The sequence below is a fragment of the Mobula hypostoma genome, chromosome 2 (assembly GCF_963921235.1).
Source record: "Mobula hypostoma chromosome 2, sMobHyp1.1, whole genome shotgun sequence".
In the NCBI taxonomy this organism is placed as follows: domain Eukaryota; kingdom Metazoa; phylum Chordata; class Chondrichthyes; order Myliobatiformes; family Myliobatidae; genus Mobula; species Mobula hypostoma.
The window spans coordinates 237,055,064-237,127,152 of record NC_086098.1 but is presented as its reverse complement, the minus strand read 5'-3'; the positions used below and the strand labels follow the sequence as shown (position 1 = coordinate 237,127,152).

The 72,089-nt window shown below is 45.0% G+C and overlaps 1 protein-coding gene and 1 pseudogene across 1 annotated transcript; both read left to right on the top strand.

Moving 5' to 3' along the window:
• The first annotated feature begins 2,733 nt into the window (after window positions 1–2,733).
• On the top strand, window positions 2,734–5,340 carry LOC134337182 (immunoglobulin lambda-1 light chain-like). Its single transcript, XM_063032015.1, has 3 exons — window positions 2,734–2,871; window positions 3,006–3,365; window positions 4,708–5,340. The coding sequence occupies exons 1-3, from the start codon at window positions 2,823–2,825 to the stop codon at window positions 5,034–5,036; spliced, it is 738 nt and encodes a 245-aa protein (XP_062888085.1). The 5' UTR covers window positions 2,734–2,822; the 3' UTR covers window positions 5,037–5,340.
• Window positions 5,341–15,238: 9,898 nt separating this feature from the next.
• Window positions 15,239–67,622, top strand: LOC134357984 (uncharacterized; annotated as a pseudogene).
• The last annotated feature ends 4,467 nt before the right edge of the window (window positions 67,623–72,089 follow it).

Here is a 72,089-nt window from a genome sequence, read left to right as displayed (position 1 = left end):
TTGATGTCTACTATCACTAACGTATGTTGATATTTTTGTTAATTTGTATTTATGCATTTATTTATTCTATAAGTATATTTTACGTGTAATTTATTTATCTATATCCAGTATGTATAATTTAATAAATATACATTGTCAGTTTAGAAATCTAATAACATTTTGGAACGAACTGTTCTTTAAACGCTGTTTTTTTTTCTTTTATCTTCAGGCTTTTTTCTTCCATAGCGGATGACCTCGCATTTACGAACATTGTACTCCATAATCTACCTAACAGACCCTTGCCCAATCACTTAACCTATGTACACCTCTCTGCAGACTCTCCGTATATTCTGCACAATTTGCTTTTTCACTCAATTTAGTGTCATCTGCAAACTTAAGTACACTACACTCGGTCCCCTCTTCCAGATCTTTAACGTGTATCATGAACAGTTCCGGGCCCAGTATCGACCTCTGCGTCGCACCATTCACCACCGATTGCCAACCAGAGAAACATACGTGTATCCCAACTCGTTGCTGTCTATTGGTTGAGCAATCATTTAACCATGCTAATGCATCACTCTCCACAATATGCATGGTTATCTTATGCATAAATTTTATATGTGGCACCTTAGCGAACGACATAGAAACATCGAAACATAGAAACTCAGAAAACCTACAGCACAATACAGGCCCTTCGGCCCACAAAACTGTGTCTAACATGTCCTTACCAGCGTTACCCATAGCCCTCTGTATTTCTAAGCTCCATGTACCTATCTAGGAGTCTCCTTAAAAGACCGTATCGTATCCACCTCCACCACCGTCGCCTGTAGCCCATTCCACACACTCTCCATTCTCTGCGTAATAAAAAACCTACCAATGATCCTTGTAACATCCTTATAAATATCCTCCGCACCCTTTCAACAGTTTCCACATCCTTCCTGTAATAAGGTGAACAGAACTGAGCACAGTGCTCCAAGTGACGTCCACCCAGCATCCTATATAGCTGTAACATTACCTCTCATCTCTTAAACTCAATCCCGCAGTTGATGTAGGCCAATGCAGGCGCTTTGGCTCAACCAATCCATATCGACCTAGAAGCCCACAAAAACCAATCCAATTTGCAATGCTTTCTCCCATATCACAAAAAAACATTTGCAATGCATATCCAAATACCTATATACAGGCCGGTTAAATGTTGTAGATATGCGTGCAACTAACAACTCATCACGTAGCTCATCACGTATGTCACTGCCCTCTGTTGAAAAAGATTGCCCCTCAGTTTAGTATTAAATCTTCTTTTTTACTTATGCACGATAGTTCTTCATTCTCCAACCCTGGGTAAGAGAAGAATAAATAGTCATCTCCGTTTGCTCATTGCGAATTTTATATTCTTCTATAATATGACCTTTCAATCTCCTAACCTCCAAAGAAAAAAATCCTAACCTACTTGACCTATCCTTATCACTCAGTCCCTCGAAACCTGCCCACACCTTTATAAATATTTGCTGCACAATTCCCTACTTAATGGTATTTTTCTGAATGCAGCCTGACTAATACTGAAGACAATATCAACAGCGGCCTGTTTAACGTCTAATACATATGCAACATTGCAACCCGACTTCGAAATTAAGTACTCTGGCTGATGCAGGCCATTTTGCCTAAATGTTCTTCACGCATTGCATACCCACGACTTCTCTGTGGGGATAGAATTTTCGATGTGAATTGAATTGACAATTAAGAATTTAGTGCAGGAAGCTGGGTGATAAGCCGCACTTCATTAGGAAAATGAGAAAGTGCGAGAGTCTAATAACCGCACGGCTACTCCTGGTCTTAATTTTTCATGGTCCACACTGCATTCCCGTTAAACTAGTGGAAAAGAGAATACTTTTTCGGGTGGTGGTGGGATGTTGTCCAGATTTTCCAGAGCAGCGGGAATTATGTCCAGATAATTGGACAGCATTCTGATAAAGTCATCGAAGGAGTTACAGGATCAGATACGTGTCCAGTCTCTTAAACCAGACTCGATAGGTTCACTCAACGCAACACCAGATTGATTCCACAAGATATGGACTCGCGTTTATGGAATCTAGAACTCATGTTATTTATTAATTTGTCTACCGATCCATCTATCTGATTATCCATAAAATGATTTTCATTTTTGCAGTTTGTCTTATTTTCTGCATTAGTTGTTTGCCCGTCTTTGTGTGTAGTGTTTTAATGATCCCGTTGTATTTCGTAGCGTTTACTGTGGATGCATGCGCGAAAATAAATCTGAGGAAACTTTTTTTTTCTTTGCACATTGAATTGGGCTCGTTCTGATTTGTACTATAATTTAATAAATACAGAGGTTCCTGGACAATGGACACCACTGGGTGCTGATGGCGAAGGCATCAACAAGGTACTGGAAGTGCATTGGGTAATTTTGGCGATTTGATAAGTGTGACCTTGAATAGCTTTGATCTCATTAACAATTTGGGCAGAAACACTGCGCTGAATGGCTCCTTAATTTTTTTTTCAAAGACCAGCTGCTGATATAGATGCCTAAAATCAGCTTACTTTACCTATTTGTGAAACTCCTCCATATATGACACAGCTGAAGATGAAACATTTTTGAAATTATTGGTTAACTTTTAAAGATCGTCATTCATAGATTCCAATGGCTGGGTGATCAGTCCCCGCCCCTTCCTTTCCCTGGCGCCTCCCATTTATTAACATCCCGCTTAATAAACAGATCACGGGGCAGCGATTTGCAGAATCTGGAACCGGAGACCCTCCCGGTGTTTGCAGAACAGCACGGTTCGAACGGAAAATTGAACGCTCGCTGTCTCCATCTGTCCGGAGCAATGTCACGAGTACTTCATCTCCTGTGGGCTCTGCTGGTCCATTTATCAGGTAAGAGACGTATTACCTTATTCACGGATTATCCGTGAAAATTGCAATTACTGCTCATTTCAACGCGAATTTATCAATTGGTGAGCCTTCAGTTAGACCCAAGTCACCCAATGGTTTCATTGTCTTTGTTACAGGTATCCTGACGGCCCCAGTCCTCAATCAGACGCCAATGTCGGGTCCCGTCTCCGCGGGACAGACCGCCCGCTTAGAATGTCGGATCCAGAACGGTAACGTTGGAAGTTACTATATGAACTGGTACCGACAGCGTCCCGGAGAGAGACCGCAGTGGGTGATTAGACACGATCCACAGGGTGATGATGACATATACCGAGGGACAGGGATAACAAACCGTTTCCAACCGTCCAGAGACACCTCCAGCAACAGTCACATCCTGACCATCGGCAGCTTGGAGCCCCGGGACTCTGCTGTCTATTACTGTACAGCATGGGATAATGCATTGATCTTCGGCCCAGGCACTATTCTGGATATAAAGAGTAAGTGACTCCCTCATCCCGTTACAAGCAATTCGCATCACACCCGGTCTTAATCCCCATCGCTATAGAAATACCTATCCAGGGAATCCTGCTGTCTCAAAGCTGTCGTGGAATTCGATCTGTCTCTTATCGGACATGAGGGCATTCCATCCCTCTAATGAACTATCATTGAATTTAATGAGTTTTTTTAACACCATGTACATCCCGGCATTCAATCGCCCTCAGTCTGATGTGGTGAAAGCCCAGAGCGATCAGATATCTCTCGAATTTAATCCATTGACCCCTTTACAGAACTGACGAAATCGAAAACAACACAACTCACTCGTATACTATGTATAAGATGCGGTCACGAAAAGTTATCCAATATTTCGAAATGCTATAAATGGTGTCTGCCATATTCAGAATTGGCTGCTTCAAATTAAAAACCTACAACGAGGTCGCAAACAAGGAAGGGAAATATGCGAATTTTAGACGTTACTTTGCAGCAGATGTTGGACAGCGGACGAGCTGGTAGAGTGGAGCGGGAATAGGAGGGGTTCGGTCATGTCCGGGAGGTAATCCCGGTCTGAACTGCACTGTTCCTTGTTCCTTCGTCCCTCTTCTGCTAAAATACCCGCTCCTCTATTCCGCCATTTCCTCTGCCAGCCCTGGGCGAGCAGATTTGGACAACCTGAAGTGGAATGTTCACAAGATCAGGAACGAGCGAATTCGAGACCTGGGCTGTTACCACAATTCAATACGGAATTCCACTCAGCCAAGGGGCCAGTAACAGGGTGGTACCGGATATTTTCCGTGGTGATGGGTTGGTGGGGTGCTGGGGGGTCGTATTTGAGTAATTCTTAACAGGAATCGGAAATCTCTGTTAGAGAGAACAGTGGATTCGAAATCCAGAATTTGCTGAGCTCCTTTACATAGCCGAAAGGGGTAATGTCCATCAATTCGTGGCCCAGTTAAAGATCTAGGGAAATATTGCTGACAGGCAATATACACAAATTTACCGACAGACTAATAACCAGGCAGTACCGTGTGCGGGGAATAGATAGGTGGAATGAGTGAGGCTATTTCCTCCTCATGGTTGGCGCACGTGATTCCCCGCTCGTAAAGATAATGAAAGTTATAAGCGCACTTCGGAGTTGTGATTAACCTTGGAAAATCTTCACGGACATTTCATTCACCGAAACAATTACTCTATAACCGCCAGACATTTCACTGTTTGCCTTAATACTCGGTGGCTTGTGTTTTTTTTTCTGTAGCAGAGTTGTTTTTTATTAATTCCGAGTTTCAGACATCCTTAACGTTAATATTTTTTTCTATTTCCATCCGTCTAATCTCTCTCACACAGGCAGCGAGTCCCGGAGACCTTCAATTCTCCTTCTCCCTCCCTCTCCGGAGGAGACCGGCACGGGTTCGGCCACTCTCTCCTGTCTGGTGAGTGGTTTTAAGCCGGGCTTGGTAGCGCTGCGCTGGAGCGTGGATGGAGTCGAGACTGAGAGTGGGGTGACCACAGGCGCCGTGTCGGCAAACACCGACCAGACCTACAGGCTGAGCAGTTACCTGCGAGTATCCGCCGATGCCTGGAAAAAGGGTTCAAGCTATGCCTGCAGCGTGAGCCACAGTTCGCTGAGCTCGCCTTTGCGGAACACCATCTCTTCGTCGGCTTGTGCGCAGTAAGGCCGCGGCGTCCGGCAGCACAGTCGGTTTGTTAGCTCCTGCATAATGCAGTGAAACTCTCACTGGGACTGTGCAGCGACCTTATGCAATGTAATTGTGCAGTAATGTTTTAATGGGAACAATCAACCGTATAATAAGTTTGGAAAGTCACGCGATGATTGTCTTTCGCGACGCGTACTTCTCTGTAGAATTGTAACTACTGTGCTGTGTCTGAAATTCCACTGTGTATAAAATGGGTAGATCTGCGTGTAGAAGGTGACCGTGTTGTGATTGGATTTTGTGATAAACGCAGCTCGTAATGGAAAAGCAACTGCCGGTGGGTTTATAGTCCTCGTCTTTACTCGGCTGTTCGCAGTACGTCGGGAGTTTGATAGCGTGTACCGTGCCATCTCAAAGTCGACTCACATAGAATTACTCTCAAATCCACGGAAATATCCTATCCCGCCGTTCCTGCAGAAAACTTATCTCTATGTCCTTCGCTGGACTCTTCGCCTTGCCTCTCCACCATCACCGGATTCCTCATTTCCTCGCTATCCTGCACCTTTGCTCTTCATTTCCAACCTTCTCAGTGGGAAGTAAGACCATAAGACCATAACACAAAGGAGCAGAAGAAAGCCATTCGGCCCATCGAATCTGCTCCGCCATTTTATCATGAGCTGATCCATTTTCTCCTATTTAGTCCCACTCCCCTGCCTTCTCACCATAACCTTTGCTGCCCTGGCTACTCAGATACCTATCAATCTCTGCCTTAAATACACCCAATGACTTGGCCTCCACTGCTACCCGTGGCAACAAATTCCATAGATTCACCACCCTCTGACTAAAAAAATTTATTCGCATTTCTGTTCTGAAAGGGCGCCCTTCAATTCTTAAGTCATGCCCTCTCGTACTAGACTCCTCCATCATGGGAAACAACTTTGCCACATCCACTCTGTCTATGCCTTTTAACATTCGAAATGTTTCTATGAGGTCTCCCCTCATTCTTCTAAACTCCAAGGAATACAGTCCAAGAGCGGACAAACGTTCCTCATATGTTAACCCTCTCATTCCCGGAATCATTCTAGTGAATCTTCTCTGTACCCTCTCCAACGTCAGCACATCCTTTCTTAAATAAAGAGACCAAAACTGCCCACAGTGCTCCAAGTGAGGTCTCACCAGCGCCTTATAGAGCCTCAACATCACATCCCTGCTCCTATACTCAATTCCCCTAGAAATGAATGCCAATATTGCATTCGCCTTCTTCACTACTGACTCAACCTGGAGGTTAACTTTAAGGGGATCGTGTACGAGGACTCCCAAGTCCCGTTGCATCACAGAACTTTGAATTCTTTTCCCAATTAAATAATAGTCTGCCCGTTCTCACTGCCTTTTAGCGGTACTCTGACCACCACTGGGAGTGTTATACTGTCAGCTTTGTTTCACCGTGACGTTGGCATTCTCTCCATATTAAGTTTTAGATTCTCTGCGTTCCTCCACAGAGACCAAACGGCCTCACAAACACAAACACACACACACACACGCACACACACACACACACACACACACACACACACAAATTCAAACCAGAAACATATAACCTTCCAGGAAACACTTCTGAGAATCTAATGCCGATGGCTATACTAATCCAAGCGAATGTATCTGCTCTATTACCAATGTGACGCGTTTTTTTCGTTCCGTCACAGGAATGATTTAAAGCTCTGGGGAGGAGAATATTATAACGTAACACACAGACACCAGAGTAGTTTATTCAGCCATTTCCTCGCACTACATCTTTCAATCCAATCACGGGTGATATGTCATCGCAGTTGCTGTTTGCTGCACTAATCCTTGATCCACTAAACTCTGAATATCTAAACATCTCTCAGAGTCTGGAACTCCCCAACAGTTACTGTGACGTCCGGTTCAAAGTCCAATGTAAATCTACTATCGAAGTATGTATATGTCACTATATACTACCTGGCGATTCATTTTCTCGTGGGCCTTGGCAGTAGAACAAAGAATTACTTTTCACGATAAGATCAATGATGAACTGATAAGCAACCAATGTGCAAAAGGAGAGTAGTTCCACATAAATAAATAGATTAATAGATGGATGATAGATATATAGATAGATAGATAGATAGATAGATAGATAGATGGATAGATAGATAGATAGATAGATAGATAGATTATTTGATAAATAACTAATACATATAGCATGAGTTACAGTTACTGAAAGGGACTGCATAGGTTCTGGAATCAGTTCAGAAATGTGGCTTTTGAAGTCGCATGCGCTTTGTCAGCAGATTGCTATTTGAAAGCCCACACTTGATGTTGTAGGGCCCAAGGCTGCTGTACTTGTCACAGGGGATCAGGGGATCGAGTTGCTAAACAAGGAAACAGCTGAGGAGTACCGCTGAACCCTAATGTCTGCATGTGAACGAAGGGATCTCATCAGGTTTGGTTTGAAGCGGGGAGACAACGAGCAGGAAAGAATAAACGGCAGCTGGATTAGTAAAACACACACAATTCAGGAGGAAATAAGCAGGTCAGGCGACATATATGGACACCCACTGCTGAAAGTAGATCGGTGCTCCACAAACATCCTCCCAATCCCCAAAAAGACACACAGGGAGAAGGGATACTACCCAGTGATCTCTATGCTGGTCTTCTCCCAATATCCACGGGGAAGAAACAGGGAAGGGTTCATTCCAGGTTGTGAACAGTTGACTAATGGGCTTGTTCAGAAGTAAAAGAGCTTCCAACCAGAGATGCAGTGTTTGTAAACTGGCTGATGTTTGACAAGTGTATTTCACTGTTGAGGGTTGTGCGGTATTCCCGGTCGTATCCAGTCCCGCTTTTACAGTGGCGACCATGGCACAGATTTGCCATCGCCTGGTCAAAGCAGAAACGTCATCAACTGAAGAGATTCTGCAGAGTAACACATACAAAATGCTGGAGCAATTTAGCAGGTCAGGCAGAGTCTTTGGAAGCGATTAAAGAATCAACATACCAGGGGGAGTCTCGTCATCAGAACAGGAAGGGTCTCGGCAGGAAACATCGATTCTTTATTTCGTCACATTAACATTTCCTGACCTGCTGAGTTCCTCCAGGATTTTGCGTAGAAATCTCATTTGTCCCTGATGAGGTTTCTACGATGTTGGGGATGTGTCATCATGTGCCCTGACTTTCAAGAACCAGTAGTACCACGTTAAGTCCTCTGATTCTGGAGCATGTGGACAACCGTACGCGACGTATGAAAATAAATTCTGTCCATACGATAGGAATCAAATGAACAGTCGTGTATACGACGCCCTCACCTGTTTAGTTCAAATGATTAATATTTTTAACATTCGAAAACATCTGAGAAAATGGCTGAGACAGTCAAAAGCCTTTCAACACATTCAAGGAGAGGATTTAGTACAAATGGGGAGGACGCTGTTGAGAGCACGGTCCGTGGTTTTGACCTCCATGTTTATGAAAGGGTATACTCGCATTGGAGGCAGTGTAGCGACGGTTCGCATTGTTGACTCTGGAATAAATGATTGAATATAACAGAGGGGTTGGATAAGTAGACCCCCCCCCACACACACACACACACACACACAATAAAATCTCCAGCTTCAGCTCAGTCATAAGATGCCGAGTTGGCGAATAAAACACAAACATCAATGAACATAAATAATATACCTTAAACATTAAAAGGTTAACCTTATTTGACGCCTGTACATCAAATCCTGCTGTGAATTGCCCCGTTTGCGACAAATCAGACTAGCGAGGATTCTGTCCGGAAGTCGCCACGCTTCCGGAGCCAACACAGCATACCGACAACTTACTAACCCCGTCATTGGAATGTGGTAGGAAACCGGTGAACCTGGTAGAATCCGCATCTTAAACTCTATAACTGGCATGCGGGTGTCGTATAGTTAATCGGGAAATGTCATGCATTAGTGGTCTTTATTGAAAAGCGTATGTAATATGCACAAGGAGAAGATTTACTACAAATTTGGAGGAGGCTGTTCAAAACACCGTCTATGTTTATGAAAGTGTATATTCGCATAGGAGGCAGAATAACAACGGTTCTGGAATAAAGCGATTGACTATAATAGAGAGGTTGGATAAATAGTTCCCCTTCATACACAATAACATCTCGAGCTTCAGCTCAGTTATAAGAAGCTGTGTTTGTGAATTCTCTCGGATTCGTCGTCTTTATCTGCGCACACAGAAGTATTAACACGGTGCAACTCAGGACTGCATTGTGTAATAGAAATCCCGTGACAAATGGAATGTACCGGATAAATTACATGTTCCAATCACTCACGATGTCTTCAAAAGATAAGTATCGTGCCTAATGAGTGCACTTTCAGTCCATGTTTCTCCTGTTCCGACTTTGAACTGAGAACATTGTAAATCAATTAAATACACGAAAACACGCCAACCTGGCAATTTTCCTGCATGCCCAGAGATAAATTTATTTTCCATGTCTACATGGCGTTTTCATGTCATCTGCAATGACAATAAGCGATCTAAATACTATTGTTTATTTAATTCTAAAAGGTACTGGGTATAAAAGGGTACGATTACCAACTGGAAAGGTGAAAACTAATAATTTCGTTGCGGTAGAATGCAGCCATACACCGGATTGTAGCCGGTTATCCAGGTCCAACGGCAAAAGGAAGTGTGATTTGCTTTCCTACAGCAAATATTACCTCCTCTTCTAACCTCCTACCATCAGGCAGGAGATACATTAGCATTAAGACAAGGACTGTCAGAATGGGAAACAGCGCCTTTTGCCAGGCCGTAAGACTACTGAACTCCCGATCACCAACCAGATCTCATCACGTATAAAGCCCGTAGTCAGCGAAGTTAAATCCTTCGGTGTTATCATTTGAAAAGATTTGTCCTGAGCCCAGTACATAATTACAATTACGAGGAAAACAGGCTAGTGTCTATTTCCTTAGAAGTTTGCGATGATTTGACATGGCATCTAAAACTTCGACAAACTTATAGGAATGTATGTTGGAGAGCATATTGACTGGATGCTTCAAGGCCTAGTAAGCAAACACTAGTGCCCCCTAGTGGAGAATCTTACTAAAAGTACTCTATGTGGCTCGTCCATCACAGGCAAATCTCTCTCCACCATTATTGAGTACATCTTCACATGGTCATAGTCATACTTTATTGATTTCGGGGGAAACTGGTTCTCGTTACATTTGCACCATAAATAATAAATAGTAATAGAACCATAAATAGTTAAATAGTAATATGTAAATTATGCCAGTAAATTATGAAATAAGTCCAGGACCAGCCTATTGGCTCAGGATGTCTGACCCTCCAAGGGAGGAGTTGTAAAGTTTGATGGCCACAGGCAGGAATGACTTCCTATGACGCTCTGTGTTGCATCTCGGAGGAATGAGTCTCTGGCTGAATGTACTCCTGTGCCCACCCAGTACATTATGTAGTGGATGGGAGACATTGACCAAGATGGCATGCAACTTGGACAACATCCTCTTTTCAGACACCACCGTGAGAGAGTCCAGTTCCATCCCCACAAAATCACTGGCCTTACTAATGAGTTTATTGATTCTGTTGGTGTCTGCTACCCTCAGCCTGCTGCCCCAGCACACAACAGCAAACGTGATCGCAATGCCACCACAGACTCGTACACGGAGCGCTGTCGCAGGAAAACAGCATCCATCATCATGCCCCCACCACTCAGGCTATTCTCCATTCTCGCTGCTGCCATCAGGAAGAAGGAACAAGTGTTTTCGGATCCACACCACGAAATTGAGAAACAGTTATTACCATTCAGCCATCAGGCTATTGAACCGGGGGGGGGGGGGGGCAGGGATTACTTCATGCACATTTTCTCACCCCATCATCGAACTGTTCCCAGAACATAAGGGCTCATTTGAGAGGAATACTCACCTGATGTTCTAAATATTTATTATATATTATATTTATTGATTGATTATTTTAAGTTATTTTTTTTCTCAGCTCAAACTAGTAAAAACTTGAGTACAGGCATAGCCAAGCACGCTCATTTCTCAACTGCTGGGAGCTTCCGGACTATTGTCTGTTCTATATTGTGGTTTCTGAAGGTTTACATAGATATTGCCGTGTTGCCTTAGTCACCTGGGATAATACCAAATGTATATATTACCATCGGGAGAATATATACCCTGTTCATGTCCCAAAATCTTTCAATATCCTTTTTTTAATTCAGCATTTTTCTGATATTTTCACTTATTAATTTTTGAATGTTATGTGTTTGGAATTGTGGTACCTATGAAGAAAGTTGTATTTGCTTGTTTTTCCGGTTTTGTTGTGGCTGGACGGTTATTATCGATTGTCCTTTCTTTAATAATGGATTGGTCGTAAAATAATTTGCAGGAATCTGATTCAAAAAGTATCAAGTTGAATTTATAGTAAGTTACGTTTTTAATAAGTTTGTACTTTAAAGCAAGATGTTTGTGAACATTTGCCACTTGATTGTGCCTACGTAAGTAATCGGACTGAGTAAAACTGCTGCAGGATCCTGTAATTTGTTGAATTGTTTCTGTTTCTTCTTCGCCTTTTCTACATTTATCGTCTTCAATTTGATGTTATTTTATTCTGTGTTTTTATTTTTTTTCTGTTAACCACCTGGTCCTGTGTTGCCACAAGGATCCCTTCTGTTTCTGGGAAGGTGTCTCCAACTCTGAGACAGGCGTTTGACGCTTCCTTGTCAACATCAACTCTGCTCAGATCGTAGGGATGTCTTTAACTTTTTCTTCAGAAGTGATATTTGTTGTCTTTTAAATTTGGTTGTTTGTCCGTCCAGTTGGATGCGGTCTTTCATTGATTACATTGCGTTTCTTCGATTTACTCTGTATGCCCGCAAAACAATGAACCTCAGGATTCCTTATGATCCCGTACATGTAATCTCCTAATCAATTTACTTAGAACGTTGAAACTTGAACTTGATTGATAAATTCGTGGCCTAAGGTACAAGAAGTCAATTTTAGAAAACCGAGCACATTTATTTTTCAACATAGTCCCATCCTACATCCACACACTTAGTCCAGCGTTCGTTGAGCATACGGATCCCTTCTTTGTAGAAAGCGCGGGTGATTGATATGTTCGTGGCCTAAGGTAGAAAGAGATGAGTTATTAACCTCAAACTTTCTGGATTATCAGTCAAGGGGTTGAACTGCACGTGCATGTGACTAGAGTGTCTTGGACCTCTACGTGGTCCACAGCATGGGTGATAGAAACATAGAAACATAGAAAATAGGTGCAGGAGTAGGCCATTCGGCCCTTCGAGCCTGCACCGCCATTCAGTATGATCATGGCTGATCATCCAACTCAGAACCCTGTACCAGCCTTCCCCCCATAACCCCGATCCCTTTAGCCACAAGGGCCATATCTAACTCCCTCTTAAATATAGCCAATGTTCTGGCCTCAACTGTTTCCTGTGGCAGAGAATTCCACAGATTCACCAATCTCTGTGAGAAGAAGTTTTTCCTAATCTCGGTCCTAAAAGGCTTCCCCTTAATCCTCAGACTGTGACTCCTCGATCTGGACTTCCCCATCATCGGGAACAATCTTTCTGCTTCTAGCCTGAACAATCCCTTTAGGATTTTATATGTTTCAATAAGATCACCCCCCCCCGCAATTTTCTAAATTCCAACGAGTATAAGCCTAGTCTATGCAGTCTTTCATCATACGAAAGTCATGCCATCCCAGGAGTCAATCTGGTGAACCTTCTTTGCTCTCCTTCTGTGGCAAGGATGTCTTTCCTCAGATTAGGGGACCAAAACTGCACACAATACTCCAGGTGTGGTCTCACCAAGGCCTTCTACAACAGCAGCAGTACCTCCCTGCTCCTGTACTCGAATCCTCTTGCTATGAATGCCAGCATACCATTCGCCTTTTTCACCGCCTGCTGTACCTGCATGCCAGCTTTCAATGACTGGTGTATAATGACACCCAGGTATCTTTGCACCTGCCCTTTTCCTAATCGGCCACCATTCAGATAATAATCTGTTTTCTTGTTTTTGCCACCAAAGTGGATAACCTCACATTTATCCACATTAAATTGCATCTGCCATAAATTTGCCCACTCACCTAACCTATCCAAGTCACCCTGCATCGTCTTAGCATCCTCCTCACAGCTAACACACTGCCGCCCAGCTTCGTGTCATCCGCGAACTTGGAGATGCTGCATTTAATTCCCTCATCTAAGTCATTAATATATATTGTAAACAACTGGGGCCCCAGCACTGAGCCTTGCGGTACCCCACTAGTCACTGCCTGCCATTCTGAAAAGGTCCCGTTTATTCCCACTCGTTGCTTCCTATCTGCCAACCAATTCTCTATCCCCATCAGTACCTTACCCCCAATACTGTGTGCTTTAAATTTGCACACTAATCTCCTGTGTGGGACCTTGTCAAAAGCCTTTTGAAAATCCAGATTTCCCACATCCACTGGTTCTCCCCTATCCACCCTACTAGTTACAACCTCAAAAAATTCTATGAGATTCGTCAGACGTGATTTTCCTTTCACAAATCCATGCTGACTTTGTCCTACGATTTCACCGCTTTCCAAATGTGCTGTTATCACATCTTTGATAACTGACTCCAGCATTTTCCCCACCACCGATGTCAGGCTAACCGGTCTATAATTCCCCGGTTTCTCTCTCCCTCCTTTTTTAAAAAGTGGGTTTACATTAGCTACTCTCCAATCCTCAGGAACTAGTCCAGAATCTAAAGAGTTTTGAAAAATTATCACTAATGCATCCACTATTTCTTGGACTACTTCCTTAAGCACTCTGGGATGCAGACCATCTGGCCCTGGGGATTTATCTGCCTTTAATCCCTTCAATTTACCTAACACCACTTCCCTACTAACATGTATTTCCCTCAGTTCCACCATCTCATTGGACCCTCTGTCCCCTACTATTTCCGGAAGATTATTTATGTCCTTCTTAGTGAAGACAGAACCAAAGTAGTTATTCAATTAGTCTGTCATGTCCTTGCTCCCCATAATCAATTCACCTGTTTCTGTCTGTAGGGGTCCCACATTTGTCTTAACCAATCTTTTTCTTTTCACATATCTATAGAAGCTTTTACAGTCAGTTTTTATTTTCGCTGCCAGTTTTCACTCATAATCTTTTTTTCCCCTTCCTAATTAAGCCCTTTGTCTTCCTCTGCTGGACTCTGAATTTCTCCCAGTCCTAAGGTGACCCACTTTTTCTGGATAATGTGTATGCTTCTTCTTTGGAATTGATACTATCCCTAATTTCCCTTGTCAGCCACGGGTGAGCTACCTTCCTTGATTTATTCTTTTGCGAAACTGGGATGAACAATTGTTGTAGTTTATCCATGCGATCTTTAAATGCTTGCCATTGCATATCCACCGTCAAACCTTTAGTGTTATTTGCCAGTCTATCTTAGGTAATCCACTTTCCATACCTTCAAAGTTGCCCTTCTTTAAGTTCAGAACCTTTGTTTCTGAATTAACTATGTTACTGTCCATCTTAATAAAGAATTCCACCATATTATGGTCACTCTTACCCAAGGGTCCTCTCAGGACAAGATTGCTAATTAACCCTTCCTCATTGCTCAATTCTCAGTCTAGAATAGCCTGCTCTCTAGTTGGTTCCTCGACATGTTGGTTCAAAAAACCATCCCGCATACATTCCAAGAAATCCTCTTCCTGAGCACCCTTACCAATTTGGTTCACCCAATCTGTATGTAGATTGAAGTCACCCATTATAACTGCTGTTCCTTTATTGCACACATTTCTAATTTCCTGTTTAATACCATCCCCAACCTCACTACTACTGTTAGGTGGCCTGTACACAACTCCCACCAGCGTGATTGATAAGTTCGTTGGCTTTAGGTAGAAGGAGATGAGTTATACAGCTCTTGTTACATGCACGTGGAGTTCAACTCTTTGAGTGAAAATGCAGAACGTTTGAAGTTAATAATTCACCTCCTTTTACCTTGGGCCACGAACATATCAATCACCCCTGCTGTGGACCACTTTCTGGAGGTCCAAGACGCCGACTTCTACAGAGAAGGGATCCATATGCTCCACGACCGCTGGACTAAGTGTGTAAACGTAGGAAAAAGAAAAGTGCTAGGTTTTCTAAAATTGACTCCGTCTACCGTAGGCCACGAACTTATCAATCACCCCTCGTATATTCACACCACTGAAGAGTATAATGTTTTATCGTCATGCTACAAGTTGGCGCCGACAAATGGCGTCGCTTTGCGTGTATCTCCGAAGAGAATCGTAAAATATCCCCGCTTAGCGCTACGGCAGCCATGGGTACTTCAGTAAGCAATATAATTTTGAGACTTTTAAAAATCTATTAACATTCCAGAACCGAATAGTTCTTGAAAGATTATTGCCAATGCCCTCACAATCTCAAGTTGCCTCTTTCAGAACCCTGCGTGTAGTCCACGTTGTCATGTGAATTATCTACCTTCAGACTTTTTAGCTTCCCAATTGCCTTCTCCTTAGTAATAGCAAGTACACTTACTTCAACCTTCTGACACACACGATTTTCTGGCATACCGTTGTTGTCTTCCACAGTGAACACTGATAGAAAACCCGCTGTCATTCGCCATTTCGTTGTCCCCCATTACGCCCTCGCCAACGGTATATTCCCGAGGAACAATATCCACTACCACCTCTATTTTGTTATTACATATCTAAAAATATTTCTGGGATCCTTGTTGTTATTTTGGCTACCTCACCTTCATATTTCACCCTTTCTCTCATTATGGTTCTTTTTTCAGTTACCTTCTTTCTGCTGGTAATTAAAATCTTTCAGATCCTCGAACTTCTCACTACTTTTTTTTGTTATATTACGTACCCTCCCTGTTGTTGTTATGTTGTCTTTGACTTCCCATGTTACAGACGGTTGTCTCATATTCTCTTTAACCTACTTGTTCATCTTTGGGTTGTAGCTGTCCGACGTCTTGCAATTTGCTCTTAGAAACGCCAGACATCGCTGTTCTGCCTTCCTTCCTGCTTGTGTCCTATTCCAATCTATACTGACCAGCCTCTTTCTCACACCTTTGTCATTCCCTTTAGTCCGCATAGTACTGATATACCTGGCTCTATCATCTCCCTCCCTAACTGCGTGGTGAATTCCATCACATTATGATCACTGCCTCCCAAGAGTTCCTATTCCCTAAGCTGCCTAATCATATCTACTTCATTAGGTGGAGTCATTGGGTCATAGAAAAGTACAGCACAGAAACAGGAGCTTCGGCCAATCTAGTCTGTGATGAACCATTTAAACTAGCTAGTCCCATTGAGCTGCAGCCGGACTATAGGCCACCACACCCCTGCCATCCATGTAGCTATCGAAACTTCTCCTAAATTGTGAAATTGAGTTCATATTCAGCACTTGCCCTGGCAGCTCATTTCCCGAAAGGATTAAACCACAAGCTGCTCTAAAAGCCATCTCCTAAGCATTCTAGAAACTCCCTCTCTTGGGTTCTAGCAGCAACATGATTTTTCCAATCTACCTGCACACTGATATCCCACATGGTAGTCGTAACATTGTTCTTATGCATGCCATTTCTATTTCCCATTGAAATTCATATCCGTCATCCTGGTTACTTGTCGGAGCCTGAATATATTCCCAGCAGGAACTTTTTCACCTTGCTGTTTCTTAACTGTAGCCATAAAGATTCGACATCTTCTAATCCTAGGTCACCACTTTCTAAGGATTTGATTTCATTTTTTTAAACAATGGTGTCGTTGCACCCTTGCTGTATACTTGCCTGTCCGTTTGATAGAAGGTGTCTTCTTGGACATTAAACTCTTCTTTTGGCTATGTGTCAATGATACCCACAACGTTATACCTACCAATCTCTAACTGCGCTTCATGATCATCTACCTTCATCTATTACCCCGTTAGATTTTGGTGCCAAGCTACATTTCATCTCGTCGTGCTTACTGCAAATTTCGCCTCTGATCTTCCGGTCCATCCTCAGACCTCACACTACACACTACACCGACTTGTATACCCCATCGTCAGCCCGAATAGTTCGGTTCCTATCCCTCTGCCAACTTAGTTTAAAACACAGTCACCCCCCCGCTCCCCCCCCCCGCCCAAAAGCACTACCAAACCTACCCTCTCGGAATCAGGCGTAAACGTTCCTTTTTGTACAGGTCATTACCTCTCCAGAAGAAATCCCAATGATCCAGAATTCGGAACTGCTACTCCGTGCACCACTTTCCCAGGCACTCATTCATCTAACCAATCTTCGTATTCTTGCCTTGATCAGCACATGGAATTTGAGTAATCCAGAGATTGCTAGTTTGAAGCTTCTGTTCTTTAGCATTTTCCCTAAATCCCTATGATCACTGGGGAGAACATCTTCATTCTACTATTTCATTGGGGTCCATGTGCACCGCCATCTTTGGCTACTCTTGCTCCCTTTAGAGAGTCTTCTGCTGCCGCACTGATACATCCTGGACCCAAGCACCGGGGAAGAAACACACCATCCTGTCTTTTCAGTCGCGGCAGCAGATTTTCCTGTCAGTCCCTATAAATATAGAGACTCCTATCACTGCCACTCTACCTGAATTTACCCCTCCCTGCTACGCTTCAGACACCGACACAGTGCAACTGGCCAGGTTGATGCTACTGTGCCCCGATAGGTCAATTCCCCACCACTGCAGTATCCAATGGAGTATACCTGCTTCTTAGGGGAACAGTAGTAAGTCTACTGTTTATTTATTACAGCACAACGTTCTTTCCCATCATACCCTCAGTATTAATCTACAACATCAAAAGTCTGGGCCTCTGTGCCACCCTTTGCAACAAGATTCCTGACGTCCTCATCTAGAGACCACAGTCAATGCGATTGGAAATAATATCTCCTCCTCAGTGACCATTAACACAGGACACCTAAATTACCCATACTTCGCCCATTGCTCTACTCTCTCTACACCCATGTATGTATGGCGAGGCAAAGCTCTGACGCCATCTATAAATTTACCGAGGGCACATCTACTGTTGGCAGTGACGAGGAGGTGTAGAAGAATGAGATAGAACAGCTGGTTGAGTGGTATCGGAACAACAGCCTCGCACTTAGCGTCAAAGGTTTTAACTGTGACCTCAGGCAGGGAAAGTCCAGCGAACACACAACAGTTCTCATCAAGGGATGAATAGTGGAAATTGTGAGCTGTTTTAAGTTTCTGAGTGTCAATAGCTCGAAAGGTCTATCCTGGGCCTAACACATTGACCCAATTGCAAAGCAGCAACAAAACCGGCTATATTTCATTAGTGGGTTCAGGAAATGTGCTATAACTACAACGACTTTAGCAAAGTTTTACAAATATACTATGGAGACGTCTGGAACATCTCCGCGTAACAGATGTCTAGATCTATATTACTATTGAAGAGTATTTTGGAAGCTTACTTAAAACATCGAGGAAAATACAGAATGCTGGAAGTACTCAGTGCGTCAAGCAACAGTTACGGAGTTCGATGATTTTGAGGATCGATAAATTGTTTAAACGAGTGCTTTCAGCGAACTTTGCACTTATACTGCCAGGTCTCAGGTCCACCACACCGCGCTGCTATTCAATATATAGCCCATACTCTAATTTGAATGCCCAAAATTCAACATCTCACACTTTCTGCTCAATAACAACTGTTGAATGATGATATGGAGGATGAGTACTGGAGGTGACAAAGAAGACATAGGAGCAGGTTTAGACAATTAGGCTCATCAAGACTGCTCGCCATTTCATAATGGCTGCTTTATTATCCTTTTCAACCCAATTCTCCTGCCTTCTCTCCAGAACGTTTGATGTCCTAACTAATCATGAACCTATCAACTGTTCTTTTAAATATACCCAACGGCATGGGCTTCACAGATGACTGCGGCAATAATCTCCATAGATTCGCCAATCTCTGACGGTATATCTCAACAACAGTGTTCTAAAGTAATTTCCTTCTATTCTGAGGATGTTCATCTGGTCCTAGACTCCCCTAATTTAGGATATATTCTCTCCACATCCCTTCTTCTGTTACGAGAATACACATAAAATTAAGATGTTTGCTGGCCTGGGCTAGCATCAGTGGCATCAGCAGTTGGTCTGCCACCTGCCCTCAGGGGAAGGAGAGATAAGGAACAATGGAGCAGCGTCTGGAGATGTGTAATGAAGGGATGTGGGAGGAAGAGCTGTCTGGAGCGGCTCCCCCCTTTGAACCCTGAACTGTTTGAAGTGATGGACAGGCGATACCCCAGCAGGGGGATAAAAAGGGACAGGTTCGCTAAGACAGACACACACGCCACCCGAGGTAACGAGACCCTGGAAGCGGTGCGCCTCTCACGAGTGGGTGAGAAGTGCATGGCAAGGGTGGAAAGGTACGATCAGCGGGAACCCGGTGTGTGTCCGCCCTTGCCTGGGTGCCGGGTTCACTGCAGAGGATCGACCGCATCTGGAGGAGGGGTCACAGTCGGTGACCTCAGGTGACATCACCAAGGACCCGCCCAAAAGCTGTTGGTGAGCCATCTCGCTGGTCTGTGAGTGAAGCCGTTCTGAATGATGAGTTGTTCCTGTTCTCTCTGTCTCTCTTCCCCCACGTTGTCCACCGCCATGGCAACGATTACTGCGAACTGAACTACTAACTGGACTGAACTTTGAGTCATTTTGAAATTGGTCATTTACCCCTAGACAACGATAGAGCTTGATTGATGCTGTTATCTTAATTCTGTGCACATGTGCGTTTATCATCGCTGAACTGTTGCATTTATTATCCTTTCGATTAATGTGTTGCTTGTTTCTTTAATAAAACTTTCTTAGTTCTAGTACTCCAGACTCCAACTGAGTGATCCATTTCTGCTGGTTTGGCAACCCAGTTACGGGGTACGTAACACTTCCTAGACCTTTCCATATTCGATACGTGTCAAGGAGATATCCCCAACCGCCCGCCCCCCCCCACCCCCTACCCCAATCTTCATACATTAAACCTTTTATTCCCAGGCTTATTCTTGTGAACCTCCTCTTGACCATCTCCAATGCCAACGCACCCTATCTCAGATAAGGGTTCCAAATTGCTCGCAATATCCAAGTGCGGATTGACCAATCACAGGCTGGTAGACACACTGTCTGTTGAATGAAAAGACTCGGGGAAGTGTTGTGGAGCAGATAAAATTCACACTACAGTTACAGTGTGCAGTGTTAATGATGCTTCCTCCCACCAGCCTTGCTTGAGTGTTGTCCAGATCATGTGCCACACCTTATCATTAGGACAGATACAAATGGAATATATACAGGCAATCATCATCTCACATCCCTTGCCCCGATCTTATGAGTTTAGGAATGTAACCAGTGAGGCAAGACGGAACCAGCAGAAATGGAAAACAGCTGGAGTCTGGTATTGCTGTTAACATAAGCTATTTTATTAGTAACGACGCAATACAGTAATATATAACCATATAAATCAGGTTAGCAGAGTTCATGCATATATAAGTGTGGAAATATATAAAAGCAAAGCTTCTTCAAGCTTAGGAGCTAGATGGATACAGTCTTTCGATGATGGGTAAATGATGTTAGTTCAGTTTATGTTATTGAGTTGAGTAATGATGGAGAGAGAGAGAGGTGTTGTGATTGACCGAGTAAGCCGATGCCGTCGATCCTCTGTTGTCCTCCGAAATCCTTTAAAGTCACCGAATGTGACCACAAAAAGGAGACCATCTTCTGTGTTAAAGTTATCAACCCAGGCAACAGTTGGACACACTGATAACTTCCCACCGGTCACTCCTTTTCCACACTGCGAGAGCCACTGATCGATTCTCCCGATCGATCCTCCAAAACCCACCTTTCTGTGGGCACACATAGCTCATCCAGTGTCCAAAACCATGTGTGTCTGGCTAACAACTAGCTGACCTTGTATTTATCTAAGCATGCTGACCACCAGCTGTCCATCAAATAACACCGCCCTCGGTCACCATGGCGACCACGAGCTGTTCGTTGCTCTCTCTCTCTCTCTCTGTCTGTCTCTGTGTAAGAACTCACGGGCAGGCAGCGTCCTTGTGTAAGTGTAAGCACGCTTTAGACTTCGTATAAACACCATCTCAAGGCAGGCTTCGTCCCTCTGTCGCTCTGTAACAGCTCAAACAGTGTCCAAGATTCATTCTCCCGACTTTTTAAAGTGACAGTCCACAGAAAATATGAACCCTAGCGGTACATAACACAATAGAGAGACAGATATCGCTCCTTCATTGCTTCTCAGTTCGAGTTCGACGCGTGAATCGGCAGCAAACACACCCTCACCATTGAAAGAGAGAGAGAGAGAGAGAGAGAGAGAGAGAGAGAGAAAGAGAAAGAGAGAGAGAGAGAGAGAGAGAGAGAGAATGAGAGAGAGAGAGAGGGGTCAACAAGTGCAGAACCCTCCAGTAGCCGCTGTCGCTTCTCTTCGCGACACTGGCGAGAATCTGCGTCCACATGGCCGCCGAAGGTCTCCGACTTCATGCCGGCCCTGGACGTATCGAAACACGGCCGATCAGTGAGCTCCAAGAACGGGAATCCTGTCAGGACCCCAGATACCCTGAAAATTAAAATAGCGACGTTATAATAGGAACAATTTAACTGTTTCGCTGATAAGATGCGAGAAGTTGTCTTCTGGCGCTATCTTTAGCTTGGTCCGTTCTCTGAGATCAGTTTTATCTTAAGTCTGTTAAGCTAGCAATGCATTGGATCCAAATTCCGTATAGGAAAAGGTGCAATTATGTGGCAGGTTTTGGGCACTGCAGGGCAAAATGATAAGTCAGGCCTGTAATATCAGAAACAGATGGCAGAAGGGCATTACAACATTAGGGAATCTCAAATGGGGAGAATACACTATACGTCCTCCAGATAGATCCTGAGACTGATGTGATGCTCAATCTTTCTACAGAGCAGAAGTGATCGTTGAATGCATAATCATCACAGTTAAGAACTGCATAAGTCACAGCACCCCACCCCCCCACTCCGGCAAAAATCCTTTCAGCATTCCCATCCAGACTGCTGATCTCACCATAACTAACTTCCCTTTTGCTATATCTGTAAATTCATAATGAGCTGTTAAGAGAGCAATAATAACTTCGTGAATTCACACAGAAAAAGTTAACGGTGCTCCTCCGTCTAATTCTCGACATAGAGGAAAAGGAACTTATTCGTAAAATTCTTTCACTCCTTCAGGTCACTCAAGCAACGAGCAGAAGTCCAAATTTTGAAAGGCATTTGGTGGCAGACTAAAGTGTGCGTGTGTGTTTTTTTTTCAGAAATCGCTCTCACCTCTGGTCCCTGGAGAGAACGCGCCACTTTCCTTCAGACAAGTTCGGGACTGAGTACAATTGAGTGTTCTATTAATTAAATAGTTCTACTTTACAGAAATAGATGAGTATTACTCCTCCACCGTGATCCCACTACTGTATATATTGCTACCATCCAATACCTCGCTGATTTGGTTATATCTCTGATACGCTGGTAGAAACAGCAAACGCTGGTCAATCTGCGCAGTTTAGAAGGCAGTTGGGCAGGTATATTGATATGAAAACCTTAGTGTGACAATAATCAAACGCACGTAATTGAGATTATCACACGTAGGCAACTTGCTTGCCATGGATGAGTTGGAACAAGGGGTCCACTTCCGTTCTGTATAACAAAGTAATTCTAAATGCCGGATTTGGTATCAAACAGAGGGAGAGTATAGTGTGATGGTTCGTTATCAGTGAGACACAGCAAGGCCCACTGGGAAATACTATTTATTATAACGACTGAAATGGAAAGAAAAAAACTTTAAATTTATGACAACCAATAAAATTAAGGATCAAATATCTTCTTGGCTGGTTCTTAACACAGGAATCTTTTACATCCATACAACATCTTAGGAGTTTAGGAGCTTAACGGCGACTCCTTTGCTTGCATCGTCTTTCTTTAAGGTCTCTATTTTTCCTTTTCAGGGTTCTGACCTGGGGTACACGCTGACTTCGGTTCTTTGCGGGAATGGGACCCCCTCTCGGTGCCTCACGACCTCAATATACCAAGGACGCGGTCTAAAAGACGAGCGCACCTTCAGGGTTCCGGGATTTCGTGGCTCTGATGGCGGGCGGGCTCGAGGTCGGTGACTCCGCAAGAAATTGGTGTGGCGTGGGAGTACATGGTAGATCGAAAGCAGCAAGCTGGCTGCTGGCTGTGTGCCTAGAGACACGACTTTTTTTGTGCACAGAGCTCCGAAAAGCGACGCAACAGACTTTTAATATCGTAAATCACCGAGTTGCTCGTTATGTCGCCCCCTCGCTGTAAAACGGGGCTCATGTTTTTCTCTTATTAGGGGGGAGAGAGAGACAGAGAGAGAACCTGTGGTATGTCGAATTACCGGGTGAACGAATAGTCTTTGGGGTACTGCAAGTCTGTGTCTTTATTGATGCTTTGCTGCACGCTAAGTGCTCGGTGGTGGGTACAGATGCTTTGTTGCTGTTGGGGGAGGGCGATCGTCGCTTTGCCGTTGCTTATGCGTGGGTGGGGAGACCTGGGCGGAGTTTGGGGTTCCAACATTTAACATTCATTCTTTGGGGCTCTCCTCTATTTTCGTGGAAGGTTGTGAAAAAAAGAATTTTAAGATGTATGTTGTATACATTTTTCTGACATTGAATGCACCTTTGAAACTTCTGAAACTTTTGAAACCTTTGAAACATCTATGAGGGAAGCAAATGCTAGCCTGTACCAGGCATTTTGAGGGCGGAAGATTGTAATCGCCACGTGTCGTTGGGAGACCGCCTGTCCATACAGGAAACAGGTTTGGTCTTCGGGTCCAACTGAGCCTGCTGATCGTGTGGCCTTTACTTCCTAAAGGAGAGAAATGACCCAGAAGGACAGCCTGAGAGATAGTCGCCAAAATGCCTGGAGTTTAAGGAAATGAGAGGTGCAGGCGCTGATAGACAAGATTCTGAATCGACTATAAAGAGGATGGAAAACCTGTGACTTGACTCAATTAAAACAGCTTACACATACTGTCTCGCAACCGGTCATAGCACAGAACAGCGGAGAGGTGTGAGAGGAATGGTTCATATTGGCTGATGTTGCGATTCTGCAGCACACCTGGTACTGCAGATTCCACGTCCTGGTCAACAGCAGTCTGATCCGTACAGTGCCACATTGGTCTGGCCCAGCAGGGTAAACGTCGAGACACTGGTCAATTAGCGCTGCAGTGTTACACAGATCTGCAGGCTCAGCGAGAGTAACTGGGTCCCAATGAGACCAAACTCAACTTTACGAGTGGGGTTTCCCTGGGATGGGACAACTGTATCTCGCAATAACACACACGAAGTTTCGGAGGAAATCAGTAGGTTGGTTCATCGTTGTAAAGGAATAATAAGTCGAAGTTTCAGGTTGAGACACTTCCTCAGAACTCCTGATGAAGGGTCTCGTCCAAAACCTCAACACTTTATTCTCTCGACAAACGTCAATTGGTCATTTATTACACAGCTGCTCCCTGACTTTCTGAGTTCCTCCAGCATTCTGAATTTCCAGCATCTGCAGAATCTCTTGTGTGTATGTCACAATGTCCGTACTCGGAGCCACTGTCATCAGGCATTTTTACGTTATGTAAACTGGCGCAAACACATGCAATCAAATAAAGAATGTTTATGTTATTTGCAATGTTGATACCATCAATAAGATGCAAATTGAAGGAAGTTTGCAGTCGGGAATGTTGTGGTAGGTACGTTCAACAGAGCCAAATGCCAAGTCGTCCAATTTAGGCCTGAAGTGCGAAGAAAAAATGCAACTTCAATATTAAAACATTCTTGCTGTACTGGACTACCTTTCTAATGGGGTTTCTAGCTAGATTCCGCAATATTATTTGCTGTCTAAGAGTTCATTTAAGATGAGAAGGACAGACGTTCTTTGCATCGTTGACGGATCTCGAGGGGGATCTCAAGAAATTTACAGATTGTTTAAAATAATAGACGTCTCTATATTAAGATACAGAAACACAACGGTACAAATGCCAAATCGTGTGTGATAAGATAGGGAGAGAATTACCTGGATGCTTAGAATTTTAAGGATCTCAGTAAACTAAACACAGCCTGTCATAAAGTCATAGAGTACAACAGCACTGAAACGGGCCCTTAGACCTATTTGGTCCGTGTTAAACTATTAATAACTATTAATCTGTCTAGATCCATCGACCTGCCACAGCCCTCCATACCATTCCATTCAATTTACGTATCCAAATTTCTCTTTACTTTTGAAATCGGACAACCGGCCAAATCTTCCGCTGGCAGCTTGTTTCACACTCTCAACGTCCTCTGAGTGAAAGAAATTCCCCTTCATGTTCCCCTGATACATTGCAATTTTCGTCGTTAACCGATGCATTTACCCTATGTCTTCTTGCTGGAGTTACATGGCAGGAGTCATCAAATGAGTAAAGAAATGCTTCTATAAATACTTCTATATAGAGAGAGTTAGGAAAGAAGTTAAAAAGCAGGACATCAGGGTGGTAATCTCGGGATTGCTCCCCATGCACTGAGACAGAGAGGGTAGGAACAGTAAGTCATAGCAGATGAATGCCTGGCTGAAGAGTTGGTGCAGGGCGCAGGGATTCAGGTTTCTGGATCATTGGGACCTCTTCTGGGGAAGGTTTGACCTGTACAAAAAGGACGGGCTGCACCTGAACTGGAAAGGGACCAATATCCTGGCGGGCAGGTTCGCTAGAGCTGCTGGGGAGGGTTTAAACCGGTTTGGCAGGGGGTGGGAATCAGAATGTGAGTGCAGAGATTAGGGTAGAAGGACAAGGGCATGATGCTATGTGTTCTGAGTTGGCGAGAAAGGACGGGCAGGGGACAAAACATAAATATAGCCAGTTCGAGAAGTTGAAATGTGCCTATTTCAACGCTAGGAGTATTAGGAAAAAAGGGGATGAACTTAGAGCATGGATCAGTAAGTGGAACTGCGATGTTGTGGCCGTTACTGAAACTTAGCTGGAGTAAGGGTAAGACTGGCTGACGCAGGTACCGGGGTTTAGGTGTTTTAAAAGGAATAGAATGGGAGGTAGAAAAGGTCGGGGGGGAGTAGCATTGCTGGTCAGGGTAGTATCACAGCTATATAAAGGAAGGACGCTGCAGAGGGAGTATCCACTAATCGGTTTGGGTGGACGTCAGATATAGGAAGGGATCAATCGCTGCGCTGGGAGTAGTCCATAGGCCCCCAAATAGCCCTCGGGATACCGAGAAGCAGGTAAGCAGGCAGAATTTAGAATGGTGCAGGAAATACAGGGTTGTAGCTATGGGTGATTTCAACTTCCCTCATATTGACTGCAAGGGGCATAGATGGGGCTGAATTTGTCAGGTGTGTTCAAGAAGGATTCCTGACACAGTTGGTGGACAGGCCTCGAGAGGAGAGGCCATATTGGATCTAGTTCTGGGTAATGAACCTGGTCAGGTGGCAGGCCTCTTAGTGGGGGAGCATTTGGTGAGAGTGACCACAACTCCATTAGCTTCAGTATAGCTATGGAAAACGGGAAAAAACGGACAAAATGGGAAAGTGTGAAACTGGGGAAGGGCTAACTACGAAGGGATGAAGCTGGAATTAGCGAGAGTAAATTGGAAACAGATCTTCAAGAGTAAAAGCACAGAAATATCGCGGAGGAATTTTAAGGACCACTTGTGCTGGGTTCAGGATAGGTTTGTCCGACTGAGACAAGGGAAAAATGGTAGGAAAAGGGAATCGTGGCTGACGAAACACGTGAGGCAATTCGTCAAGTGGAAGAAGAAAGCATAGGTTAGATATAAGAAGCAGGAAGCAGGAGGGGTTCATGAGAATTATAGGGTAGCCATGATTGAGCTTAAGAAAGGATTTAGGAGAGCTCGAAGGGAGTATGAGAAGGCCTTGGCATGTAGGATTAAGGAAAACCCCAAGGCGTTCTATGCGTATGTGAAGAACAGAAAGATGACAAGAATGAAGGTGGGGCCGCTAAAGGATAAAGAAGGCAACACGTGCCTGGAGGCGGTGGAGGTTGGGGAGGTCCTAAATGAATACTTTGCTTCAGTATTCACAAGTGTAAAAGACATCTATCAGGGTGAGATCGAAATAGAACAGGCCTGTGTGCTGGACAATGTGGAGATTAAGGAAGTAGAAGTGTTTGATCTTCGTAAAAACATCAAGATTGATAAGTCCCCAGGACCAGACGTGATATACCGCAGGTTGCTGTGGGAAGTGAGAGAAGAGATCGCTGGAGCAGTATCTATGATCTTTGAATCCTCTTTAGCTTCAGGGGAGGTGCCGGAGGGTTGGAGAACGGCAAATGTACTTTGTATTTCCCTTGTTTAAAAAAGGTAATAGGGAGGATCCTGGGAACTATAGACCAGTGAGTCTTACGTCGGTGGTATGTAAACTACTGGATAGGATTCTTAAGGATAGGATCTACAAACATTTAGAGAAGTAAAGTCGACTCAAGGATAGTCGCTTCACTAGAGGAAGGATGTGGAAGCATTGGAAAGGGTACAGGGGAGATTTACCAGGATGCTGCCTGGTTTAGAGAGTATGCATTATGATCAGAGATTAAGGGAGCTAGGGCTTTACTCTTTGGAGAGAAGGAGGATGAGAGGAGACGTGATAGTTGTGTACAAGATAATAAGAGGAATAGATAGAGTGGATAGCCAGCGCCTCTTCCCCAGGGCACCACTGCTCAATACAAGAGGACATGGCTTTAAGGTAAGGGGTGGGAAGTTCAAGGAGGATATTAGAGGAAGGTTTTTTACTCAGAGAGTGTTTGGTGCGTGGAATGTACTCTCTGAGTCAGTGGTGGAGGCAGATACACTCGTGAAGTTTAAGGGACTACAAGACAGGTATATGGAGGAATTTAAGGTGGGGGGTCATATGGGAGGCAGTGTTTGAGGGTCGGCACAACTTTGTGGGCCGAAGTGCTGTAATGTGCTGTACTATTCTATGTTCTATGTTCTATAGTCAACATGCCTTTTTGAAGGGAAGGTCGTGCCTCACGGACCTCACTGAGTTTCTGAAGAGATAACAAAAGAAATTGAGGAGGGTAGGGCGGTAGATGTGGTCTACATGGATTTTAGCAAGGCATTTCACAAGGTCCCCCACGAGAGACTCATCCAGAAAGTTATGAGGCATGGGATCAGTGGAACCTTGGCTGTTTGGATAAAAAATTGGCTTGCAGGAAGAAAGCAGAGAGTAGTAGTGGAAGGAAAGTATTTTGCCTGGACGTCGGTGACTAGTGGCGTGCCGCAAGGATCTGTCCTGGGATCCCTGCTCTTTGTGATTTTTATAAATGACCTGGATGAAGAGGCGGAAAGATGGGTCAGTAAATTTGCGGATGACACGAAGATTGGAGGAGTTGTGGATGGAGCTGTAGGTTGTCGAAGGTTACAAGAGGATATAGACAGGATGCAGGGTTGGGCAGAAAACTGACAGATGTAGTTCAATCCGGACAAGTGTAAGGTGATGCATTTTGGAAGGACAAATCAGTAGGCTGAGTACAGGATTAATGGTCGGTTACTTCAGCACCTGGTATGAAGATAAGACAGACAGGTGTGCTGCTTGTGGCGAGAAGGGAACACTTCAACATATCTTGAGTGCATGCAGAGTCAATCTTTCCAGCGGTATGTACACGTGGAGACATAACAACGTTCTCAAAGTTGTAACAGAAGCGGTTGAGCAGAGAGTACTGCAGCACAACTTATCTCATGCCCCATGCTGCACAGAACATCGCATATCATTTGTGAAAGAAGGTTCCAAGTCAAGGGTGTGCAGCATAGGTTCAGGATCAAGCATACTTTCTTCAGCCAATGATTGGTGTGTCAAGGCTGACTTAGACGGGAAAGGCAGTTTCCCTGAGCAAATAGCTTTTACAACATTGCGTCCAGATATAATCGTATGGTCTGACACCAGTAGAAAGCGGTTATTGGTGAACTCACAGTCCCCTGGGAAGACAACATCGATGAGGCCCACGAGCGCAAGTTAACCAAGTATGCAGAGTTGAGATCAGAGTGCAGAGACAGAGGGTGGAAGGTCTCATGCTATCCATTCGAAGTAGGCTGTCGTGGGTTTATTGCGTTCACTCTCCAGAAGTGGCTGCGTGACCTTGGCTTCACTAGAAGAGAGACCAAGTCAACCAGCAGGGCTGTAGCTCAGGCAGCAGAGAAAGGATCAGCATGGGTGTGGACCAAGTATGTCCAGAGGGGCAGATAGTCAGACTGTGTATACATATCTTGTAAACCCTTCAGTAGTTGCATAGACACCTGAAGAGTAGACTATCTGTTGGATGGAAGTGACCAACAACTCTGATAGAGGCAGGTGCCAAGTTTTTTAAGCTCACCAGTGGGAGGTGGTGCTTTAGCACTGCTGGCCCACCACTTCGAAGGGGTCTTGATCATAAGCGGGCCGAAACTCCTGAAGACAGGTGGCAGATCAACTGATGATCCCACTGGTGATAGCACAGGACAGTTAATATCTTAGTCCATGTGTATTTTGTAACTCTTAAGAGTGTGGACAAACAGAAGGACCTTGGGGTTCAAATCCATACATCCGTCAAGGTCGCTGCAGAGGTTGACAGGATGGTTAAGAAGGCCTGTGGGATGCAAGGCTTCATTATTAGGGAGATTGAGTTCAAGAGTAGAGAGGTCATGTTGCAACTCTACAAATCTCTGGTGAGACCACACTTAGAGTATTGTGTTCAGTTCTGGTATTCTCATTAAAGGAAGGATGAGGACGCTATCGAGAGGGTGCAGAGGAGATTTACTAGAATGTTACCTGGATTGGAAAACAAGTCTTATAAGGTAAGGTTAGCAAAGCTGGGACTTTTCTCTTTGGAGCGTAGATGGATGAGAGGGGACTTGATAGAGGTCTACAATATTATGAGCGGCATAGATAGGGTGGATAACCAGTACCTGTTTCCCAGGGTACGAATAGCAAACACCAGAGGGCATATGTACAAAGTTAAGGCAGGGAAGTTTAGGGGAGACATCGGGGTAAGTTTTTTACACGGAGGGTTGTGGGTGCCTAGAATGACTTCCCAGAGATGGTGGTGGAGGCTAAAACATTAGGGTAATTTAAGAGCCTCTTGGACCCGGCACATGGATGAAAGTAAAACAGAGGGTTACGGGTAGTGTGGGTTTAGTACTTTTTTTAGGAATATATGGGTCGGCACAACATCGAGGACCGAAAGGGGCTGTACTATGCTGCGGTATTCTAGTGTTCTGGTGTAAGAAAAAGAGACTGCAAACTTAGGCATGGATGAATTTGAAGACTGAGAAATAGGGACATTAGAATGTAACGAAAGGAAACGGCAGTGAAATGTACCAAATGTACAAGGAAGCAAAAAGTGTCTCACGGGTATATAGTACAACGACAGGCAAACGTGACATTCAAAGCCGATAGAATTTGAAAGAAGATTGTTTTGAAGAAGCAAATAGCACTGAAAGCCAATTCTTCTTAGTGAGGTTTTGATCGGGGATGCAAATGTTCACATATTCCTGGGTTCAACATATTGTAGAACTAGTGGCACAGACTGAATGAGAAAGGAGAGTGATACTGAAAAAGAATGCGATGGGACAAAGAGAGAGAGAGAGAGAGAGAGGAGGCAAGTGTGAGAGATAGTTGTGTCTCACGGTGGTGTGGTTATTATTTTCCACGGTATATGCCTGAGTAAGGCCCAAATATTTTCCCTTTCTTTGAGCAGATTGAAAGTGAATTAGTTGCAGAGTAGTTATCAGTTTCAAATCCAAAACCTAATTTGTGAATGGGAGAATGGGATCTGTGATTCAGCAAAATAAGATAGGGCCTGTCCTGAGTAAAAGTAACCAACCATGTAAGGCAGGATGGAGGAATAGGAGTAGAGAGAGAGACTGAGAGAGTAAAAGGTAAAAGAGCGGGGGAAGAGAGGGAAGGATAGATAGAGAGGGGAGAGAGAAAGAGAAAGAGAGAGAGTGTTGGGAGGGGAAGGAGTGAGGGAGAGAGAGCGAGAGAAAGAGGAAGGGAGAAAGAGAGGCATCAGTGCTACAAAAACATTGGATCAGGGAGAGAATGCGAGAGTCCAATAACCGAGGAGCATACCCTTGCCTTCTTTTTTAAATGGCCCACACGGTATGCCCATTATGCAAATAGGAATGGAGTAAATTTTAGGGTTATGGTGCGGAATCAGTCCATTTTGGTAGGCGTATTGCTGAGTTTTTCCAAGGCTGCGGAAGTTACATCCAGAGAATTGGAGTGCTTCTTTTGGAAGATTTCGATGTGCTTTTTTTTTGGATGATCAGATACGTATACCAAAACAGATAACTTCACTTACCTCGACTCATAATTAATTCGACAAACTCATGTGGTCTATTTATTTACCCACCAACCTATCTTTCTATCCATCTAGCTAGCTAACCAGCTAGCTATCTGTTTTTTTTCTGCAGTTTGTCTTCTTTTGCACATTGATTGACAGTCTTCGTTTTTGCGTAGTGTTTTCATTGATTCCATTGTACTTTTAGTATCTGCTTGAATGTCCGCAACAAAATGATTCTCAGAGAAGCATACGGTGACATATAAGTATTTGTATAATAAATTTACTTTGAACTTTATGAACCTCAGCGTTGGGGCACGTTCTAATTTGATGAATTCGGTGATTTCTGAACAATGGTCACCACTGTATTTTGGTGAAGGTATCAACAAAGTGTAAGGGGCTTTGGACGTTAACCTTATTGTGTGGATTTGATAAGTGTGACCTTGAACAATTTAGATTTCATTACCTATTGAAGCAAATTCGATGGGATGAATGCTTAGACTGCGTCTTTATCAACCTTCTATTGGACTGGACATGTGATACAACTGAGGAGGAAATGTTCTTGAAGTTAGAGGATAAGTGTTAGATATCAGTAGGTCGCCATTAATAGATTTCAAAGGACGAGTAGTTAGTCTCCGCCTGCGGCCTTTCCCTGGCGCCTCCCATTCATGAACTTTCCGGTTAATAAACACACCGGGGACTCGAGCTTTCAGACGCTGGAACCGGAGCCAATAACCGTGTTTGCAAACCAGTGTGTGATTCAGTCGGAAATGTGGGCGGTTGCTGTATCCATCTGATTACTGCTGATTTAAACGCACATTAAGCGATTTGTGCACTCCAGGTTATTGTGTTTTACAACAGTCCGACTCGTCAATCAGACACCAATGTCCGGCCCTGTCTCCGACGGACAAACCGCCCGCTTAGCATGTCCGTAAGACCATACGACGTAGGAGCAGAATTGGGCCATTCAGCCGATCGAGTCTGCTCCGCCCTTCCATCATTGCTGATCCCGGACCCCACTCAACTACATACACCGGCCTTCTCGCCATGTCTCGCCAGACCGATCAACTTCTGTCTCAAATATATTCACGGATTTGGCCTCCACCGCAGTCTGTGGCAGAACATTCCAGAGATTCACTACTCTGTCTAAAAACATTCCTTTTCACCTCTGTTCTAAAAGGTCGCCCCTCAATTTGAGGTTGTGCCCTCTAGTTCTGGGTACCCCACCATGGAAACACCTTCACCACATCCACCCTATCTAGCCTTTTCAACATTCTGTAGGCTTCAATGAGACCCCTTTTCCATCCCCCCCCACCCCCATATTCTTCTAAATTCCAAGCATTACAGGTCCAAAGCTGCCAAACGCGCTTCATATGTTAACCCTGTGACGGAGTCCTGAATTACCCCTATGAACTGTGCTCTTGAAAAGAGAGAGAGAGAGAGTTATTTAACATCGACATCTTGTTTTTAAGAGAGAGAGGGGCGAAGACAGCTTTGGATGATGTTATGGGCTTTCAGCAGCATTTTACATTTCTACAAGGACGCTGCCTGCTTAGAAGTTCTTACAGACATAGAAGGGAGGAGCTGTTTGAGTGACAGTTGTTATTCAGCACAATGAGATAAATAGAAGATCAGATGATAAACGGACAGACACATGGTTTTGGACACTGAATGAACCTTGTTGTGCCCACAGAAAAAGTGGGTTTGGAGGATCGATCAGGCGGATTGATCAGTGGCTGTCACAGTGTGAAAAGAGAGTGACCGGTGGGGAGTTGTTTGTGTGTTCAACCCTCGCCTGGGTTGATAATTCCACCACAGAAGAATGGTCCCCTTTGTTGTGGTCACAGTCGGTGACTTCTAATGGATTTTGGAGGGCAACGGGTACATAGACGGCGTCAGCTCACCTGAAAACTCAAATCTCTCCCTTTCTCTCTCTCTCCATCACTACTCAACTCAACACCGCGAACTGAACTGAACTTTACTCATCATCGTGAGATTGTATCTATTTACCCCTAGACTTGAAGAAGTTTGGTTTTCATATAGTTCCACACTTACATATATATAATCATTGCTAACCTGTTTGATTTATCTACATTTGTAGTACTGTATTGCGTAGTTACTAATAAATACCATTAGTTAAGAGCAATACTGGACTCCAAAGTGTTTCCCATTTGTGCTGGTTCTATAACCCGTCACGGGGTACGTAACAACCCTGTCATTCCCGGAATCATCCTTGTGAACCACCTCTGGACTCCCTCTTACCACATCTTACTGATATATGGGGCCCTAAACGGTTGACAATACTCTAAGTGCGGCCTGACTAGTGTCTTATAAAGCCTCAGCATCATCTCCTTGCTTTTATATTCTATTCTGCTCGAAATAAATGCCAACTTTGCATTTGCCTCTTTTACTACAAACTCAACCTGTAAATTATACTTCTGGAAGTCTGGACTTCTAACTCCCTCAGCATCTCTGATGTTTGAACCTTATCCCCGTTTAGATAATCGTCCACTTTTGCGTAACACCATCTCTTCAGCGGCCTGTGCACCGTGAGGCCGTGCAGATTGGCAGGAAAACCGGATTGTCTGTTCCTGCTTAATATAGTGAAACCTGCACTTGCTAATGTAAATGTACAGTGCAGATCCACATCCGGGAAAACACAACCGTTTAATAACTTCCCAAGTTACCGCGATGTTTATCCTTCAATAGCAACGCATAATTCTCTGTAGAATTATCCCCACTGAGCTGTGTCTGAATTTCTGCTGGGTGAAGAATGAGGGGAAAACGTCTCCCACCTACCCCACCTCTCCCCAGCCGGTAACCGTGTTAGGATTGCATCTCGTGCAATGCAGAACTTAATAAAGAAGCATGTAGCGGCAGGTTTATCCTGGTAGGTCTTAACAAGGCTGCCCGCGGTACGTTGGGTGTTTTCTAGCAGATAACGCATCATATTCCTGCCATGATTGGGAATCTCTGCACCCCTTCGCCGTACTTCACCTCTGCTTTTAATTTCTATCCTTCGCTGCGGAAAGAAAATGACCTTTTGGCCAAATTTTGGACAGCATTGGGAGTGTTACACTGTGAGGGCATTTTCTTGTGACGTGGCCATTCTCTTCACATGAAGTTATCGATTCTTTTAATCCCTCCACAAAGAACAAACAGCCTCTTTCTACACCCGAACCCACACACAATCATATGATCTTTCAGGAAACATGACAAGATATCTTCAATAATTCTTGAGTATCTAAAACAGACAGCTGTTCAAATACGAACAGAGATGTCTCTTCTCTTTCAAATCTGCCACCCCATCTATTCTTTTACTTCCTTCTTCTTATTTTTTAATTTACGTTATTTTTGTATTTTTTTTCTCACGGTAACACGTCGAAGCTGCACCCTCTCTAACATGCTGGTATAGAGAGTTTTATTTGGGTTTTCTTTAGCGCTGGAAATGGTTACATCCCGATACGCGGGACTGAAGCAAGGTCACATTGTGTATTTCACGGACCAGCAAATCCCGGCCGGCTTAGCTAACAGAGCGGTGGACACCCCTGCTGAAATCCGGAGGAAAACACACAGAGGGGGGGATCACAAAGCCGAGGAAAGAGGACCGGGTCAAGACAACAGAGACTTTTGGAGAAGAGGAGTTCGGTGGGTAATACCGTTCCGCCTGACCGGAAGTGCACCGAGAGCGGTAAGCGTAAAGGAGTTTCGTGCTTACTGATCTAGTTAACAACGGATGGTGCAATCCGGATTACATTACGATCGAGGAATGTGTTTGCAGACTGGATACTGAACTTTTTACTATTGGACTTCGGCCACATTCCACAGGGATACAACACTGGCGGCACGAGAGGTCGTTTTTTGCCTGTGGCCATCGAACGTGCAGCTCCTCCCGTGGAGGGTCAGACACCCTGAGCCAATAGACTGGTCCTGGACTCATTTTCCATCTGGCATAGTTTGCATTTTGTTGTTTGATTGTTGGGGTTTTTTGTATTGCTATATTTACGCTCTATTCTCGGTTGGTGCGGCTGTAACGAAACCAAATTTCCCTCGGGATTAATAAAATATATCTATCTATCTATCTGAGACACGTTCTCCAGTCCCATGCACAAAAGCCTCGCCGGAGGGATATTTTAATGGTCTCAGTGGGGAACATGCAGTGCCTAAAGAAAAACATTCATCCACACACCCTCCGGGAAGATTTCATGTTTTATTGATTTACAATATTGAATCACAGTGGATTTAATTACGTTTATTGATACTGATCAACAGAAAATAATTTTTGGTGTCTATGTGAAAACAGATTTCTACAAATTGGTCTAAATGTACTACAATTATTAAACAAAATAATTGGTTTTATAATTACTCTTTCCATCAAACCTGTATTTAGTGGATGCACTTTTGTATACAATTACAGCCTTGAGTCTGTGCGGATAGGTCTCTGTTAGCTTTGCACATCTGGCCACTCCAGGACATCAATTTTGTTGTTTCAAGCCATTACTGTGTAGCTTTTGGATTACACTCGGGGTATTTATCTTCCTAAAAAGAAATCTTCTACTAAGTCGTGGTTCTCCTACAAACTGGTTCAGGCTTTCCTCTAGGATTTCCCTCTATATTGCTGGATTTATTTTACCCTCTACCTCCACAAGCCTTCCAGGGCCTGCTGCAGAGAAGCATCCCCAGAGCATGATGCATCCAGCACTATGATTCAGGCTTAGGACGGTGTGTTTTTTATGATGTTCAATGTTTAGCTTACGCGAAGCATAGTGTTTACTCTGATGGTCACAATGCTCAAATTTGGCTTCAGCAGACTATAGAACATTCTTCCAACTGACTTCAGAGTTTCTCACATGCCTTCTGGCAAACTGGAACCGAGATGCCATGTGACTTTTTTTTCAACAGTAGCTTTCTATTTGCCACTCTCCCATAAAGCTACGGCTGGTGAAGCACCCGGGCAACAACTCTATGTGCATTCTCTCCCATCTCAAACACTCAAGCTTCTAATTCCTCCAGAGTAGTTATAGGTCACTTGGAGCCCTGCCTCACTAGTCCCCTTCTTACACGGTCACTCAGTTTTTGAGGACCTCCCGATCTACAGAATTACAGCTATGCCATGTTATATTAATTTCTTGAAAGTTAACTTAACAGTGCTCCAAATTATAGTCAGTGATTTAGAAATTTTCTTTTATCCATCTCCTGATTTGAGCTAAATTTACAATGGCTTTTTCGTGGAGTTGCTTGGAGTGTTCTTTTGTCTTCATGGTGTAGTTTTTGCCACGAACAGGTGCCTGAGCAGTTTTTTGAAGAAGATTGGGGGTAAATTGCAGTATCCAGCTGTGCAAAGCTGCTGGAGACCTATCCATACGGACTCAAAGTTGTAATTGCTGCCAAGGGTGCTTTTAATAAATACTGAATTGAAGAGGTAAGTATAGAAGCGATTATTTTGTGTTTAATAATTGTAATAAAGTTGGAACAATTTTGTCGAAATTTGTGTTTACTTTGGCACAAAAGAGTCTTTTCTGTTGATCAGTGTCAAAAGAGCCAGAATAAATCTGTTGTGATTCAACGGTGTAAAACAATAAAACATGAAAACTTCCAAGGAGTGAATGAATACTTTGTATAGGCACTCTAATAACATAGCACACAGAAATCGGAGGGGTCCATTCCACCCACTCCATAATTCAATGCGATAAGGGACGACTTTTCATTTCAGTTCCTATTTCCGTCATTAATCCCTGACCTATCAATTACCTGAACACCAAAACTAGTCTTAGTTTCTGGGAACTGCCCGCCAGTCACTGCGCAGTTATCTTCAACGCTCAAATTAAATTTAGTTTCAAAGTAGATATATGTCACCATATACTATATTGAGATACCTTTTCTTGTTATTCGTTATTACCCAAGTCCTTAATCCCAGCTACATCCTTGCAGATTTTGTCTGCACTCTTTCAAACTTATTTACATCTTTCCCGTCGGAGAGTGACCAAACCTGCAGAAAATACTCCGAAGTATGTCCCAGCATCTTCAATTTAACATCCCATCTCCTGAACTCGCTACTTTGATTTCGGAAGCTAATGTGCTAAAAGTTTTCTTTACGAGAGTATCTTCCTGTGGTGCTACTTTCAATGAATTATTCACCTGCATTCATAGATCCTGTCGATCTATAGCGCACCTTAGTGCGTTTCTGTTCATTGTCTAATACCTACCTTGCTTGGTCCTAATAAAGTACAACACCTCGGGCTTATGTACATGACATGTTAGATGTCACTTTAAAGCCTATTTTTCCAACTGCTCCAGTTCCCGGTGCACGCCATGATAGCCTTCCTCGCTGTCCAGTACACACTTGGTGTCATATGCTAATTTACAGATCCAGTTAACCACATTATCACTGAGATCATTGATATGGCTGACAAACAACACAGGACTCCTCACCAGTACCTGCGGCACTCCACTAGTCGCAGGCCGCTAGTCAGACAGGCAACGATCTATTTTCACTCTCCGGCTTCTCCCACAACGTCAATATCTAATCCAACTTACTACCGCATCGTGAATGCCGAGCGACTGAACCTCTTTCACCAGCCTCCCATGTGGAAACTTGTCACATGCCTTGCGTACGTCCATGTAGATAGCATTCCTAGCCTCGCCTTTATCAACTTTTCTGGAAACCTCTCCAAAAATTCTATAAGATTGATTTGACACGACCTGCATGAAATCGTCTTGACTATCCCTAAACAGTATATGTCTATCGAAATACTAAAATATCCGGTCCCTTTGAATACCTTCCAATAAATTTCACAATATTAATGTCAAATTCACTGGTCTATTATTTCTAGTTTAATTTAAAGCTTTCTTAAACTGCGGAACAACTTTAGCTATTCTCCAACCCTCTGGTACCTCACCTGTCGCAAAATGTGGAGAACATTCTGACAGGCTGCTATGGTATTGGGGAGGAGCTACTGCACAGGACCGAAAGAAGCTGAAGAGGGGTATAAATGTATTCGGCTCCATCTTGGGTACTAGCCTACAAAGTACCCAGGACATCTTCAAGAAACGGTGTACAGAAAGACAGCATCCATTATTAACGACCTCCAGCTCCCAGGGCATGCCCTTTTCTCACTGTTACCATCAGGTAGGAGGTACAGAAGCCTGAAGGCACACACTCACCGATTCAGGAACGGCTACTTTCCCTCTGCCATCCGATTCCTTCATGGACATTGAACTCTTGAACACTTCCTCACTTTTTAAATATATATTTTTCTGGGTTTTTTTTTGCTATTTCTATACTTACTTCCCACATGGTCTTAATAAATAGAGCACGGTTGTCACAGAAGGTCCCACAAAATCATTCAGAGGCTTTCCCAACCAGAAACCCGAAATAAACAGTGAGATCCGCAATCTGATGAGGGCAGATCAGTTGATTCAGGTCTGGCAAACAAGTCTAATACAGCTGATCCAGGTACGATTGCTGGAAAGACATCTCACGCCGCTTAAAATAGCAATGCCAAAGTAAACTTCAATCACTGAAGGATGCTCGACAACCGAAGCATAGTTTGAATACTATTATCTCTTACAAAATTAAACCCAATGAAGTAGGGAATAACAAGGTTTTCCTCCCTGATGAGCTCAATGGCTTCTGTCCTATCCTCTGTGTGACTACTTATTGGTCGGTTATGTGACATCATGTGATTTGGCGATTTCGCGGGCTTGGTCTTCTATCAATCAACGTTGATTTACTAGTCCTGTGCGTGTGAACGTGCTCATTGTTTCCGAGTGAGTAGTATTCGACTGCACACAATAAACGTTCTGGTCCAACAGCGGGGTTTTTCCACCTAAGCTCCATTCGACCCTTAAAACATGAAGGAATATTCACCGACTCCCAGAGCCACTGATTAAGTGCGTTGAGATGTTTGTGAGAAGACAAATGAACTCCTGCCTGAGAAGAGATTTGGATTAGCTCCAATTTGCCTACCGTCCAAGAAGGACATAGCAGATGCCATTTCAATAGTTCTTAACTCAAACCTGAAAAGCTATACAGCAAAGGTGCTCTTTATCGATAACAGGTCGACATCCCCTCGATAAGCTTCGAGACCTTGGCCTCAATACCTCATTCAGCAATTGGATCCTAAATTTTCTTACTTGCAGACCCCAGTCAATTAGGATTGGCCATAACATCTCTTCCTCAACTTCCAAAAGTACAGGTACACCAAAATTCTGTGTGCTTAGCCCCCTGCCCTTGCTGTTCCTTTCCTCGCCTTGTGGCGCATTGGACAGCAGCCTTGCCTTTTTTAGTATTTCTGTCTATTTGTACAAGGCCGAGTTGCTACCTCAACTCGCAACCCAGCAGAAATGCTAATTGTGCAAGCCGGCTGGATTCGAATCCTGGACCACTCGCCTCGTAGTCTGGTGGCACCAGCCGGCCAGCACCCTGCTCAACTCACTTTTTACTTCTGACTATGAAGCTGACCACAGCTCCAATACCATATATAAGCTGCTGATCACGTTACTGTCGTTGGCGAAGGGGGTGACGAATCATCAATGAGGAAGATTAAAAATTTGTTTTTTAAGGGAGGGAGAGAGAGGGAGATAGGTAGGGAGAGAGAGAGGGGCATCATTGCTACAAAACTTTGGATAAGGGAGAGAGAGAGTGGGTGAGAGTAGAGGGAGGTCTACAAAATATATTTTTCTGATCTTCGCTTTGGAGAGATGGCGAAATCCATTATTAATCATTCAGAACACTCAGGAAACAAGGAAAGGTGGTAAGAGTGTGCAACGAGCTGCCATGGGAACTAGAAAATGCAGCTTCTATTTCAAAATTAATAGAGGATTTGGGTAGAGGCTTTGATGAGAGCAGTAAGGAGTGCTAAGGTCCAGGTGCATTTCGATTAGACCGTGCAGCATAATAATTCAGCTCGGAATAGCCGGGCCGAAGAGCCAGTTTCTGTGCTGTAGAATTCGATGAATCAATGTTTCTGTGACCCTAATGAGAGCACCGTTGAAGTATTGTGCTGAGATCCGATCTTTTGTGTTCTGAAAGGGCATGCAACTGATCGAGAAATTGTCACAATATAGAGTCAAAACGTTGTACACCACTGAAGCAGGCCCTTTGGCTCAACCAATCCACATGGACCTAGAAGCCCACACAAACCAGTCCAGTATGCAATCCTTTCTCCCATATCACATCAAATCTTTGCAATGCATGCCCAAATACCTTCCGGTATATAATAGCCGGTTAAATGTTGTAAATATGTGTGCAACTAACAACTCATCTCGGAGCTCATTACGCATGTGACCACCCTCTTTTGAAAAAGTTACCCTTCTGATTCTTATTAAATCTCTTTTTTTACTTGCCGTAAACTTATGCACGCTACTTCTTTATTCCCCAACTCTGGGTGAAAGAAGAATAAATAGTCACCTACGTTTGCTCCTCGCGATTTTTATACACTGCTATAGAATAATCTTTCAGTCTCCTACTTCCCGAAGAAAAATCTCCTAACCTAATCGTCCTTTCCTTATTACTCATTCCTTCGAATCCTAACCACATCCTCATAAATATTTCATGCACAATTCCCTACCTAGTGGTATTTTTCTGAATGCAGGGTGACTAATACTGAAGACAATATCAACAGCGGCCTGATCAACGTCTTATACATATGCAACATTGTATCCCAACTTCGAAACTAAGTGCTCTGGCTGTTGCAGGCCATTTTGCCAAAAGATTCTTGACCGCACTGCTTGCCGGTGACTTCAATTCGGGGACAGATTTTTGGATATAAATGCAATTGACAATTAAGAATTTCGTGCAGTAAGTTGGGTGATAAGCTCCATTTCAATAGAAAAAGGATAATGTGTGAGAGGCTAATGACTGCATTGCTTCCACTGGCCTTATTTTTTTAATCGTCCACTCTGCATTCCCGTTAAACCAGTGGAAAAGAAAATACTTTTGAGGGTGGTTGTGGGATGTTCTCGAGATTTCCCAGAGCAGTGGAAGTAATGTCCAGATAATTGGACAGTTTTTTTTTATTTTTTGAAATTCTTCGAAAGATTTATAGGATCAGATACGTGTCCAGTCTGTTGAACCAAAGTTGATAACTTCACTCTACTCAAGACAAGACTGGTTCCACAAAATATGGACTCGCGTTCAAGCACTCTACAACCCATGTTATTTATTGATTTGTCTATCTATCTATCTATCTGACGGTATCTATTTAATTAATTTTATTTTTGCAGTTTGTCTTCTTTTCTGCATTAGTTGCTTGTCCGTCTTTGAGTGCAGTCTTTCATGAATCCCGTTGTGTTTATTAACATTTGCTGTGAATACACACAGGAAAATAAGTCTCAGGAAAGTAGTTTTTTTTTTCTTTGTACATTGAACTTTATGATTACCGCGTTCTAATTTGTACTTTAATTTTGATAAATACAGTGGTTTCGGGTCAAGGTACGGGAAGGAAGTTGGGTAATTCTGGCGATTTGATATGTGTCACTTCGAATAGTTTTGTTCTCATTAATAATTTGGGCAGAAACAATGAGCCGAATGGTCCCCTGACATTTTTTCCAAAGAAAAACTACTGATAAAGATGCCTAAAATCAGTTTACTTTCAGTATTTGACAAACACCTACATATATGACACAACTGAAGATGAAACATTTTTGAAATTAATTGTTAGGCTTTAAAGATCGTCATTCACAGATTCCAATGGCTGGGTAATCAGTCTCCGCCTCATTCTTTCCCTAGCGCCTCCCATTCATTAACATTCTGGTTAATAAATAGATCACGGAGCTGCGATTTATAGAAGCTGGAACCGGAGTCGCTGCCGGTGTTTGCAGAACAGCATGGTTCCAAGCACTTCATCTCCTGTGGGCTCTGCTGGTCCATTTATCAGGTAAGAGACATATTACTTTATTCACGGAATATCCGTGATAATTACAATTACTGCTCATTTTAACGCGAATTTATCAATTATTTTGCTGTTAGATCCAAGTCACCCAATGGTTTCATTGTCTTTGTTGCAGGTATCCTGACGGCTCCAGTCCTCAATCAGACACCAATGTTCTGTCCCCTTTCGGCGGGACAGACTGCCCGCTTAGAATGCCGGATGTAAAACGGTAGCGTTGGAATTTTCTACATGTACTGGCACTGACAACTTCCCGAGGAGAGGCCGGAGTGGGTGGTTAGACATGATGCTAATGGTGATATATTTCTAGGGACAGGGATCACAACGCGTTTCCAACCGTATAGAAACACCTCTAGCAACAGTCACATCCTGACCATCGGCAGCTTGGAACCCCGGGAGCTGTCTATTACTGTGCAGCGTGGGATAATGTATTGATCTTCGGTCCAGGCACTATCCTGGGTATAAAGAAAAGTGACTCCGTCATACCTTTACACGCAATTCCTATCACAGCCGGTGTTATTCCCCATTGCTATAGAAATATCTATTCAGGGAATCCTGGTGCCGTCTCAAAGCTGTGGTGGAATTCGATCTGTCTCTGATCGGGACATGAACCATTATTGAATATAATGAAATTTTTACACCATGTACATCCCGGCATTCAGTCGCCTCAGTCAGATGTGGTAAAAGCCCTGACCGATCAGAAATTTTCCCAATTTAATCTATTGATCCCTGTCCAGAACTGACGAAATCGGAACCACCACAACTCTCTCTTATACTAACCCCAACATGTAGTCATGAAAATTTCTCCAATATTCCGAACTGCTATAAACGGTGGCCGCCTCATTCAGAATTGGCTGCTTCAAATTAAAACCGTCAACCAGGCCACAAACAAAGAAGGGAAAAAGACGAATTTTAAAGTAACATTGCAGGAAATGCTGGATAGCGGAGGAGCTGACAGTGAGCGGACATAGGTGGGTTCGTTCGTGTCCGGGAGGCAATCCCGGTCTGAAATGACCTGTTCCTGTTTCCTCGCCCCTCTTTCGCTCACAGACCCCCTCGTCAATTCTGCCATTTCCTCTGGCATCACTGGGCGAGCGTATTTGCACAGCCTGAAATGGAATGTTCACAAAATCAGCGACGAGCGAATTCGATATCTAGGGTGTTAACGGAATTCAATGCGGAATTCCCCTCAGTCAAGGGGCTAGTAACAGGGTAGTACCAGATTTCTTCGTGGTTGCGTATGGGAGGGGTGTGTGGGGAGGCGTATTTGAGTAATTATTTTACTGAATCGGAAATCTCTGTTAGAGAGAACAGTGGATTTGAAATCCAGAATTTGTCGAGCTCCTTCACATAGCTGAAAGAGTAATATCCGCCAATTCTCGGCCCAATTAAAGATCTTGGAAAATATTGGAGACCGACAGTAAACACGAATTTACAAACAGACTAATAACCAGAAATCACGGTGTGCAGGACATTTATGGAATAAGTGAGGCTACTTCCTCCTCATGGTTGGTGCCCGGGATTCCCAGCCCGTAAAGATGATGAAAGTTAAAAGTGCAATTGGGAGCTGCGATTAACCAGGGAAACTCTTCGTGGACAATTCAGTGACCTAAGGAATGACCGTGTCCTCAGCCAGAAATTTCACAGTTTGCTTCAATACACGGTGGCTCGGTGGCTTGTGTTTTCTTTTTCTATAGCGGAGTTTCTTTTTAATTCCGAATTTCAGTCATTCCTAACATGCATGTTATTTCTATTCCTATCCGTCTACTCTCTCACTCACAGGCCAGCGAGTCCCGGAGACCTTCAATTCTCCTGCTAAAAAATTTAACCTTTTTAGTTTAATTTATCGAAACTATTATTTAAGCCTTCACTTTGTGATCCTACCTTTTCTCTTTGGAGGAACAAATGATTTTTTTTCCTTTATGGATTTGTTTCAAGAAGGCAGATTGATGTCCTTTGAGAAATTAGTATCTAAATATTCTCTCACATATTCACATTTTTTGCAGTATCTTCAGGTCAGACATTTCTTACAAGAATACTTAAGTAACTTTCCATATACACAAGATTCTGACCTGTTAGATATTATTTTAAAAAAATTAACCCTTTAGTGAAAGGTTTCATTGGGAAAATTTATAATTTACTATTACAACAGGATAACTATCCTTTACTTAAGATTAAGCAAGATTGGGAAAGAGAGCTTAACATGACCTTGATAACAGAGGATTGATTGCGAATTTTGAAGTTGGTCAACACTTTTTCGATTTGTGCCAATCATTCTCCAATTCAATTTAAAATTGTACATCATTATTATTTGACAAAGGAGAGATTGTCTAAAATATTTCCTAATGTAAATAGTGTGACAGATGTAAAACTGAGATAGCTACGTTGACACATATGTTTTGGACGTGTGCTGTATTGAAACAGTTTTGGAAATCTATTTTTTCTACAATTTCTAAAGCTTTAAAAATCAATTTACAACCTAATAAATTGACAGTTTTTTTTGGTATAATTCCTCAATATATTAATTGTATTCCTATATCAGACCAACACGTAATTGTATTTGTCACATTATTGGCTAGAAGGGCTATTTTATTTAAATGGAAAGATGCCTCTGTTCCCACTTTGATACAATGGTTCTCTGAGGTGATGTTATATCGTAGTTTGGAAAAAATTAGAAGTCAAACTTTTGATCCTAGATTTGACTTCCAGAAAAGGTGGGGGTCTTTTGCCCGTTATGATCATTTCATTTGAGTTAATTAAGATGGTCCTTTTCTGATGCTTGGTTATATGAATTTGGTTGGCGGAATGATGTCTTTTTTATGGATGCTTGTATGGCGTATAGCTCTGTGTTTGTGCTCCAAATGGGGTTTTCCCGTTTTTTTTTTGTTATTAGGGTTTGTTTTTTGTTTTAGTTAGTAGGGGTTCTTATTTCTTTCTTTCTTTTTTCCAAATATAAATAGCTTTAACATTTTGTTTTTGTTTTAATTGTTGTTGATATATTGTTCAGTTTGGTTGATAGTTTAACTCGTATTCTACAAATGGATACGTTGTCTTGATGTATTTTTCTTTGTTGTTGATTTTCAATAATAATAAAAAAAAAGATTTAAACATAAAATAAATTCTCCTGGTGCCTCCCTCCCCGGAGGAGACCGACTAGGATTCGGCCTTTCTGTACTGCCTGGTGAGCGGCTTTAAGCCGGGCTTGGTAGCGCTGCGCTGGAGCGTGGATGGAGTCGAGACTGAGAGCGGGGTGACCACAGGCGCCGTGTCTGCAAACACCGACCAGACCTATAGGCTGAGCAGTTACCTGCGAGTACCCGCCGATGCCTGGAAAATGAGTTCAAGCTATGCCTGCACCGTGAGCCACAGCTCGTTGGGCTCGCCTTTGCGGAACACCATCTCTTAGTCGGCTTGTGGGCAGTAAGGCCGCAGCGTCTGGCAGCACAGTCGGATTGTTTGCTCCTGCTTAATGCAGTGAAACCCTTACTGGGACTGTGAAGCGACCTTGTGCAATGTAATTGTGCAGTAATGTTGTTTATGGAAACAAAAAAAGTTTAATAATGTTAGAAAGTAGCGAGATGATTGTCCATCTTCAGAGACGCATAATTCTCTGTAGAATTGTATCTACTGTGTTGTGTCTGAAATTCCGCTATGTGTAGAATGGGTAGGTCTCCGTATAGACGGTGACCGTTTTGTGATTGGATTTTCTGATAAACACAGCTCGTAATAGAAAAACAACTACCAATGGGTTTATCGTCCTCTGTCTTTACTCGGCTGTTCGCAATACGTTGGGAGTTTGCTAGTGTGTACCGTGCTATCTCAAAGTCGCCTCACATAGAATTACACTCAAATCCACTGAAATATCCTATCCCGCCGTTTCTGCAGAATGCTGATCTCTGTGTCCTACGCTGACCTGTTCATCTCCGTTCATCTCTCTCCATCACCGGATCCCTCATTTCCTCGCTGTCCTGCACCTCTGCTCTTCATTTCCAACGTTCTCTGTGGGAAAGAGATCAATATTCTCACTGCCTTTTTGCAGTACTCTGACCACCACTGGGAGTGTTTGTACTCTAAGCTTTGTTTTAGCGTAAACATGGTCATCCTGTCCAGATGAAGTTTTCGATTCTCTGAGTTCCTCCACAAAGACCAAACGACCTCCCTGTCCTGCACGCCAACACCACCCCCCACCACACGCGCGCATGCACACACACACACACACACACACACACACACACACATACACACATACACACACACACATATATATATATACACACACACACACTGGCACACACAAACATATAGTCTTCCAGGAAACACCTGCTGAGTAGCTAATGCCGACAACTGTACCAATCCAGGCGAAGGTATCTGCTCTATTTCCAATCTGTCACCCACGTGTCGCATTTTTGGGTTCGGTGCACCAAGGTTCCGGCACAGGACTGATTTAAAGGTTTGGGGAGGAGAATATTATAACGTAACACACAGACACAAGACTAGTCTATTCGGCCACTTCTTCCCACTGCATCATTCAGTGTAATCACAGATGACCTTACATATCAGTTACAGTTTGCTGCATTAATTTTTGATCCACGAAACCCTGAATATCAAAACATTTCTCAGAGTCTGGGAACTTCCCATCAGTTACTGTGACGACCGCTTCAAAGTTCAATGTAAATCTCCTATCAAAGTACGTATATGTCACGATATACTAGCTGGAGATTCATTTTTTTTTTGTGTGCCTTTGCAGTAGAACAAAGAAATACTCTTTACTATTAGATCGACTGATAAGCAACCAATTTGCAAAAGAAGAAAAGCTGCATATAAATAAATAGATGTCATAGTCCGGTCCGTGAACTCCGTGTTCCGGTTTACGGTCCGGTCCATGGATCCTTGTTCCGGGGTTTCTAGTTTTCCCCAGTTTCTGTTGTGGGCGCATGTTTCTCGTTTTGGGGCTGAGACATAAATACCTCTGCAAACCAGGGATTCCCTGCTGGACTGTCCTGTTCCCCTCCCTGTCTTCTCCCCCCTCGCCTCCTCTCTGCCTGAATACCCCGCCTGTCTCCAAGCCCAAGCCTCAAGACCAAGACCCCAGCCTGTCTCCAAGCTCAAGCCTCAAGACCCCAAGCCTGTCTCCCAGCCTCAAGCCTCAAGACCCCAAGCCTCTCTCCAAGCCTCAAGCCTCAGGACCCCAGCCTCCAGTCCTGTAGTCACGTCATGCCCACGCCTGGTTCTGCGGCCCGAGCCCGAGGCAAGACCCACGTTCTGGGTCCTTGCCCAGTCTCTGGTTCGGGGTCCAAGCCCTAGTCTGCGTTCTTGTCCCTGCTCCTTCTCTGTATCCTGTCACCTTCCTACTCGAGTCAAGTCCTGTTCTTTGTACATCAGTGTCTGTGTCTTGCATTTGGGTCTGCCATCAGCGGCCCCTTGTGACAATGGATGGATAATAGATAGATAGATAGATAGATAATTTGATAAATAAATAAATAATTCACAAAGCATGAGTTCCAGTCGTTGATAGGGAGTCCATAGGCTCCGCAATCAGATCGAATTATGGTTTTGAAGTCACAACCCGCTTTGTAGGCAGATTAATATTTGAAACAGAAAACTTGATTTTGTAGGGCCTAAGGCTTCTGTGTTTGTTACATGGGATCGAGTTGCGAAACCAGGAAACAGAGTGATGGGTGTTGCTAAACCATAATAGGTGCATGTGAACCAGGGGATCCCATCAGGTTGGTTAGAAGCGGGAAACCGACGTGTAGGAAAGAATGACCGGCCGGTGTATAAGGTAACACATACAAACTTCAAGAAGAACTAAGCAGGTCAGGCGGCATCTATAAAAACCAAATGCTGGAAGTAGAGTGGTGCCCCACAAAGATCCTCCTAACGCCCAAAAAACACAAGGAGAAGGGCTACTACCCAGTGATCTCTACACCAGTCTTCTCACAATATCCGCGGGGAAGAACAGTTGGGCTTTCTGAAGTAAAAGGCCTTCCAGCCAAAGATGCAGTGGTTGTGAGCTGGCTAATGTTTGACAAATGTATTTCTCTGTCGAGGGTTGTATGGTATTTCCGGTCGGATCCGGTCCCGCTTTTACAGTGCGGCCATGGCACAGATTTGGCATCGTCTGGCCAAACTAGAAGAGTCATAAACACGAGAGATTCTGCAGAGCAAAACATACAAAATGCTGGAGGAATTCAGCAGGTCAGGCAGAATCTATGGAAACGAATAAAGAGTCAACATTTCAGGCGGAGTCTCGTCATCAGAACAGGAAGGGTCTCGGCCCGAAACGTTGTCTCTTTATTTCATCCCACTGATGTTTCCTGATCTCCTGAGTTCCTCTAGCATTTTGCATAGAAATCTCATTTATCATTATTGAGGTTTCTCCGATGGTTGGGATGCGTCAACCTGCCCTGGCCTTCAGCAACCAGTATTACCAGATTAAGTACTCAGTTTCTGGAGCAAATGGACCATCGTACGCGAAGTTAGAAAATAAATTCTGTCCAAAATAGGAATCAAATGAGCTTTCGTATATATGACGCCCTCGCCTGCTTAGTTCTAATATAGACCATAAGACCATAAGACCATAAGACAAAGGAGCAGAAGTAGGCCATTCGGCGTATCGAGTCTGCTCCGCCATTTTATCATGAGCTGATCTATTTTCTCCTATTTAGTTCCACTCCCCTGCCTCCTCACCATAACCTTTGATGCCCTGGCTACTCAGATACCTATCAATCTCTGCCTTAAATACACCCAATGACTTGGCCTCCACTGCTGCCCGTGGCAACAAATTCCATAGATTCACCACCCTCTGACTAAAAAAATTTCTTCGCATTTAATATTAATATTTAATACTTTTAACATGTGAAAACATGTGTGAAAATGCTGAGACAGTCAAACATGTTTCAAACATTAAAAAGACAAAAATCAGTGAATATAACTCATATACCTTAAACATTAAAGAGTTGGTCGTATTCGACTCCTGTATTTCGAAACCTACGGTGAAATGCGCCGTTTGCGTCAAATCACAGCAGCGAGGATTATTCTAGGCAGCTCGGTAGTCGCCACGCTTCCGGGGCCAACACAGCATGCTCACAATTTACTAATCCCTAAACTGCCCGTCTTTGGACTGTGGTAGAAAGCTGATGAGCCCGGTAGGATCCATGTGTTGTATAGTTAATCGGGAAATATAATGCAATCGTGGCCTTCATCGAAAAGTGTATGTAATTCATACAAGGAGAAGGTTTACTGCAAATGTGGATGAGGCTGTTGAGAACACAGCCTGTGGCTTTGACCTCTATGTTTATGAAAGGATATACTCGCATTGGAGGCAGTAGAGCAACTTTTCGCATTGTTGATTCTCCAATAAATTCATTGATTGTAAGAGACAGGTTGGATAAATAATTTCCCTCCATACATAATAAAATCGCTAGCTTCAGCCCAGTTATAAGAAGCTGTGTTGACGAATTCTCGCGGATTCGTCGTCTTTACCACCGCACAATCTGAAGTAATACCACTGTGCAACTCAGGACTGCATTCCGTAATAGAAATCCCGTTATAAATGGAAGGGAGCGTATAAATTGCATGTTCCAATCACTCACGGGTCTTCAAATGAGAAGGATTGTGCCCCATGAGTGCACTTTCAGTCCACGTGTCTCCTATTCCAGCTTTGCACTGAACCCAATGTAAAACAGTTAAATACACAAAGACGCACCAACCTGACAATTTTCCTGCATGTCTGGAGATAAATTAATTTTCCTTGTCTGCATAGCTTTTTCATGACACCTGCAATAATAAGCAATCTAAATACTATGGTTTACTGAATTATACAAGGTACTGTGCATAAAAGGGTACGATTACCAACTGGAAAGTTGAACATTAATGCGAGTGTAGGCACACACCGGATTGTAGCCAGTTAAACTGGTTCTACGGCGACAGAAAACCTGACTTGCTTTCCTACAGCAACTATTACCCCTTCTTCTGACCCTCTACCAGGAAGTACTTTAACATAAGGAGAAGGACTGTTAGGATGGGAAACAGCGACTCTCTCCAGGCGGTAAGACCACTGAAGACCACCAGCCAAATCTCACCATGCATGAAGCCCGTGGTCAGCAACGTTAAAACCTTTGGTGTTATCAGTTGATAAGATTTGTCCTAAGCCCAGCATGTAATTACAATTACGCGTAAAACACCCCAGTGTCTATTTCCTTTGAAGTTTGCGAAGATTTGGTATAGCACCTAAAATTTTGACAAACTTCTATGAATGAATAATGGAGAGTATATTGACCAGTTGCTTCCAACCCTTCAGTGGAGAACCTGACAGAAGTATTGGATGTGGCTAGTCCATCGTGGACAAAACATCCCTATTATTATTGAGTAAATCTTCACAGAGTGCTGTCCCAAGAAAACAGCATCCATCAACATGCTCCCACCACACAGGCCATGCTCCATTCTTGCTGCTTCAGGACGAAGGATCCACACCACGAATTTGAGAAACAGTTATTACCCTTCAGCCTTCAGGCTGTTGAACCAGGGGGGATAACTTCACGCAAGGTTTCTCACCCCATCATCAAACTGTTCCCACAACCTAAGAAGTCGTTTGAAATGAATCCTCAACTCATGTTGTCAATATTTACTATTATGTGGCGACCCACTTTCTGGCACCCACGAACAGTCTCACGAAACAGCGCGCGCAGGCAGAGGGCCGGCAGCAAAAAGGGCGCCAGGCCATCTTCACCAGCAGGGCGAAAATCCCGCGCGCAGAAAGGGTCTGGGAATATACATTCCCCACAGCAGTCCCGCCCCAGGGAGGGCGGGAACGGGAAGGCTTTAAAGCGGGCAGCGAAGTTTGAATAAACCTCTTTCATCGCAACTCTAACTCACCGACTCCGTGTGGTTATTCTAGCGCTGTGTGTAGCACATCGCTACAATTGGTGACCCCGACGGCCCAAACGATATTTGGACCAGAGATGACCAACGCTGCATCTGTTCACGCAGTTTCGTTAAAACTGCCAAGCTTCTGGACGCTGCGACTCCAATTATGGTTCGAACAAGCAGAAGCACAATTCTGCATTTGGCAGATAACCTCAGAGTCCACTCGCTACTACTACGTGCTGAGCTCCCTCGACCAGGAGACTGCTGCACAAGTTGAGGAGTTTATACAGTCGCCCCCGGAGGACGGCAAATACACAGCATTCAAAGCCCTGCTCATAAGGACTTTCGGACTCTCACGGCGCGAACGAGCACGCCGCTTAATGCACCTGGATGGTTTGGGAGACAGGCCGCCGTCAGCATTAATGAACGAGATGCTGGCCCTGGCTGAAGGACACAAACCCTGCCTCATGTTTGAGCAGGCGTTCCTAGAGCAACTGCCCGAGGACATATGCCTGCTGCTGTCCGACGCAGATTTCAGCAAACCCCGGGAGGTGGCGGCCCGAGCAGATGTGCTGTGGAATGCCAGGAAAGAGAGAGGGGCATCCGTCGCACAGATCACCAAGCCGCGTGCCCAACGACAGACCTGACCAGGCCCGGCAGCAGACCCTACAAAACCCGGCGACGGGAGTGAGGAGCCCAACGAACAATGGTGTTTCTACCACCAACGGTGGGGCACGGAGGCCCGCCGCTGCAGACCGCCCAGCAAATTCCCGGGAAACGCCAAGGCCCAGCCGCTGCCGATCGCTACGGCGGCTGGCCATCAGGACAGCCTCCTGTACGTCTGGGACAAGCAATCGGGCGCCGCTTTTTGGTCGACACCGGAGCGGAGATCAGCGTCTTACCTCCAACGAGTTACGACACCCGCAACAGAGAACCGGGACCCACCCTGAGGGCCGCTAATGGCAGCACAATACGAACCTACGGCACCCGCACGGTGCGGCTACAGTTCAGCTCCAGCCGGTTCACGTGGGACTGCACACTGGCCGCCGTGGCCCAACCACTGATGGGGGCAGATTTTCTACGAGCCCACAGCCTGCTGGTCGACTTGCAAGGGTAGCGATTAGTCCACGCCAAGACTTTTCAAACGTTCTCCCTGGGTGAAGCACAGTCGCCAGCCCCACACCTGGACTCCATCACGCTGTCCGACGATGAATTCACCAGGGTCCTGGCGGATTTCCCATCAGTAGTGACACCGCAGTTCACGGCAGCCATGCCCAGACACGGAGTACAGCACCACATCCCGACCCAGGGACCACCCCTCCACGCCCGTGCTCGAAGGCTTCCCCCGGACAACCTCCGACTGGCGAAGGAGGAGTTCAAGAAGATGGAGGAATTAGGGATAATACGACGGTCCGACAGCCCATGGGCCTCCCCCCTTCACATGGTGCCCAAGGCAACGGGGGGCTGGAGACCGTGCGGTGACTACCGCAGACTGAACGAGACTACAATGCCAGACCGCTACCCTGTGCCGCACATTCAAGACTTCGCAGCAAACCTACACGGCGCAAGGATCTTTTCCAAGGTAGACCTCGTCCGGGGATACCATCAAATCCCTGTACATCCGGACGACATCCCCAAAACAGCACTTATCACCCCGTTCGGACTTTTCGAATTCCTCCGAATGCCGTTTGGTCTAAAGAATGCCGCACAGACTTTCCAGCGGCTAATGGACGCGGTGGGACGCGACCTGGACTTTGCATTCATCCATTTGGACAACATCCTCATAGCCAGCAGCGACATCTGTCCTACATCCCCGAGTACACGACGGACATCCGACATGTCTCTGGAAAGAACAATGTCGTTGCAGACGCACTTTCCAGACCTACCATACAGGCCCTGTCCCAGGGGGTGGACTATGCAACGCTGGCAGAGGCACAGCAGGCAGACGCTGAGATCCCCAGTTACAGGACTGCAGTCTCCGGTTTGCAGCTCCAAGACCTCCCCGTAGGCCCAGGTGAGAGGACCCTACTATGTGACGTAGCTACCGGCCAACCCCGCCCCGTCGTTCCAGCAGCCTGGCGCCGGCGGGTGTTCGAATCCATTCACAACTTAGCGCACCCCTCCATCAGGACAACTGTCCGGCTGGTCTCCAACAGGTTCGTGTGGCATGGACTTCGCAAACAGGTCAGTGAATGGGCCAAAACGTGTATCAGTGCCAAACGGCCAAGGTGCAGCGGCACACCAAGGCTCCACCGCAGCGGTTCGAACCCACCCGCCGGAGGTTCGACCACATCCATGTGGATATCGTGGGGCCCCTGCCAGTGTCACGAGGAGCGCGATACCTCCTAACTATGATAGACCGGTTCACCAGATGGCCAGAGGCAGTCCCGCTCAGCGACACCACCTCCGAATCCTGCGCCCGAGCACTGATCGCAACCTGGGTAGCACGCTTTGGGGTACCGGCCCACATTACCTCCGACAGTGGCGCCCAGTTCACCTCCAGCCTGTGGTCGGCTATGGCCAGACTTTTAGGAACACAGCTACACCACACAACTACCTACCACCCACAGTCGAACGGACTAGTGGAGCGCTTCCACCGTCACCTGAAATCGGCTCTCATGGCCCGCCTGGAGGGTCCTAACTGGGTGGACGAACTTCCCTGGGTCCTGCTCGGAATCCGCACGGCGCCCAAAGAGGATCTACACACCTCGTCGGCCGAGTTGGTGTACGGCGCGCCCCTGGTCGTCCCAGGAGAGTTCATACCAGCCCCAAGGGGGCAAGAGGAAGAACCCACAGCAGTCCTGGACAGACTACGGGAGAGGGTCGGTAACCTAGCCCCCATCCCCACTTCACAGCATGGACAGAGCGTACCCAAAGACCTGCAGAACTGTAAGTTTCTTTTTGTACGACGGGGCGGACACCGGGCACCGCTACAGCGGCCCTACGAGGGGCCGTTTAAGGTGATCAGGAACAACGGGTTCACGTTCGTGCTGGACATTGGGGGGAGAGAGGAGGTTTTCACGGTGGACCGACTCAAACCGGCCCATGTGGACTTGGCGCAACCGGTCCAGGCTCAGGCACCGCGGACCAGGGGCAGACCTCCCAAACAGAGGCCGATCCAGACTGTGGACATTGGGGGAGGTATCGCCGGTTCTGGCGGGGGGGGGGGTTATGTGGCGACCCACTTTCTGGCACCCACGAACCGGCTCACGAAACAGCGCGCGCAGGCAGAGGGCCGGTAGCAAAAAGGGCGCCAGGCCATCTTCACCAGCAGGGGGAAAATCCCGCGCGGAAAGGGTCTGGGAATATGCATTCCCCACAGTAGTCCCGCCCAGGGAGGGCGGGAAGGGGAAGGCTTTAAAGCGGGCCGCGAAGTTTGAATAAACCTCTTTCATCGCAACTCTAACTCATCGACTCCGTGTGGTTATTCTAGCGCTGTGTGTAGCACATCGCTACAATATATTATATTTATTGATTTATTATTTTAAGTATTATTGTTTTTTACACAGCTCAAACTGGTAAAAACTTGGGTACGGGCATAGCATAGCACGCTCATTTGTCAATTGCTAGGAACTTTCAAATTATTGTTAAGGTGTTTTCTATTGTGGTTTCTGAAGGCTTACATAGATATTACTGTGTTTCCTTAGTTGTTTAATGCTGTTGTATATTCCCTTAGGATAGTACCAGATGCATATATTACTGGGATTACGTGGGGATGTCTTCCATGAAGGGTCATGTTCTTCCATTAGTTAACGTTTTCTTCAAAAGTGATATTTGTTGTCTTTTAAATATCAGTTGTTTCTGCGTCCAGCTAGATGCAGTCTTTTATTGATTCCGTTGTGTTTCTTTAATTTACTGTGTATGCCCACAAAACAAGGTATCTCAGATTTTCTTTTGGTCTTGTACATGTGATATGGTAATCAATTTACTTTGAACGTTGAAACTTGAACGTAAACTTCATGAGTTCAGAGAAGGAAAATATATTCACACCAATAAATGTTGTATAGTCATGCTACAAGTTGGCACCGTTAAATAGCATCGCTTTGCACGTATCTCCGAAGGAAATTGTCCGATATCCCCGTTGAGGGCTACTACAGCATGGGTACTTCAGTAGACAATATAACCTGTACAACCTGTGACCTGTACAAAAAGGACGGGTTACACTTAAATCCTCGGGGGACCAATATCCTGGCAGGGAGATTAGCGGGGGCTACTGAGGTGACTTTAAACTAGAATGGTTGGGGGGTGGGAATCAAATTAAAGCGGCTAGGTGTGAGGAGGTTAGTTCACAACAGAGGGATGGGAACCAGTGCAGAGAGACAGAGGGGTGTAAAGTGAGCGTAGAAGCAAAAAGTACAAAGGGGAAAAGTAAAAGTGGCAGGCCGACAAATCCAGGGCAAGCATTAAAAAGGGCTAAGAGAGTTGTAAAAGAGTGCCTGAAGGCTTTATGTGTCAATGCAAGGAGCATTCGTAATAAGGTGGATGAATTGAAAGTGCAGATTGTTATTAATGATTATGATATAGTTGGGATCACAGAGACATGGCTCCAGGGTGACCAGGGATGGGAGCTCAACGTTCAGGGATATTCAATATTCAGGAGGGATAGACACGAAGGAAGGGGAGGTGGGGTGGCGTTGCTGGTTAAAAAAGAGATTAACGCAATAGAAAGGAAGGACATAAGCCGGGAAGATGTGGAATCGATATGGGTAGAGCTGCGTAACACTAAGGGGCAGAAGACGCTGGTGGGAGTTGTGTACAGGCCACCTAACAGTAGTAGTGAGGTCGGAGATGGTATTAAACAGGAAATTAGAAATGTGTGCAATAAAGGAACAGCAGTTATAATGGGTGACTTCAATCTACATGTAGACTGGGTGAACCAAATTGGTAAAGGTGCTGAGGAAGAGGATTTCTTGGAATGTATGCGGGATGGTTTTTTGAACCAACATGTCGAGGAACCGACTAGAGAGCAGGCTATTCTGGACTGGGTTTTGAGCAATGAGGAAGGGTTAATTAGCGATCTTGTCGTGAGAGGCCCCTTGGGTAAGAGTGACCATAATATGGTGGAATTCTTCATTAACATGGAGAGTGACGTAGTTAATTCAGAAACAAAGGTTCTGAACTTAAAGAGGGGTAACTTTGAAGGTATGAGACATGAATTAGCTAAGATAGACTGGCAAATGACACTTCAAGGATTGACGGTGGATATGCAATGGCAGGCATTTAAAGGTTGCATGGATGAACTACAACAATTGTTCATCCCAGTTTGGCAAAAGAATAAATCAAGGAAGGTAGTGCACCCGTGGCTGACAAGAGAAATTAGGGATAGTATCAATTCCAAAGAAGTAGCATACAAATTAGCCAGAGAAAGTGGCTCACCTGAGGACTGGGAGAAATTCAGAGTTCAGCAGAGGAGGACAAAGGGCTTAATTAGGAAGGGGAAAAAAGATTATGAGAGAAAACTGGCAGAGAACATAAAAACGGACTGTAAAAGCTTTTATAGATATGTAAAAAGGAAAAGACTGATAAAGACAAATGTAGGTCCCCTGCAAACAGAAACAGGTGAATTGATTATGGGGAGCAAGGACATGGCAGACCAATTGAATAATTACTTTGGTTCTGTCTTCACTAAGGAGGACATAAATAATCTTCCAGAAATAGTAAGGGACAGAGGGTCCAGTGAGATGGAGGAACTGAGCGAAATACATGTTAGTAGGGAAGTGGTGTTAGGTAAATTGAAGGGATTGAAGGCAGATAAATCCCCAGGGCCAGATGGTCTGCATCCCAGAGTGCTTAAGGAAGTGGCCCAAGAAATAGTGGATGCATTAGTGATAATTTTTCAAAACTCGTTAGATTCTGGACTAGTTCCTGAGGATTGGAGGGTGGCTAATGTAACCCCACTTTTTAAAAAAGGAGGGAGAGAGAAACCGGGGAATTATAGGCCGGTTAGCCTAACGTCGGTGGTGGGGTAACTGCTGGAGTCAGTTATCAAGGATGTGATAACAGCACATTTGGAAAGCGGTGAAATGATCGGACAAAGTCAGCATGGATTTGTGAAAGGAAAATCATGTCTGACGAATCTCATAGAATTTTTTGAGGATGTAACTAGTAGAGTGGATAGGGGAGAACCAGTGGATGTGGTATATTTGGATTTTCAAAAGGCTTTTGACAAGGTCCCACATAGGAGATTAGTGTGCAAACTTAAAGCACACGGTATTGGGGGTAAGGTATTGGTGTGGGTGGAGAATTGGTTAGCAGACAGGAAGCAAAGAGTGGGAATAAACGGGACCTTTTCAGAATGGCAGGCGGTGACTAGTGGGGTACCGCAAGGCTCAGTGCTGGGACCCCAGTTGTTTACAATATATATTAATGACTTGGATGAGGGAATTAAATGCAGCATCTCCAAGTTTGCGGATGACACGAAGCTGGGTGGCAGTGTTAGCAGTGAGGAGGATGCTAAGAGGATGCAGGGTGACTTGGATAGGTTGGGTGAGTGGGCAAACTCATGGCAGATGCAATTTAATGTGGATAAATGTGAAGTTATCCACTTTGGTGGCAAAAATAGGAAAACAGATTATTATCTGAATGGTGGCCGATTAGGAAAAGGGGAGGTGCAACGAGACCTGGGTGTCATTATACACCAGTCATTGAAAGTGGGCATGCAGGTACAGCAGGCGGTGAAAAAGGCGAACGGTATGCTGGCATTTATAGCGAGAGGATTCGAGTACAGGAGCAGGGAGGTACTACTGCAGTTGTACAAGGCCTTGGTGAGACCACACCTGGAGTATTGTGTGCAGTTTTGGTCCCCTAATCTGAGGAAAGACATCTTTGCCATAGAGGGAGTACAAAGAAGGTTCACCAGATTGATTCCTGGGATGGCAGGTCTTTCATATGAAGAAAGACTGGATGAACTGGGCTTGTACTCGTTGGAATTTAGAAGATTGAGGGGGGATCTGATTGAAACGTATAAGATCCTAAAGGGATTGGACAGGCTAGATGCAGGAAGATTGTTCCCGATGTTGGGGAGGTCTAGAACGAGGGGTCACAGTTTGAGGATAGAGGGGAAGCCTTTTAGGACCGAGGTTAGGAAAAACTTCTTCACACAGAGAGTGGTGAATCTGTGGAATTCTCTGCCACAGCAAACTGTTGAGGCCAGTTCATTAGCTATGTTTAAAAGGAAGTTAGATATGGCCCTTGTGGCTACAGGGGTCAGGGGGTATGGAGGGAAGGCTGGGTTCTGAGTTGGATGATCAGCCATGATCATAATAAATGGCGGTGCAGGCTCGAAGGGCCGAATGGCCTACTCCTGCACCTATTTTCTATGTTTCTATGTTTCTATAACTTTGAGACTATTAAAAATCTATTAATATTCCAGAACCAAATAGTTCTTGAAAGATCATTCCCAATGCCTTCACAATCTCTCCTGTTGCCTTTTTTCAGAACCCTGCGGTGTAGTCCATCTTGTCCACGTAACTTATCTACCTTCAGACTTTTCAGCTTTCTAAGCACCTTCTCCTTAGTTATAACAAGCACACTCACTTCTGCCTCCTGACACACACGATTTTCCGGCATACCGTTGCTGTCTTCCACAGTGTACACTGACAGAATTAACTTCTGTTCATTCGCCATTTCGTTGTCCCCCACTGCCTCCCCAGTGGTACTGGGATCCTCGTTGTTATTTTTGGCTAGCTCACATTCATATCTCATCCCTTTTCTCATTATGGTTCTTTTTTCATTTACCTTCTGTTGGTAATAAAAAGCCTCCTAATCCTCGAACTTCCCACTTTTTTTGTTATACTATGTATCCTCCCTGTTGTTGTTATGTTGTCTTTGACTTCCCATGTTACAGACGGTTGTCTCATTTTCCCTTTAAAATACTTGTTCATCTCTGGGTTGTATCTGTCCTACGCTTGCAATTTGCTCCTAGAAACTCTACCCATTGCTGTTCTGCCTTGCTTCCTGCTTGTGTCCCATTCCAATCTATATTGGCTAACTCCTTTCTCACGTCTTTGTCATTCCCTTTAGACAACTGTAATACTGATAAACCTGGCTCTATCATCTCCATGCAAAACTGCATGGTGAATTCTATCACATGATCACTGCCTCCCAAGGGTTCCTATGCCTTAAGTTGCCTAATCAAATCTACTTCATTACATGGAGTGATTGGGTCATGGAAAAGTCGAGCACAGAAACAGGAGCTTCAGCTAAACTAGTCTATGACGAACTATTTAAACTGACTAGTCCCATCGACCTGTACCAGGACTATAGCTCACCTTACCTGCCATCCATGTAGCTACCGAAACTTCTCCTAAACGTTGAAATCGGGCTCTTATTCAGCACTTGCACTGGCAGCTGATTTCCAGAAAGGATTAAACCACAAGCTGTTCTAAAAGCCGTCTCGTAAGCATTCTATAAACTCCCTCTCCTGGGATCTAGTATCAACATGATTTTTCCAATCTACCTGCACACTGAAATCCCACATGACGATCGTACCATTGTTCTTATTGGGTGCCGTTTCTATTTCCCACTGAAATTCTTATCCATCCTGGTTATTTGTCGGAGCGTGAATATACTCCCAGCAGGAATTTTTTGCCCTTGCTCTCTCTTTAGTGTACCCATAAAGAATCGACATCTTTGAATCCTATGTCACTACTTTCTAAGGATTTGATTTCATTGTTTTAACCAGCAGTGTCGTCCCACCCTCTCTGTATTCCTGCCTGCCCGTTTGATAGAAGGTGCCTCTCTGGATGTTAAACTCTTCTTTTGGCCACGTATCAATGATACCCACAACGTTATACCTACCAATCTCTAAATGCGCTTCATGATCATCTACCTTCATTCCTAAATTCATTACCCTGTTAGATTTTGCTCCCATGATACATTTCATCTCGTCGCGCTTACTGCAAATTTGCCCCCTCGTCTTCCTGCCCATCCTGAGTCTCACTACACACTACACTCGTATGCCCCATGCTCAGCCCGATTACTTCGATTCTTAACTCTCTGCCAATGTAGTTTAAAACACAATCCACATCACCCCACCCCCCGCCCCCCGCCCCCCGCCCAAAAGCTCTACCAAACCTGCCCGCGACGTTATAGGCTCCTCTCTGCTCAGCTGTAAACGTCCTTTTTGTACAGGTCATTACTTCCCCAGAAGAGATTCCAAAGATCTAGAATTCTGAAGCTCTACCCCCTGCACCACTTCCTCAGCAACTCATTCATCTAACCATCATCGTATTCCTGCCTTGATTAGCACATGGCATTTGAGTAATCCAGAGATTGCTAGTTTTGAGCTTCTGCTCTTCAGCATTTTCCTTAAATCCCTATAATCACCGTTGAGAACTTCTTCATTCATTCTACCTATGTCATTGGGGTCATTGGCACCACCATCCTTGGCTACTCACGCTCCCTTTTGAGAGTCTTCTGCCGCCGCATTGATACATCCTGGACCCAGGCACCAGGGAAGAAACACACCATCCTGCCTTTTCATTCGCGGTAGTAAAATTTCCTGTCAGTCTATAAATATCTATAAATATCGAGACTCCTATCACTACCGCTCTGGATGCATTTACTCCTCCCTGCTGCGCTTCAGACACCGACACAGTGCCACTGGCCAGCTTGATGCTACTGTGCCCCGATAGGTCAATTCCCCACCACTGCAGTATCCAATGGAGTATACCTGCTTCTTGGAGGAACAGTAGTAAGTCTACTGTTTATTTGAACATTCAATACTATCATACCCTCAGTATTATTCTATACCCTTAAAAATCTAGACCTCTGTGCCGTCCTCTGCAGCAAGCTTCCCGACGTCCTCATCTAGAGGCCACAGTCAATGCGATTGGAAATAATATCTCATCCTCGTTAACCATTAACACAGGGCATCTCAACTACACGTACTTCGCCAATCGCTCTACTCTCTCTACACCCATGTATGTATGGCTAGGCAAAGCTCAGACGTCATCTACAAATTTACCGAGGGTACATCTATTGCTGGCAGAATTTCAGATGGTGACGAGGAGGTGAAGAGGAATGAGATAGCTGGTGGAGTGGTATCGGAACAACAACCTCACACTCAACGTCAAAGGTTTTACTTTGATTTCAGGCAGGGAAAGTCGAGGGAACGCACAGCAGTTCTCATCAAGGGATCAATAGTGGAAATTATGAGCTATTTTAGGTTCCTGGGTGTCAACATCTCGGAAGATCTATCCTGAGCACAACATATTTACACAATTGCAAGGGAGCAACGACATCGGCTATATTTCATTAGTGAGTTCAGGAAATTTAGTCTAACTACAACGACTTTAGCAAAGCTTTACAGATGTGTTATGGAGACGTCTGGAACACCTCCGCGTAACAGACGTCCAGATCTATACTATTATTGAATTTTATTTTGGAAGTTTCCCGTCGGTGCGGGAGCAAGGAGTGCTCGAGGTCGACGGCCGACTGGAGATCGGAGTATCGGAGGATAAGCCGTTGTAGGTAGGCCGAGGAAGATCGGGACTACCTCGGCATTACCTGAGGAGGAAGGTAAAACTGCGCAGGCGCGGGAGACGTAAGCGGCGAGCGCGGAGTTTAAAAAGAGGCCCACTTTCAGTTGCGGACAGCGGAGTGCGCGGGAGCAGAGTGCTGGGCTTTGGCTCAGTGGACTTCGGCGTAAGGGGTCTTCGGTGAGAGGTAATCACTGAGCCTGAGTACGTGCTTGCTGAGGAAAAAAGGTAAGGTCGGTAGGTACTTTTTCATTTATTCTGATTAATCTGGGATCAGGTAATGGGGGAGATAGTTAGAGCAGTGGTGTGCTCCGTATGCAGTATGTGGGAGGTCGGGGTCAACGCAGTTGTCCCTGATGACCACACCTGCAGAAGGTGCATCCAGCTGCAGCTCCTATCAGAGCGAGTTAGGGAATTGGAGCTGGAGCTGGAAGAACTACAGATCATTCGGGAGGCAGAGACAGAGATAGATAAGAGTTATCGGAAGGTAGTCACAGCGAAAAGATGGGAGGCAGGCAACTGGGTGACTGTCAGGAGATGGAGGGGGAGCAGGCAGAGAGTGCAGAGCACCCCTGTGGCCATTTCCATCAACAATAAGTATCCCGTTTTGGTTACTGTTGGTGGGGATGACCTACCAGGAACAAGTTGCAGTGGTCCTGTCTCTGGCACTGAGGTTGAACCCTCGACTCAGAAGGGGAGGAGGGAAGAGAGGACAGCGGTAGTGATAGGGGATACTATAGTCGGGGGGCAGATAGGAGATTTTGTAGGGGAGATCGGGAGTCTCGGGTGGTATGGTGCCGGGGTCCGGGACATCTCAGATTGGGTGCAGGTTATTCTCGAGAGGGAGGGCAAGATTCCAGATGTTGTGGTCCATGTAGGGACCAATGACGTGGGTAGGAAGAATGAGGGGGTCCTGCGTAGTGAATTCAGGGAGTTAGGTGCGAATCTGAAGGGGAGGACCTCCAGCATAACAATCTCAGGATTGCTACCTGTGCCACGTGCGAGTAAGGCGAGGAACAGAAGGATTATACAGATCAATACATGGCTGAGAGGATGGTGCAGGAGGGAAGGCTTCAGGTTTTTAGATAATTGGGCTTTGTTCCAGGGAGGGTGGGATCAGTTCCGACGGGATGGTTTACACCTGAACTGGAGGGGTACTAACATTCTTGCAGGACAGTTTGCTAGTGCTGCTTGGGGGGGGGGGGTGTTTAAACTAAGTTTGCAGGAGGCAGGGTTCCAGAATGTCAGAGAGGATAGCGAGATGAATTATAAAAGAGAGGTGGGGACTACACAATTCCGGAATATTAAGTGTGAAGTAGAGAAAGGTGAGGCGGAACCAGTGATAAGGAGGATACCTGTGCAGAGGGGTGGTCTGACATAGCATGGAGTTAAATGTGCAGAAAGAGTAAGTAAATTTAAGAAGGACAACAAAATTCAAGGGGCATATAGCCCGGTGAGAGTTCGGGGAGCTGGGTTATGCACAATAGGCAGCGATTTAAACAGAGAGAGGAGAAATGTGTTAAAAATTCTATATCTGAATGCACGAAATGTCAGAAATAAGGCGGATGAGCTTCAAGCTCAGGTGCGAATGGGTAACTATGATGTTGTTGGGATAACGGAGACATGACTGCAGGGGGATCAGACCTGGGTATTGAATGTACAAGGGTATACGTGCTATCGAAGGGACAGAAAGGTGGGCAGAGGGGGTGGTGTGGCCCTGTTGGTGAGGAATGAGATTCAGTCCCTTGCAAGGGGGGACATAGAATCAGGAGAAGTAGAGTCAGTGTGGATAGAACTGAGGAACAGTAAGGGCAAAAAGACCCTAATAGGTGTTACCTACAGGCCCCCAAACAGTAGAATGGATATTGGGTGCAAGTTGAATAGGGAGTTAACAATGGCATGTGGCAAAGGAAATCTCACAGTAGTTATGGGGGATTTCATCATGCAGGTGAACTGGGAAAATCAGGTTGGTACTGGACCCCAGGATAGGGAGTTTGTAGAGTGCCTACGGGATGCATTTTTGGAGCAGCTTGTACGAGAGCCGAACAGGGATAAGGGTATTCTGGATTTAGTGTTGTGCAGTGAACAGGATTTGATAAGTGATCTTGAAGTAAAGGAGCCATTAGGAGGTAGTGACCATAATATGGTAAGTTTTTATCTGCAAGTTGAGAGGGTTAAGGGCAGATCAGAAGTGTCAGTATTACAGTTGAACAAAGGAGACTATGGAGCCATGAGGGAGCAGCTGACCAAAGTTGACTGGTCGGATATCCTAGCAGAAAAGACAGTGGAACAGCAATGGCAGGTATTCTTGGGAATAATGCACAAGGTGCAAAATCAGTTCATCACCCGGAGAAGGAAGGATTCAAAGGGGGGAAAGTGGCCACAGTGGTTGACAAAGGAAGTCAGAGATAGCATAGCATTAAAAAAGAAGTATAACAGAGCTGAGGTGAGTTGGAAGACGGATGATTGGGAAATTTTTAAGGAGCAAGAGAACTTGACTAAAAAGGCAATACGAGGAGAAAAAATGAGGTATGAACACAAGCAAGCAAGGAATATAAAGGAAGATAGCAAAAGTTTTTTTAGGTATGCAAAGAGAAGGAAGATAGTTAAGAACAATGTTGGGCCCTTGAAGAATGAATTGGGAGAAATTGTTATGGGAAACACAGAAATGGCAGACGAATTTAATAAGTACTTTGGATCTGTCTTCACTAGGGAAGACACAAGCAATCTCCCAGATGTATGGATGGGCCAAGGACATCGGGTAACAGAGGAACTGAAACAGATTGACATCACGAAGGAAACGGTGATGAGTAGAGTGATGGGACTGAAGGCTAACAAATCCCCAGGTCCAGATGGTCTGCATCCTAGGGTACTAAAGGAGGTGGCTCTGGAAATTGCGGATGCATTGGTGATCATTTTCCAATGTTCCTTAGATTCAGGATCAGTTCCTGAGGATTGGCGAATGGCTAATGTTATCCCAATTTTTAAGAAAGGAGGGAGGGAGAAAACAGAGAACTATCGCCCTGTTAGCCTAATATCAGTAGTGGGGAAGATACTAGAGTCCATTTTTAAAGATGAAATAGTGGCATATCTTGATAGCAGTGATAGGATTGGGCCGAGCCAGCATGGATTTACCAAGGGCAAATCATGCTTGACTAATCTATTGGAGTTTTTCGAGGATGTAACCAGGAAGATAGACGCGGGAGATCCAGTGGATGTGGTGTACCTTGACTTTCAGAAGGCGTTTGATAAGGTACCACATAGGAGATTGGTGGGTAAAATCAGAGCTCATGGCATTGGGGGAGGATATTGACATGGCTAGAAAACTGGTTCGCAGATAGAAAGCAAAGGGTAACAGTGAACGGGTGTTTCTCGGAATGGCAGGTGGTGACTAGTGTGGTGCCACAGGGCTCGGTATTGGGACCACAGCGTCAATGATTTAGAGGAAGGTATTGTGAATAACATCAGCAAGTTTGCTGATGATCTGGGTGGCAGTGTGACATGTGATGAGGATGTTAGGAGAATAGAAGGTGACTTGGATAGGCTGGGTGAGTGGGCAGAAACTTGGCAGATGGTGTTTAATGTGAATAAGTGTGAGGTTATTCACTTTGGGGCAAGAACAGGAAGGCGGATTATTATCTGAACGGTGTCGAGTTAGGTAAGGGAGAAATACAAAGAGATCTAGGAGTACTTGTTCATCAGTCTCTGAAAGTGAATGAGCAAGTGCAGCAGGCAGTGAAGAAGGCTAATGGAATGTTGGCCTTTATTGCAAAGGGAATTGAGTACAAGAGCAAGGAAATCCTTTTGCATTTGTACAGGGCCCTGGTGAGACCACACCTGGAGTATTGTGTGCAGTTTTGGTCTCCAGGGTAAAGGAAGGACATCCTGGCTGTGGAGGAGGTGCAGCGTAGGTTCACTAGGTTAATTCCTGGGATGTCTGGACTGTCTTACACAGAGAGGTTAGAGAGACTGGGCTTGCACACGCTGGAATTAAGGAGATTGAGGGGGGATCTGATTGAGACATATAAGATTATTAAGGGATTGGACAAGATAGAGGCAGGAAATATGTTCCAGATGCTGGGAGAGTCCAGTACCAGAGGGCATGGTTTAAGAATAAGGGGTAGGGCATTTAAGACAGAGTTGAGGAAGAACTTCTTCTCCCAGAGAGTTGTGGAGGTGTGGAACGCGCTGCCTCAGAAGGCAGTGGAGGCCAATTCTCTGGATGCTTTCAAGAAGGAGCAAGATAGGTATCTTATGGATAGGGGAATCAAGGGTTATGGGGACGTCGGGAACCGGGTATTGATAGTAGATTATCAGGCATTATCTCAGAATGGCGGTGCAGGCTCGAAGGGCCGAATGGTCTACTTCTGCACCTATTGTCTATTGTCTATCGAGGAAAATACAGAATGCTAGAAATACTCAGTGGTTCAAGCAACAACTGTGGAGTTCACTGATTTTGAGGATCGATGAATTGTTTAAACTGGTGCTTTCAGCGAACTTTCAGCAGGTTCAAGAGGCCCAGTAAATGGTATTATTTATTCCCTTGTGAGCCCAGTATTGACAACATTTATCGGGGTTTCTCTGGTTCCCGCCATTTTCATGTGTGAGGCTGGAATGTGCTGCACGCTGGTTCAGCGAAGGAGAGAGTGACCATGACCATGGTCATCCACCGGGGTGTCCTCATAACCTTGTATACCTCAAGTCATATTTCTGTCCTCTGCTGTCAAAGTAATTTATTGGACAAGAAGCAGGGAAAGTTGGCATCACCTCCTACCGCATTCTTTCTCTCTCTTTCTCTCTTTTCCTCTTTCCTCTCTCCCCCTCTCCTATTTCCTCTCTCTCTCGCACCCTCTCTTTCCTCTCTCTCTCCCTATCTATCATCACTCTCCCTCTCTATCTCTATCTCTCCCATGCATACCCTCTTTCTCCCTCTCATCCTCAGCTCACCCATTCTATCCCTCTTCCCTCTTTATGCCTTATCTTTCTCCATCTCCCTGGCCATTTCTGACCCCCTGTCTTTCTCTCCTTTCCCATAAATCATTCTGCCTTTCTTTCCAGTGCGTCTCTCTTGTAATGTAATTTTAAGAGAGACTGTAAAATGTAATTTTACAGCCCCTTAATTAATCATTTTTATCGCTTGTAACAACAAATGTCAATTTTTGCAAGTGATGTTTTCAAAGATTTGATTTCACTATGTGACTGTTCCCATTAATACAGTTTCTCAGTTTTACAGTGTTTTAAAAAAGTCCACTTCATTTCTCCCGACACCCCTCACCACCTCCCCCCCCCCCCCCCGATCGTTAATTCTCTATCTTTCTCTTAATTTCCTTTGATTGTGCCACGGTTCCGACCGCTAATTTCCCAGTTGCTTCTAATTCTTTTTGATAACGGCACACCTGGTTTCCATCAAGACCTGCAGCATAAGAACCCTGGCGTTACAACCACTAGTCTCCAGATCGTTGGTTTTGCCTATGTGGTAATTAACGTTTCCCGGCTGCTTGGGACCGTGTGTTCTAAGTTTTGCTCCATTTTCAAGGCTTACCTATGAAACTTCGTCTCTCTGTGTCAAGGCTCCGTGTCAAGATCCCTCATGTTTGCTGTTCAACGTTCACGTCCGCGTAAGGATCCTAACTTAATATCCGTGCCTGTGTCCTGCACTTTGGTTCGCTTCAGTTGCTCTTTGCAACAGAACGACCTGGCCACAATGGATCCAGCGGACACGAATACCCTGCAACAAGCCCTCGCCAGGCAGGGCTCCTTACTGGGTCTGCACGATCAACTTCTCCAGGATGTCATGGAGAACCTCTGTTCCCTGTCTTTTAACGTAACAAAGATCTGTGATCAGGTGGACCGTGTATTCACTCATTTTACCCCATCCACTCCTGGAACTCTGTCTAACCAGCCCAGACAGCCTGTAGTGGCAACCCCCTACGTGTCAGCAACACCCCCGTCAAGACAGCCGCACATATCTGAACCTGTGCACAACGCTGGGGATGTGGGGAAGTGCCGGCCCTTCCTTCTGCAATGCTCCTTAGTGTTCGAACTGGAGGCATCCACGTACTCCACGTAGAAGTCAAAGATAGCTTATACCATGGGGTTGTTGCGGGGAAGTGCGTTAGCGTGGGCTACAACTGTTTGGGATAATCAACCACATATCTGCTCTGCTTTCCCCACCTTTATCGTGGAAATGAAAAAGATCTTTGACCACCCCGACTATGGTAAAGATGCCGGTAAGCATCTACTCACGTTCCGTCAGGGCTCACGCAGTGCTGCCGAATATTCTGTGGAGTTCCGGATGTTAGCAGCCGACTGGGGATGGAACGATGAGGCACTCCAAGGGGTATTTTGGTATCCTCTCAGCGACATGGTGAAAGACGAGTTGGCGGCAACAGATGACACCGACAGCCTAAATTCCCTGATCTCTCTAGCCAAGAGGTTGGACAATCGTCTCCGAGAACACCAGAGAGAAAGAACTGGTCGTTTACCACCTTTGGCCACTCCACGGCACTCATTGCCGTCTCCCACCAGCGCAAGCCTCCCTTCTCTTCCTGCTCCTAGAATAGCTCCCAGTCCGGCCGTTTTCACAACCCCGGGAGAGACACCCATGCAGCTGGGATGGAGCCGTCTTTCTCCCACAGAGCGACTCCGGAGATTGAGAGCGGGGGAGTGTCACTGCTCAAACTCCTATAGTTCTTGGGTACCCCGGGTTAAGCCACCATAATCCCCACATTGACTGGTCCACCAGGAAGATCGTCAGCCGGAGTCCGTTCTGCCACTCCACTTGTCTACAATCGGCCCTTTCCCCTGTGAACGTCACTGCGACCTAGTCTGCCGCTGAAACCCCCAACTTATCCAAGGTTCCGGCATAGTTTCACGATCTGGGAGAAGTGTTTAGCAAACAACGGGCTCTTTCCCTGAATCCACACCGCCCTTACAATTGCGCAATTGACCTTCTCCTCGGAGTGCCTTTACCCACCACTCAGCTGTATAACCTGCCCCGGCCTGAAAAGGAAGCAATGGAGGCTTACCTAAATGACTCTCTCGCGGCGGGCATTATCTAACCCTTATCTTCCCCTGTAGGCGCAGGTTTCTTCTTTGTGGGGAAGAATGACGGCTTACTGCTCCCCTGCATTGACTGCCAGGGCCTGAATAGCATAATCATAAAAAATAAGTATCCACTGCCCCTAATCAACTCTGCTTTCGAACCCCTCCATGGAGCCACCATCTTCTCTAAGTTGGACCTACGAAGTGGCTACCACCTGGCAGGATAAGGGAGGGAGATGAGTATAAAACAGCTTTTAACACTCCTCTCAGTCACTTCGAATACCTCGTCATACCATTCGGTCTCAACAATGCCTCCCCCATCTTCTAAGCTTGATAAGCGATGTCCTTAGGGACTTTATTAACCGTTTTGGTTTTGTTTATTTGGACGACATCTTACGGTACATCATCGAGAGCGGGTAAGTGAGGGCGGATCCCGAAAAATCCGGGTGGTGGCGGAGTTTCGAAATCCCATGACATTCAAGCAACTCCAGCGATTTCTGGGGTTCGCGAACTTCTGTCGTCGCTTCATCAGGGATTACAGCGGGTGGCAGCGCCCCTTACTTGACTCCCCTCTCCTGCGGCCCCTTTTCACTGGGACCCTGAAGCGGACTCGGCCTTCTCGGAGCTGAAGAGGTGTTTCACCTCCGCTCCCATCCTGGTTCAACCAGACCCCTCTAGCCAATTCAATGTGGAAGTCGGTACCTCTGACTCTAGAGTGGGAGCGGTCCTCTCCCAATGCTCCGGCCCAGACCAAAAACTCCACCCCTGCGCCTTCTGTTCTTGCCAGCTATCCCCCTTCGAAAGGAACTACGACATAGGGAACCGGGAGTTACTGGCCGTCAAACTCGCTTTGGAGGAATGGAGGCACTGCCTGGAGGGAGCGCAACATCCATTCATCGTCTGGACTGATCACAAGTATCTCGCATACATCCAAACCGCCAAACGCCTGAAATCCTGCCAAGCCCATTGGGCATTATTTTTTGACCATTTCAGATTCACACTCACCTATCGTCCGGGGTCCAAGAACAGGAAGCCCGATGCTCTCTTCCATCAATACGTCTCCGAGGAGGGCCTTCCCAACCCCGAGCCCACCCTTCCACCATCCCGTCTAGTGGCTGCCCTCACCTGGGCGATCGAATCCATACTCAAAGAGGCCCAACGGACTCAACCTGACTCAGGCAATAGACCCTCCAATCACCTCTTCGTGCCTGACTCTGTCCGGTGTCAGGTTCTCCGGGGGGGGGGGGGGGGCAACCACTTCTCGTTCCGCCTGCCATCCTGGGATCGATCGAATTCTGTCCGTTCTGAAGAGACATTTCTGGTGGCCCTCCATGGACGGACACTGACACCTGTTCCTTCGTCTCTGCCTGTTCTGTTTGTGCCCACGGAGCAGCCTCCCATCAACCACCTGCTGGGTTGCTTCGTCCCCTACCTGTCCTTAGCCACCCTTGGTCTCGCATTGCGCTGGATTTTGTTACTGGACTACCCCATTCACATGGCAACACTGCCGTACCCACCGTGGTGGACTGCTTCTTAAAAACTATGCATTTCTTAGCCCTTCCCAAAATCCCTACAGCCCGTGAGACAGCCGATCTCTTTGTTCATCACGTCTTCCGCCTTCATGGAATTCCCACTGATATTATTTCTGACTGTGACATTCCCGCACATGAAATTACATTGCTGTGCCTTCTGTTCAGGCCCATCTCCGCCGGTGCCGCGAGATCCGGAAGGATACACGCGCGGCCCTGCTCCGCGCAGCTGACAGCAACAGGAGTATTGTCGATCACCATCACCACAAGAACCCCAGCATTACAACCACTGGTCGCTAGATCGTCGGTATTGCCTGTGTGGTAATTAATGTTTTCCGGCTGCTTAAGACCGTGTATTCTAAGTTTTGCTCCAGTTTCAAGGTTTACCTATGAAACTCCGTCTCTCTGTGTCAAGGCTGTGTGTCCAGATCCCTCCCGTTTGCTGTTCAACGTTCACGTCAGCGTGAGCATCCTAACTCAAACTCCGTGCCTGTGTCCTGCACTTGGGTTCGCTTCATTCACTCATTGCAACACCCATACCCTCGGGCCAGCGACTGCGCCACCTGCACTACATCACAAACAGACAAGAACTGCATTGATTTGTTAATTGTCCCTCAATAAAGACTCTATTAACACAGCACTGGTCCCAGCTGCATCAGCAGCGGTTACATACACAAGCTGTTCGCGCCTGAGAACAGCTATGAGGCATGGGTTAACTGGGCTGGCCAGTGTTTGACCGTCAGGATGGGTTTCAGGGAAAAGGACCATGTCCCATGCCATTAATGACTGATTTTCAGGATCCCATTCTCCGACTCCCATCAACCAATGAGAGCAGATCTGTAGAAAAAGAGCGTTACACATCCAAAAATTGCAGGATATTGTAAGATAATGTTTCAGAATTAAAAATAAGCCAAATGCTTTACAGTGGCGTTATTTGACAAACATTGTTACCGAATCTTATGAGCCAAAAATGTATACAGCTGAAATTCCATTACACAATATCCAACCATCAGTGTACTGGTGGTGTTGAAATGCAGGGTGGGTGGTGATGAACTAAACGATGAACAACAGAACCGAGAAGGTTCGTGCCACACAGGGCCCACAGTCAGTGATACCGATCATTAGAGTGAGGATAAGAATCAGAATCAGGTTTAATGTTCTGGTTTCTGTCGTCAAATTTAATGTTTTGCGGCCACAGTATAGTACAATGAATACCTAAAAACAATTGTATATATTTAATGTTGAGCATACAATGTAAAATAAATAAAAATTACAATATTTTTGCAGTATATAAATTTGCTGTTTATAGAATAATAAAAAAACTAAATTTATTATTGTATTATATAAATACATAGAACACGTAATTTATCAATATATACTGCATGTATAATATACTACTTATTTAATTGAATTATAAATATTATATATAACAAAACAGCGATGAAAAAGTGATGTGGAGTTCATCCGCTGCTTCATTGTCCGTTTAGAACTTAATGACAAAGGGGTAAAATATGTTCTTTAGTGTTTGAGTGTTTGTCTTCAGATTCCTGTACATCTTCCCTGATGGTAGTAATGAGAAGAGAGCAAGTCCTGGGTGATGGGGGTCGTTAATGATTGATGCTGCCTTTTTGAAACAGTTTGCACATACTGCCTTGCCATCCAGTCATGGCACAGGACCGAAAAGAGTGTGAGAAGAATAGTTCATCTCCGCCAAATTTGCGATTCTGTAGCACAGTAGGTAATACAGAATCCATCGACTGGTCAACACCACTCTGAATCCAGGCAGTGCTACACTGGTCTGGTTGAGCAGAAGGACGGAGAGTGATTGTGGAGAAGGTTGGCCCATTAGCGCTGCAGTGCAGTGAATGACAGTTACCCAACGATTACTCAATGCCACTATCAAACCACGCAGCGCTACAGTGATCTATAGCCTCAGCAAGAACAAATGGGTCCCACTGAGAGCA

Coding starts and splice junctions, on each gene's coding strand:
- LOC134337182 (XM_063032015.1), top strand. CDS start 2,823: ATGTCACGAGTACTTCATCTCCTGTGGGCTCTGCTGGTCCATTTATCA. Junction 2,872..3,005: donor TCTGCTGGTCCATTTATCAG/GTAAGAGACGTA, acceptor TCTTTGTTACAG/GTATCCTGACGGCCCCAGTC. Junction 3,366..4,707: donor CACTATTCTGGATATAAAGA/GTAAGTGACTCC, acceptor TCTCTCACACAG/GCAGCGAGTCCCGGAGACCT.